The following is a 72,089-nucleotide window of genomic DNA, read 5'->3' on the forward strand; positions in this document are numbered from 1 at the left end:
TTACTAAACCATGTAAATCCCTACATGGTTTAGGCCCAAAATATTTAACTGATATGCTTCCACTACATCAGCCTTCTAGACCACTAAGATCCTCTGAGACCAATCTGTTAATTATCCCCAGAGTAAACACAAAACATGGGAAAGCAGGATTTAGTTACTATGCAACAAATAGCTGGAATAAACTCCCAGAGGATTTAAGACTTGCCCCAACTCTGAGCACCTTTAAAACAAGACTGAAGACTTTTATGTTTGCTATAGCTTTCTACTAAAATCTTAAATACATTGCACTTTCTAAAAAGCTTTTTTAACTTTGCCTTTATTTTCTATTTTAATACTAAAATGCCTTTTTCTATTTTACCCATTTCTTTGCCTATGTTTTTCTTTTACTTATCTATTATTTTATTTTATTGTATGACAATGTTTATATGTGAAGCACTTTGAGTCTGCCTTGTGTATGAAAAGTGCTATATAAATAAAGTTGCCTTGCCTTGCCTTTACAATTAGTGTATCTGTAGCCTTTTTTGGAAGGTTATAAAGTAACTGTCCTAGAGAGATTTTAATTATGTAATTCTTAAGAAATAAAGAGCAGTGTAAGAAAATCTGAGGCGATCATACAAATGATAATTTGACAAGTGATATTATTGGCCAAGTGTCATTTCATTTGACACCACTTACATCCTGTTTTGTTTTGCAGAAGGACCTTTCCACGATCTTAGAATAGAATCTGAGTCAGTTTCATGCTTTTTGCTTATCTCACTTCCCAGCCTATATTCCACATAACCGCTACAATGGTTTTAATTCGAAATGCTGCCCTCTGGTGCCAGTAAGTAGAATATATTTAAGTGGACACCCCACTCACATGAATAATAATTCTAATTGTGAATTTCATTCGAAAATGTTTTTTTTAAATACTATATGGATTGATTTGGTTTCTTCTAATATATAATATCAGTTCATTTTTTTTTTTAATCTACATTGCATTAACAAATTAAATATCATGAGACATGAACTTTGCTTTGATCATGATTTGTTAAAAATAAAAGGTAAACGAGTGTGAGTTGTTAAGTTTTGTCAGCATACCTAAGAGGGACAGTAAATATGGGTCCTTACAAGTATTTTCCTTCCCTTTGCTTATCAGTTTGAGGGCAGACGTTACGAAGGCCACGCCTTGCATGGGCACTCCACACTCTTCATGAACTGCTGGCCTGCATAGATATAGTAGATAGAATGGTCTTCTTCACCATTTCAGTTTTCTTCACCATTTCATTAAAGCCCACTATTTCACTTGAACGGCCCATTAAATTTTCAGGTAAGGATTAATTATATTATGTATAATTTTATAAAAAGTATATATATGAAATTTCTACATATATATATTGTAAATATTTTATTTGATATGATATGAATGTGACATGTTCCTGAGAAACAGAATTGACCTTGTACTGCAAAAGTTTGCGAAAGTGTATCTTTATCAAAACATCCAACAGAATGTTTATCTTCTCCTATCTCCATTTAAACTTTTGTTTTACATGATCTTTTCTCTATTTTCAAAAAGTTCTGTTCCCTTTTCTTTAGACAATGAACATGTCTAAGAGAACTCCATTTCCGGGGGCCTTTTTCCCAAAAGGACACTTCTTCCTCCTCTCCCTGTCTCTGTTGATTCTGTATTCCTCGGATGCAGATGGATACGAATACCAAATGATTTTCTCCTCCTCCACCACAGAAATCCCACAGACCTTGATACCTCGGGTCACAGAGGTCTTCTTTGTGGAAAGTAAAATCCCTACCATCCCAAAAGGAGCATTTGTGGCCAATCCTCAGCTTGAAAAGGTGGAGTTCTTATCCACGCCCACAGTGTCCGTGGAGGCCGGGGCCTTTGAGGGTTTGGACAGCCTCAAGGACCTTGAAATTTTCGGCACTCTGCTCACGTCCATCCCAGTGGGAGTCTTCGCCGAACTCCCACACTTGGAGTCGTTGGTGCTGAAGTCCAACAAGCTTGGTGGTCTTCAGAGAGGTCTGTTTGACGGCCTGATAAAACTGACCCAGCTCCAGCTCCATATGAATAGCATCCAATCCATAGAGGACGGCACCTTCGATGAGCTCAAGAGCCTAAAGATCCTGCATTTAGCCAAAAACAACCTGACGTCTATTTCCCCCAGCCTCTTCTCACAACTCGACGCACTGCAGACATTACGGCTCTACGAAAACCAACTCACCTCTGTCCCGGAAGAGGTCTTCCTTCCTTTGCCCAATCTGGTGGAAATTGGATTACAGGGAAATCAAATAACTCAACTAGCACCAAGACTTTTTCCACATAAAGACAAATTAAGGAAACTATCCTTGGACAACAATCTTCTCACTGATTTACCACCAGAGTATTTCACTGGCTTCAGTCTGCTCAAAACACTGACACTGCATGCAAATCAACTGACTGGTCTGCCAGCGCTTTTGTTCGGAGGCACGCCAAAATTAACCGAGTTGAGGCTCCATCAAAACAACCTAAGCAGTCTTCCTAGTGGAGTATTCAGCCCCCTGACTAACTTAAGGGAATTAGATCTATCCAAAAACCATTTTGAAACTTTATCTTCAGAATATTTTGACGGCATTGCAAAGCTTAAAAAGCTATATTTATCAAACAACAAACTCAGAACATTGAATCCAAACATATTTGAAAAGGTAACATCGGTAACGATCCTTAAGCTATCAGGCAATATGCTGGAGAACCTTCCGGAAGATATTTTTGAACCTTTGAAAGCCCTGATAAGAGTGGACCTCAATGATAATCCCTGGCGTTGTGATTGCAATTTCATTGATTTATACCAATGGATGAAAGACAACTCTAAAGTGCTAACTCACACTCCTCCTGTGGTGTGTAAGTTTCCAAATGATTTAAGTGGAAGGGAGGTGATTTCACTAACAGAGGATCAACTTGTGTGCCCCACCCTTGCTCCAACCACCACTCCTTTACATACCACTACCATGCCAACCACCGCCCCATCTACCACTACCATGCCAACCACCGCCCCATCTACCACTACCATGCCAACCACCGCCCCATCTACCACTACCATGCCAACCACCGCCCCATCCACCACTACCATGCCAACCACCGCCCCATCTACCACTACCATGCCAACCACCGCCCCATCTACCACTACCATGCCAACCACCGTCCCCACTACAACCACCATGTCACCGTGTGTGTGTGTGTGTGTTGGGGGGGGGGGGGTACATGTGACAGATTGCTGACTAATTCTGATGAGGATGAATAGTTTTCAACCGGGCCAACCAATGGACTTTTTCTTCCTCTGTTTAGGGAAAATAGGCCTACATTAAGGAAATACAGTATTATATCCTTAATCCATCGATCCATAATATTGGCCCATAATAGGTTTAAATTGTGTGACAAAGCAAAGACGTCCGTCTTGCTTTAAATTCAATATTCAATATCAAATTTCATGCTAAAACTAGAAGATTATGACTCTGAATAAACCTTTACTAAACCATGTAAATCCCTACATGGTTTAGGCCCAAAATATTTAACTGATATGCTTCCACTACATCAGCCTTCTAGACCACTAAGATCCTCTGAGACCAATCTGTTAATTATCCCCAGAGTAAACACAAAACATGGGAAAGCAGGATTTAGTTACTATGCAACAAATAGCTGGAATAAACTCCCAGAGGATTTAAGACTTGCCCCAACTCTGAGCACCTTTAAAACAAGACTGAAGACTTTTATGTTTGCTATAGCTTTCTACTAAAATCTTAAATACATTGCACTTTCTAAAAAGCTTTTTTAACTTTGCCTTTATTTTCTATTTTAATACTAAAATGCCTTTTTCTATTTTACCCATTTCTTTGCCTATGTTTTTCTTTTACTTATCTATTATTTTATTTTATTGTATGACAATGTTTATACGTGAAGCACTTTGAGTCTGCCTTGTGTATGAAAAGTGCTATATAAATAAAGTTGCCTTGCCTTGCCTTTACAATTAGTGTATCTGTAGCCTTTTTTGGAAGGTTATAAAGTAACTGTCCTAGAGAGATTTTAATCATGTAATTCTTAAGAAATAAAGAGCAGTGTAAGAAAATCTGAGGCGATCATACAAATGATAATTTGACAAGTGATATTATTGGCCAAGTGTCATTTCATTTGACACCACTTATATCCTGTTTTGTTTTGCAGAAGGACCTTTCCACGATCTTAGAATAGAATCTGAGTCAGTTTCATGCTTTTTGCTTATCTCACTTCCCAGCCTGTATTCCACATAACCGCTACAATGGTTTTAATTCGAAATGCTGCCCTCTGGTGCCAGTAAGTAGAATATATTTAAGTGGACATCCCACTCACATGAATAATAATTCTAATTGTGAATTTCATTCGAAAATGTTTTTTTTAAATACTATATGGATTGATTTGGTTTCTTCTTATATATAATTATCAGTTCATTTTTTTTTTAATCTACATTGCATTAACAAATTAAATATCATGAGACATGAACTTTGCTTTGATCATGATTTGTTAAAAATAAAAGGTAAACGAGTGTGAGTTGTTAAGTTTTGTCAGCATACCTCAGAGGGACAGTAAATATGGGTCCTTACAAGTATTTTCCCTCCCTTTGCTTATCAGTTTGAGGGCAGACGTTACGAAGACCACGCCTTGCATGGGCACTCCACACTCTTCATGAACTGCTGGCCTGCATAGATATAGTAGATAGAATGGTCTTCTTCACCATTTCAGTTTTCTTCACCATTTCATTAAAGCCCACTATTTCACTTGAACGGCCCATTAAATTTTCAGGTAAGGATTAATTATATTATGTATAATTTTATAAAAAGTATATATATGAAATTTCTACATATATATATTGTAAATATTTTATTTGACATGATATGAATGTAACGTGTTCCTGAGAAACAGAATTGACCTTGTACTGCAAAAGTTTGCGAAAGTGTATCTTTATCAAAACATCCAACAGAATGTTTATCTTCTCCTATCTCCATTTAAACTTTTGTTTTACATGATCTTTTCTCTATTTTCAAAAAGTTCTGTTCCCTTTTCTTTAGGCAGTGAACATGTCTAAGAGAACTCCATTTCCGGGGGCCTTTTTCCCAAAAGGACACTTCTTCCTCCTCTCCCTGTCTCTGTTGACTCTGTATTCCTCGGATGCAGATGGAAACCCAGCGACGGAAACCAAAGAATACCAAATGGCTTTCCCCTCCTCCACCACAGAAATCCCACAGACCTTGATACCTCGGGTCACAGAGGTCTTCTTTGTGGAAAGTAAAATCCCTACCATCCCAAAAGGAGCATTTGTGGCCAATCCTCAGCTTGAAAAGGTGGAGTTCTTATCCACGCCCACAGTGTCCGTGGAGGCCGGGGCCTTTGAGGGTTTGGACAGCCTCAAGGACCTTGAGATCGTCGGCACTCTGCTCACGTCCATCCCAGCGGGAGTCTTCGCCGAAGTCCCACACTTGGAGTTGCTGGTGCTGAAGTCCAACCAGCTTGGTGGTCTTCAGAGGGGTCTGTTTGACGGCCTGATAAAACTGACCCAGCTCCAGCTCCACATGAATAGTATCCAATCCATAGAGGACGGCACCTTCGATGAGCTCAAGAGCCTAAAGTTCCTGCATTTAGCCAAAAACAACCTGACGTCTATTTCCCCCAGCCTCTTCTCACAACTCAACGCACTGCAGACATTACGGCTCTACGAAAACCAACTCACCTCTGTCCCAGAAGAGGTCTTCCTTCCTTTGCCCAATCTGGTGGAAATTGGATTACAGGGAAATCAAATAACTCAACTAGCACCAAGACTTTTTCCACATAAAGACAAATTAAGGAAACTATCCTTGGACAACAATCTTCTCACTGATTTACCACCAGAGTATTTCACTGGCTTCAGTCTGCTCAAAACACTGACACTGCATGCAAATCAACTGACTGGTCTGCCAGCGCTTTTGTTCGGAGGCACACCAAAATTAACCGAGTTGAGGCTCCATCAAAACAACCTAAGCAGTCTTCCTAGTGGAGTATTCAGCCCCCTGACTAACTTAAAAGAATTAGATCTATCCAAAAACCATTTTGAAACTTTATCTTCAGAATATTTTGACGGCATTGCAAAGCTTAAAAAGTTATATTTATCAAACAACAAACTCAGAACATTGAATGCAAACGTATTTGAAAAGGTAACATCGGTAACGATCCTTAAGCTATCAGGCAATATGCTGGAGAACCTTCCGGAAGATATTTTTGAACCTTTGAAAGCCCTGATAAGAGTGGACCTCAATGATAATCCCTGGCGTTGTGATTGCAATTTCATTGATTTATACCAATGGATGAAAGACAACTCTAAAGTGCTAACTCACACTCCTCCTGTGGTGTGTAAGTTTCCAAATGATTTAAGTGGAAGGGAGGTGATTTCACTAACAGAGGATCAACTTGTGTGCCCCACCCTTGCTCCAACCACCACTCCTTTACATACCACTACCATGCCAACCACCGCCCCATCTACCACTACCATGCCAACCACCGCCCCATCTACCACTACCATGGCAACCACCGCCCCATCTACCACTACCATGCCAACCACCGCCCCATCTACCACTACCATGCCAACCACCGCCCCATCTACCACTACCATGCCAACCACCGTCCCCACTACAACCACCATGTCACCGTGTGTGTGTGTGTGTGTTGGGGGGGGGGGGGGTACATGTGACAGATTGCTGACTAATTCTGATGAGGATGAATAGTTTTCAACCGGGCCAACCAATGGACTTTTTCTTCCTCTGTTTAGGGAAAATAGGCCTACATTAAGGAAATACAGTATTATATCCTTAATCCATCGATCCATAATATTGGCCCATAATAGGTTTAAATTGTGTGACAAAGCAAAGACGTCCGTCTTGCTTTAAATTCAATATTCAATATCAAATTTCATGCTAAAACTAGAAGATTATGACTCTGAATAAACCTTTACTAAACCATGTAAATCCCTACATGGTTTAGGCCCAAAATATTTAACTGATATGCTTCCACTACATCAGCCTTCTAGACCACTAAGATCCTCTGAGACCAATCTGTTAATTATCCCCAGAGTAAACACAAAACATGGGAAAGCAGGATTTAGTTACTATGCAACAAATAGCTGGAATAAACTCCCAGAGGATTTAAGACTTGCCCCAACTCTGAGCACCTTTAAAACAAGACTGAAGACTTTTATGTTTGCTATAGCTTTCTACTAAAATCTTAAATACATTGCACTTTCTAAAAAGCTTTTTTAACTTTGCCTTTATTTTCTATTTTAATACTAAAATGCCTTTTTCTATTTTACCCATTTCTTTGCCTATGTTTTTCTTTTACTTATCTATTATTTTATTTTATTGTATGACAATGTTTATATGTGAAGCACTTTGAGTCTGCCTTGTGTATGAAAAGTGCTATATAAATAAAGTTGCCTTGCCTTGCCTTTACAATTAGTGTATCTGTAGCCTTTTTTGGAAGGTTATAAAGTAACTGTCCTAGAGAGATTTTAATTATGTAATTCTTAAGAAATAAAGAGCAGTGTAAGAAAATCTGAGGCGATCATACAAATGATAATTTGACAAGTGATATTATTGGCCAAGTGTCATTTCATTTGACACCACTTATATCCTGTTTTGTTTTGCAGAAGGACCTTTCCACGATCTTAGAATAGAATCTGAGTCAGTTTCATGCTTTTTGCTTATCTCACTTCCCAGCCTATATTCCACATAACCGCTACAATGGTTTTAATTCGAAATGCTGCCCTCTGGTGCCAGTAAGTAGAATATATTTAAGTGGACACCCCACCCCACTCACATGAATAATAATTCTAATTGTGAATTTCATTCGAAAATGTTTTTTTTAAATACTATATGAATTGATTTGGTTTCTTCTAATATATAATATCAGTTCATTTTTTTTTTAATCTACATTGCATTAACAAATTAAAAATCATGAGACATGAACTTTGCTTTGATCATGATTTGTTAAAAATAAAAGATAAACGAGTGTGAGTTGTTAAGTTTTGTCAGCATACCTCAGAGGGACAGTAAATATGGGTCCTTACAAGTATTTTCCCTCCCTTTGCTTATCAGTTTGAGGGCAGACGTTACGAAGGCCACGCCTTGCATGGGCACTCCACACTCTTCATGAACTGCTGGCCTGCATAGATATAGTAGATAGAATGGTCTTCTTCACCATTTCAGTTTTCTTCACCATTTCATTAAAGCCCACTATTTCACTTGAACGGCCCATTACATTTTCAGGTAAGGAATAATTATATTATGTATAATTTTATAAAAAGTATATATATTAAATGTATGCATATATATATTGTAAATATTTTATTTGACATGATATGAATGTGACGTGTTCCTGAGAAACAGAATTGACCTTGTACTGCAAAAGTTTGCGAAAGTGTATCTTTATCAAAACATCCAACAGAATGTTTATCTTCTCCTATCTCCATTTAAACATTTGTTTTACATGATCTTTTCTCTATTTTCAAAAAGTTCTGTTCCCTTTTCTTTAGGCAGTGAACATGTCTAAGAGAACTCCATTTCCGGGGGCCTTTTTCCCAAAAGGACACTTCTTCCTCCTCTCCCTGTCTCTGTTGACTCTGTACTCCTCGGATGCAGATGGAAACCCAGTGGCGGAAACCAAAGAACACCAAATGGCTTTCCCCTCCTCGACCACAGAAATCCCACATACCCTGATGCCTCGGGTCACAGAGGTCTTCTTTGTGGAAAGTAAAATCCCTACCATCCCAAAAGGAGCATTTGTGGCCAATCCTCAGCTTGAAAAGGTGGAGTTCTTAAACACGCCCACAGTGTCCGTGGAGGCCGGGGCCTTTGAGGGTTTGGACAGCCTCAAGGACCTTGACATCGTCGGCACTCTGCTCACGTCCATCCCAGCGGGAGTCTTCGCCGAAGTCCCACACTTGGAGTCGCTGGTGCTGAAGTCCAACCAGCTTGGTGGTCTTCAGAGGGGTCTGTTTGATGGCCTGATAAAACTGACCCAGCTCCAGCTCCACATGAATAGTATCCAATCCATAGAGGACGGCACCTTCGATGAGCTCAAGAGCCTAAAGATCCTGCATTTAGCCAAAAACAACCTGACGTCTATTTCCCCCAGCCTCTTCTCACAACTCGACGCACTGCAGACATTACGGCTCTACGAAAACCAACTCACCTCTGTCCCAGAAGAGGTCTTCCTTCCTTTGCCCAATCTGGTGGAAATTGGATTACAGGAAAATCAAATAACTCAACTAGCACCAAGACTTTTTCCACATAAAGACAAATTAAGGAAACTATCCTTGGACAACAATCTTCTCACTGATTTACCATCAGAGTATTTCACTGGCTTCAGTCTGCTCAAAACACTGACACTGCATGCAAATCAACTGACTGGTCTGCCAGCGCTTTTGTTCGGAGGCACACCAAAATTAACCGAGTTGAGGCTCCATCAAAACAACCTAAGCAGTCTTCCTAGTGGAGTATTCAGCCCCCTGACTAACTTAAAAGAATTAGATCTATCCAAAAACCATTTTGAAACTTTATCTTCAGAATATTTTGACGGCATTGCAAAGCTTAAAAAGCTATATTTATCAAACAACAAACTCAGAACATTGAATGCAAACGTATTTGAAAAGGTAACATCGGTAACGATCCTTAAGCTATCAGGCAATATGCTGGAGAACCTTCCGGAAGATATTTTTGAACCTTTGAAAGCCCTGATAAGAGTGGACCTCAATGATAATCCCTGGCGTTGTGATTGCAATTTCATTGATTTATACCAATGGATGAAAGACAACTCTAAAGTGCTAACTCACACTCCTCCTGTGGTGTGTAAGTTTCCAAATGATTTAAGTGGAAGGGAGGTGATTTCACTAACAGAGGATCAACTTGTGTGCCCCACCCTTGCTCCAATCACTACTCCTTTACATACCACTACCATGCCAACCACCGCCCCATCTACCACTACCATGCCAACCACCGCCCCATCTACCACTACCATGCCAACCACCGCCCCACCTACCACTACCATGCCAACCACCGACCCATCTACCACTACCATGCCAACCACCGCCCCATCTACCACTACCATGCCAACCACCGCCCCATCTACCACTACCATGCCAACCACCGCCCCATCTACCACTACCATGCCAACCACCGCCCCATCTACCACTACCATGCCAACCACCGCCCCATCTACCACTACCATGCCAACCACCGCCCCATCTACCACTACCATGCAAACCACCGCCCCATCTACCACTACCACCAGCCCCACTACAACCACCACCGCCTCCACTACAACCACCACCACCCCCACTACAACCACCACCACCCCCACTACAACCACCACCGACCCAACTACAACCACCACCGCCCCCACTACAACCACCACCACCCCCACTACAACCACCACCACCCGGCCTACTACCATCCCAACCACCACCACCCTCACTACAACCACCACCAGCCCGCCTACTACCATCCCAACTACCACCACCCCCACTACAACCACCACCACCCCCACTACTACCCTCCCAACCACCACCCAAATTACAACTACCACAACCACCCCAACTACAACCACCACCACCACCACTACCCCAACCACCATCCTAGCCACAACAACCATCCCAGCCACCACCCCCACTACAACCACCACCACCCCCACTACAACCACCGCCCCCACAACGACTGCCATCCCAACCACAGTAACCATCCCAACCACCACCCCCACTACAACCACCCCGACCACCACCCCTACCACCACCACCCCCACCCCAACCACCGCAACGACTACCACCCCAACCGCCGTTGCGACAGCCACCCCCATGCCCGCCACCACCCCAACGACACCTACGCCCACTACAAACGCCCTAACCACCACTCCCCCTACCGCCCTCATCACGTCAAGAACAACAACAGCAGCGCTTGCAACAATAATGACAACCTGGCCAACTCTTTTAACTACAACAGCACCAGCAAAAACGACCTGTGCAATAGCCAGCACTACCACAACAACGCAACCTACTACCACGTCACCCTCGACAACCACGATTACAACTCTTAGCACTCCATCACCCGGCGCTACCATGGCAACAACCCCACGAACACCGAGGCACACCCCGGTAGTCTTCTTCACTTGCAGCACGGAGCCCGGACACCAACCCCCACCGCTCCGCCACTACCAGCCGAGCTGCCGGCGCAGGAGCAAGGTGGAGCAGTGCAAGGCCAGGTTCACCCTGTACACCACCCTGCTGGTGCTGGAGGTCATCTGCACGCTGGTGCTGGGAAAGTTCGTTTGGTCTCTGCACAGTCTGCTGCAGGAGAGGGAGGGGACGGACGGCAGGGTCGACCTCACCCGCTTCTCCTACCGGAAGGAATTCGTCCGGAGGCCACTCCCCGAGGCAGAGACCGTCAGGCTTTGAGGTGTCTGGGGTTTGCGTGCGCGCATTGCTTCGTCGGCTTCTGACGTTTTTTCTCAACGTAAAACAATCTTCGCTCGAAAATCCTGTGTACGAAATTATATCAGTTTTTTATTTATTTTTTTATATTTGCTTGTGGATTATTTATTGTGTATTACTGGAAGTTGAAGTAGGGTAGCATTGTTTGATTATTATGATGCCAGGAATAGGTAATTCCCCTGTTTGCCAGAAGAGGGAACCAGACATACATGAAGCAGAAAGCAAGGTGGATAATTAACTAATGTGAAATGTAAAACAAAAGCTTTTCTCTGTAAATTATAGTTATAAACTATGCACATTGTTGATTGTATATAAGTGTGTATACTCCAAATTGACCTGGTTCAGAGCTGCCAGCCTGATGGACATGCTTGGCTTGGGAAAGACAGAATGTCAGACAAACAGTGTGTGGTACCTGCACCTAAGCTACGCTTAACCATCTGTGTGTAGAGGGACGACGTTCATACTTTCTTAATCCCCTGTTTCTGGCTCACTGCTCTGAGTGGCAGGAGTCCAGTCTAGATTGATGCCAGATTTGTGGATTAAAGTGACAACGTGTTCGATTTATTAATACATATTATTATTACAAAAGTATCTAGATTTATCTGTAGGACATGCTGCTGGCTAGCCTGGAGACCCACATGATCGGGTGACTTCACATTCTGTTTCGATACAGGTGTCAGTTAACAATCAGCTAACCAATCATGTGACCTCATCAGTTCAGGGGATACACAGAGTAAGAAAGAATGGCAAAACATTTTTCCGCTTTCCGTTATCTCTACTAATGTTAACGTGACCGCTTGTTTCTTTGGGAGCCGCTATGTTTTTTGTCATAATCTACGACAATCTCTGATTGGCCCGTTTTCATCTATGACACAGTCCCTGATTGACCCAGGTGACATTTTCATTCCTAGAATTCGTTGTGGCCGGCTGAAAGTCCACACTGAGAGGTGTGGCAAAAAGGTGAGGTCACGTGATCAGGATGGTCTCCGGCGGCTAGCTAAGGGCCCTATAGTCTTATACATGCTTTTTTTTTTTTTTTACTCCAGGCCAGAGATACATGTTGTGTTTATTTAACGTGTAGTTACTCAAGGGAGCGTGCTTTCCCTTGTGTAGAGGACTTTTAAAACAAATGACAGCGTGATTTTATGACGACGAAAAGGTCTGATCAAATATTGTGCAATTAAAAATGTCACAGCAAAAATATTGGGAGATCAGTTTCATATCCACCGTAAATACAAGGCTAATGAATGAAAAAAAATTACGAAGGCCAAAACTAAATAGATGTTCTCAATTATTTTAGTTTATTTGTTTTGTCAACCACACACAACAGATTTAGTTTTTTTTAAGCTTTTTTATCTATGATGACAAAACCATCTTGGAAGAACTAATGCTACTACTACAGGCACCTTACACAGTACGGGTCAGTGCAGGCCACCATATTTGTTGGAAAGGGAAGGGGGGGGGGGTGGGGGGGAGCTTCAGTTGGTTGAACATTTTGCCAAAAGCATTTTAGTAAAAGTAAAACTATCTGCAACAAAACACATAGTCTTTGACAGAACGTCAGCAAAGGTTTTTTTTATTTCTTCTTCTGTTGATAATTTTTAAATTTATGGACGTTTTTGTGTCTACACCTATTTTGCATTTTATACATTTTTCCTTAATCTCGTTGTAACAGTTTGGGGTTTTTCAGCTTTGAAACAAACCAGCTTGAAGGCATTTTCAGTGTCGGATGACACCACTGCAATTTGATTACAAACTTGATTATGATAATTATGTTTAAAACACAATCATCATAGCCACAAACTCAGCATGAACTAGAGAAACTATTCAAGTAGCCTACATTTACTTAATTACATTCCCTAAAAAAAAAGTACAAAATTAGCAAAAGAGCTTATGATAGAGACTTCATGTCATGCAGTAGTACGGATAAAATTAATGGTTTTCAGAGAAATTGGGCCAAGCACTGGACTTGAATTTTGGTTCAACTACGTTTCTTCCAACATCAAAAATAGGTCTTCATTAGGGATATTATATAGGTTCAAGGAGCAGAGGCGTTTGTGCTTGCTTTTCATCCAATATAAAAATAAAATACAGAAAAACTACAAAAGTCGGCCTTACTCAAAATGGTAAATGGACTGCATTTATATCGCCCTTTTCTAACCAGTGGCCACTCAAAGTGCTTTGTAATTATTGCCTAACATTCACCCATTCATACACAAATTGACACACCGACGGAGGTGCCAACCATGCAAGACGACAGCCAGCTTGTCTGGAGCACTTAGGGTTTGGTGTCATGCTTAGGCACACGTTGACACCCAGCTAGGATGAGCCGGCAACCTTCCAGCAACCTTCCGGTTGCAAGTCAACCCACTATCTTCTGAGTTTCTGCCGCCTAGGTTGTATAAAATATATTGTAGATGATCTCTCTCTCTGAATTAAGCCTAAACAGATAAACTATATCTGTATCATACAATAAAATATACTCTGATTTTGTTTAAGTTATATGCGTTGGTGTTTCAGTGGTTCATTTCTCGTCTGCCGCATGGGAGTTTCTTTCTGATAAACCTGTAACAGCTGTTTGTTGAATTTCTTTCTTTGGGACAATAAAGAATGCATGATACAAAGCTTCAAATAGCTTAGTTAAGACCAAGCACTTGGATGCTTGGTCATACCTGGTGAGGTGAGGTGATCTGCAATCTTGAAGTTTCATGAACATAAATTCCTGCAAAGTCACCGAATGAAGTACCACAATGGGGATTGATCTAAGGACACATTGCTGGAACCCCTGGTATTTGCACTATAATGATTGTTACAAACTGGGTGTGTGTGATGACCTCATTTGGATCTATGGTAACCATCTAAAGGGGATGTGACGCGTGTTCCAAAGGTATCCCTAACAGAAATCTTGGAGATTCCACTTTAAAGTGGCCAAAAGGGTAAAAATCACGAAAGTATAGAAAAAAGTGTCTGGTTGTTGTTGTAGCTGTAAGCCACAATCATCTGAAACGCGAGGATGTATTCGTGTGTCAACGCTCCGTTGGTTCTGTCGTGTCTGGGGTCGTTTGGCTTTGACAAGTAAGCTGACAGCCTCAGACGTCCTTCCCTGGCCCTGTGGACCCGCCCCTGCCCTACCGCCTGCAGAATCTCCTGCTGCATCAGCGCTCTCGCACACACACACACACATACACACCCTCTGATGCACATGCACTCGCATGCAAACAGTTGATGTGTGTGTGTGTGTGTGTGTGTGTGTGTGTGTGTGTGTGTGTGTGTGTGTGTGTGTGTGTGTGTGTGTGTGTGTGTGTGTGTCCGGCCTCTCTTGGCCCTGGGGTCAGCCTCTGGCTCTGGGCAGGGCAGGAGGTTTGGATCTGCTGGTTCCTGCTCCGTCTCTCCCAGCGGAGGCCCCGACGGAGCCACCTGAGCCCCCTGTCTGACCACCAGCTGCCCCCTCCAGGCAGAGCTCCAGAGCGGCTCGCTCCATCTCTACCAGCAAATACCTGTTCCCCCTACATACGCAAACACACACACACGCACACGCACACGCACACGCACACACACACACACACACACACACACACACACACGCACACGCACACACACACACACACACACACACACACACACACACACACACACACACACATACAGCTGCAATGTCTTTGTGCACACACAGAAACGGATGACGGAGGAAACACAGCACAAAACAACATTCAGTGTATCTGTATATATATTTATTATTAGTTATTTATATTTATATATATGTATAAAATACAACAAAACTTACATTAACCCCTGCAAAATTGCACTTTGGTTGAATAACCGTTATAAAATAGATTAACCTTGACTTTATTTGTGATAATTGTGGATTTTTTTTTTTTAATTGTTCCTGTATTGAGCTAATGCTGCGGCCGTAATACGTGAAAAAGGGGTGCAATGTTATCCTTTGGGGCAATTATGCCCTGTCAATGAAGGTCCTGTAAAGTGCAATGACTCTGATTAGATTCAAACATTATTGAACGGTTCCCTACAGAGAAAAAAACAAACGTGTCTGTTGGGTAGGGTGTCCAACCTAGCTCTATGAGAAAAGGAGAGGTGTTGTGTTGGAGAGCAGAAAGCATAGCTTTGTTTTAACGACTTGGGGGCAGGGGAGTTGAGATCATAATGACAAAAGGGAAAAACCTGCAACTATGCAACAATGAGGTCTCAGAGTGAGACGTTGTATGACACAGCAACAAACAGACCGGATCAAATACATTTTTCTGCAGGTAGCCTTTCCATGACGTGGAATTAGATCCGGCATCTGTGAGCAGCCAAAAATAAGCACTTTTAGAGGGGGTTAATTGATGGGGCATACTCGTCCCCAAAGGATCTCATTGCAGCCTGTTTTAGCGTATTATGGCTTTAGCCTTCTCACTTGCTCAATACTGGACTGATTTCTACAAAATGTTGCCTGTATAAGTCCCTTAGACTCAAAATGAATGGAAAATAGGGTCCAGGTTATAAATTGTCCTTTAAATATAACGTATTGATGTTTTATGATCTGCAATAAGTTTAAATAAAGTTCTAGTAGGACTTCATTTCTTCCGACAGTTAGCTGTCACAATTTAACAACTGTAGAGATTGTAAGCCTGCTATTATTAATTTAAAATATATTAAATAAAGATTGAGAGCAGTCTCAAGGGGCTGGCAAGAGGGAAAATCTGAGGCGCTCTTCTGAATGATAATTTCGATGACTGCCGCCAAAACAAGAGGTCATATTGGCCCAGAGCCAGGATGTCTACAAAGGAAAGGGATAAATTTGGTTGCTCCGAAAAAAGGATTAGTCTATTTTTACTCTCTCCCTTTCCTTACCCTAGTCTAATTTTAGATGAAAATGATTCTTGTTGGCAACAACCACACATCCAATCAGTCCACCAAATGGCTTGACCTGTCGTCACAAAAGTTAAAAAAGAGTTTATATTGAAATGGAAACTCTCAGGGTATGCACAACAACACTCACAGAAAGAAAAATCCTATTTTCTTTCAAAATCCTTGGTTTAATTACAAATAGGGCACTTTTTGTCAATGTACATTTGCAGTCATATCAGGGACTTTGTGAATGAAAAAAAGCAGAAACCATATCCCAACAACAGGGATTTTGTCATTAACCTAATGAGGCATTTCACCTTTGCTGGTTTGGCCCTCCTCAGTTCTGAAAGCCTTAAGATACACTACCCAGAGACGTCCCCATCATCTGCCCTCGGGTTTCAATGCTAACATCCCAGCACTTTGCCCATAATTGGCCATTAGCAAGTATGTGGATACAACTGCACTTTTCTACCATTTCCTGCCCTGCAGGGATATTCTTATACTGGTGGTAAAAAGAAAAGGGAATAGAGTTTGTGGATAATTAGTGCGGAAAGTCATCTTTTTGACTGACAACTCATCACAGCCTTTTACTTTTTCCATGAGAGAAATATGTCACATAGTGCTGGACTCCGCACAACGACTCTGCTATGGTCCATTATATAGCCCTACTATGCTATGCTTATACTTTACTACTCAATATGTAATGCTATCTAGTTTCATAGGTGTAAGATATTCAGGCATTTAACCAAATTCAAGATATTGTCATTATGGAATTTGGGTACTTTTCAGTGCCTCAAACTTTCTAGCCGCATTAAATCGATTCATGATTAATAGTACCAACATAACCGTTATCAAATAAGCACAATAAATTGTCTGTTTCATTAGAGAAATTAATTAATAACCAAAACAAAGATGACAAACAAAATATGTTTATACATTGTATGGATGAAATACCCATGCTATTTATTCATGCTCATTACCGATGACTATGACATATTGCAAAGCTCATTCCGTCTGAGAGAGGTTTTAAATCATGCCAGAACAAACTCAGAGTACACACATCATTTAAGATGTGAGCCACGAAGCGAGGCGATGTTTGTGTGGAACTGGAAAATATATCACCTCAATAACAACGGTGATGTACCCCCATTTGTCAAACTGATTGTCCTAAACAGGACGCTGATTCAGGAGATATAGGTACAAGAACGACATCACACACAGACAAGACTTTAGTTTCTGGGTCTTTGAATCTGTATTGTTGTCTTACCGTATTCACATTCTTTAAAGTGAATGATTTACATTTGGATATGAGCACCGCCATTTTGTCAAATAATATGGGATGCCACTAAAGTCCTCCAGATATCGACCTGAAAATGTTAAACATTGCCATGGATAGAAATTACATATAAAAGTACTAGAATTAGTAGCCCCACAAAAAATAGCATGCTTCTCAATTCACAGTTTCAGCTTACCAGACACCAACCGCGTTGAAAGGTGCGCTTGCTTGGGTCAAGCCACTTGTGTGTTTAGGCTCATTAAGCTTAACTTCTTCATTTTTTTTTTTTTTTTTTTTTTTTCTTTTTTAGTTTCAGCAGATTCCCTGTGTGTCAGTGTTGTGAAAAAATACTTTTCTCATCAATGCTCTGGTGCCATCTTCTAGGATACTGTACCTACACAACCTGCTCATTCACATTCATTTTGATCGAGAAAGCATATCCTCTACACTTCAGTCATCCCTATATGGTGTCCTGTGGTGCCAAAAAAAAGTAGGTTCTAAAATTGAAAACGAAACACAAACAAAAAAGTGGAAATGTTCAATAACTGCAGGGGTGAGCAAGCGAGGGCTGAAACAGAAACACAATATCTTCAGTGCATACAGTAGGTTATTTGTAAAAACGTCTAGTGTAGTGTAATGTTATTAAAGCTTTTCCCCCAAATCCTGACACCAGTTTCTCCACTACCTTCCTGAGGCTAGAGCAGAGGAACTGTCTGGTTCAATATGGCAGGGGAGTAATTATTGATTGCTTGCATGTGCCTTAGCTCCAGGCCCTGCCTTATAGGGTACGTTCCATCATTTTTTCCTACTTACTCCTCCTTCCTATAGTCGCTATAGAAAAACTATGGAAACACAGAGTGATCCAGTGTGCTGTTCCTCCATCCCTAGAGTGATCAGATCAGTCCCTCCAGCCGCTTCCACAGTGTGCTGTGGGTCCTTAAGCTACTTACCCTGTTATTGGTTTCCAGGGTTTGGATTTCTGAGTTAAGACCTGTTAAGTCTGACGCTAACAGTATTATTTACAACCTTGTGGCTTTAATAATGTTGGCCACTTTTGTCAAAGTTATGATAAAAAACCGAATAACATTGTTTGATTTTGTTTATCTGAAACTACAGAGGAAGTCACGTAGCTAGCAAAATTAAGATTACATAATATAATCGCCCATGGTCATCCACAATAAACTTTGTCAACGGTCAGTAATAATGGAATGGGACAAAAGAATACATTGGGAATGGTATACTGTTAACCGGTACAAACCCAGTGACACACAAACACACACGCCGGCACACAAACTCACTAGAGTCCTTCCTCATTACGTCCGTCGGTGTCCTGGAGCGAGAGTGCTCTGACATCTAGGTGCAGGTGTCAGCCGTGTTAGTGAAGCCAGGGAGGGACTTGTGTGTCCACGTGACCTTGTGCCTACAGTTTAGTAGCAATATAAATGGAAATTAGCTCCTTCAATGCTGGGGAAAGGGTTCGGAAACAATTACACTGCCAGGATAAGTAAGCGTGGTAAAAGCGTCTTCTGATGTACTGTATTACCCTGTATCTCATTATACCAAGAGAGGAAATGTGCCTTTAGTGTTTGTTCTACTGACGTTTCCCCCGCATGCGCACACACACACACACACACACACACACACACACACACACACACACACACACACACACACACACACACACACACACACACACACACACACACACACACACAAGCACACACACACACACACACACACAAACACACACACACACACACACACACGCACAGACATGCTCACCCAAAAATACACGTGTCCACATACACACACACACAGGCACGCACACACACACACCCATAGTCTAATACAACCTTATCGGAGCTACGCTAATCATGCATATTCTCTTGTACTGATGAAGCGCCTCGCACTAGATATTAATTTAATGGCACTGTTCTCATCTCTTGGTCACCAAAGCAGAGCAACTGAGCAGGGCGATTTACATCTCAGTGAAGGTCAATGGTAATTGTTAAGGGAAGGATGGGTCTCGGCATGCAGTTACCTCAATATTTATTTGCAATAGCTTTTGATGTTTATATGGTCAGCTATCAGGTCACAGGTCTGCTTACTCTAGCCCTTGGCTGCCTTGCGTGTGTACGTTTCCCTGACATATCAGTACATGACCTCTGACAGACATTGAAGATTTGACCGTAGAGGGCAATAACACACCCTACCAACAGGGGGAGACAGAGAGGCCTCTGAGGTAGAATTGATTTTGTGGTGACAATTTCCAATATTTCTTTATGCATCATGCCAAAGAGTCATTCGTTATATATATATAGGGATTGTATCAATTTTAGCTTTTCTATCAATACATTTACGTGGTTAACAGAACCTGTGATCAATATAATGCTGCAACATAACAGCCTTAGCATGCAATTAAAAGCAACTACAACAATTTTGCAGACGCATAAATAACAACCCACATTTTGAATGCCATTAAAAAAAAAGCAAGTAAGAATGTGTTTTCCATCATTGTTGTGGATGTGTAATTGCATAGCTGAGCAGGTGCCCTGTGATGGCACCAAGTCAGAGGGGAACGGTCAGTCTATAAATAAGCCTGCGTCTTAAGCCTGTCTGGACCTGTCACATCGAACCTGAAGTGTGCTTGTCAGTTTTTACAATGAAACACGACCAAATATAGAATTCAAATGTATCCTCAGTCAAACACTGAATAACACTGTTATTATCATGGGTATTTCCAAAGGAAGATAAATTAGCCAAGAAGATTAAGTTAATCTTTATACCAAATAAAGTATATAATATACATGCTATATATATCATTTCTTCATGTGCAGAAAGTGTTGTGTTCTTACTAGGATGCTCAATGCATCATTCTTGGTCACCAGGTCATCAAATGCATGCAGGCATGTATAGTATGCCAGCATAATATCTAATAGAATATGAAATATGACTTAAAGTACCGGTACACCACATCTAATCTGCTCAGAAATCATAAATCAATGCATTGTGTTTGTAACATTAATGAGGTACTCTTGTTTTAACTCAGAGTGCATTATTAGATTAGTTTATGTTAACCATATTAATATACTGCCCAGTGTGTTAGAGACTGATTAATTTTGATTATACTGTGGTTATATCAATAGGCTGGATTTGTTATAAATCCAGCTCGGTTGATTCATGAACCAAGGGTTTAGTTTAGAAAACACTGTTTATTTATTTTGATCATTCTGATCATATGTTTTACTCATATGTTTTTTCATTAAATGAAAGTGAATATTTTATGAGAGTCCAAAGTGTCCGAACTCCTTTCAAATATTAACACACATACTGTTTGTATAAATGAATAAATAGCATGGATAAAGCTTAATTCCCATAGATTCTTGTTGCAGTAAAAAAGTGTATGGTGGTCATGCAATACACCTCTAAATACCACTTAAGTAAATGGCCAGGTAAGACCTGGTAAGACATGAAATGACCCATTATCTTGTTGATTGTTAAATGTACAATCTCAAAATCTTCCTAACATAATACTTTCTTTGTGTAACATTGTTTTATTAGAGGTCGCAGTTAACAAAACATGATTACCTCAATATTTTATTGATTCAGGGTAATGTGAAAATAAGCATGAAGCACACAATAGGAACAACTGAGAGTTGTTCAGTTTCAGTTAAATTAAATGAATCAGTTAATTAGTCAACCAGCATTATGAACAAAATAACTCTTACATCAACTTATCGATATCATTGTTGTTCCACAGTCTCATCCTTACTTATGGCTTAGGATGGGCGTAGCAACCAGTGAATAAACGTTTTTCACCAAAAACATAGAGAGTTTCAAAAGTGTTCTATCTAGTGTTCACTTCCACCACAAATACTCCACCTCATCCATCCATTCGTTGTGTCAAACCGAATGTCAGACAACAGATTGCCTTGTCTGACATTGTCTGCCTCTCTGGTCTTCCTGTGGAACCGAAAAGAAACACAGCAAAGGTTGCCTTATCGCTAATGGTCGGACTCAAGACCAATCCGGCCAAACTGCTCTGGAGCAGCAGCTGGCTCCCTTGGGTTCTGCTGGGGCTGAACAGAGAAGGTCTGGGAAACCCCTTGAGGAGGATGGCATTCATGTTCCTGGTGGAAGAACGAAAGAGGGGGGAAGAGGGGGGAGAGCAGTTGAGGCGAAATAAAACACTATCTATCTGCATACAATAGCAAACACCTTCTGTTGGGGGAACGGCCCATTGTCTTGGCTGGCTCACAGGAGCCAGGCACTGAATGAATAGATTCTTGCCGTACCATCGAGGCTTTAGCACAGACCAGCCAGCGAGTTGGAAGGAAAGAGATCATTTCTTGTGAAAGCACGGACACTGCTGCGTTTGGCAACTCTTCGGCATGGTATTCTGTTTTTGTGGCGTGAACTAAATCTTTTACATAGAGAATGTTACATCTGTTGAGTTCTGGCTGAAAACAAAATGGTGTACACTTTAAATCATCTAGCTAGCACTTTTCCACTTCCAGGTACTTGGGAGAGGCCAGTTTACAGACACGAGGGAAGATCTCCTAAAAAAAAGGACTTTCACTTTTAAACAAAGATTTTGAACACAGGTTTTCTCAATTATAGACTTCTGAATGTGTGCATGTTTAAACAAAATGTCCACCCCAATGAACTATGGTGCAGGAAAGGTCAGTAAAGGGAACATTACAATTAATATTTTAATAAATGTGTCCTTGTGTAAATGTGAATTCAGGACATTCTCCACCAGATAATAAGTAGGTGATACCATCTTCCCTTTTGCCTTAAATTTTTTATCTCTTGCTGTATCGATTTGTTTCTCAGGAAAAGATTGCTCTCTGCAAGTCGGGCAAAATGCAGTTACATATAGCTTATGAAATACACAATGTCCTGTGTTAAAGTCAACTGGTATTTGAATGCTCTACTCCTGTTCTGTGGACCTCAGCAACTATTGCATGTGGTACCATGTAACATGTTAGGGAAACATTAGAGGAGGCCTTAATGTCTCCAACTAGATATGATTTATTCATAACGTCTTTTTCATTCTGGTCTCCTTGCCACAAATCATTCATGTCGTCCAAGATTATGATCTTCTTATAATGAAACTGATTTTTTTTCATGTATTTACAATTTGAACTGAGCCTAACAGAGTGGTTAATGTAATAATAAATGACTTTGGTGAGTGAGAAAATCCTTGAGACGGCTTAATCCCTCGGGAGGTTAAAGCAGGACACTGTACCGGTGACAAAGAATACTGACAAAAGCTGACAAGAGCTATGAATTGTTATGTCAAAGCACGCAAAGGAGTTTAAGAGGCAAAATGCAAATGGAGGAGTTTTTATACGTTTTTCCACTGCGTTGGTTTCTAAAGCCCAGATACATCTTTCATGAAGCAGGTCTTTGACATTGGCTGTCCCCACGAGAGTCATTTAATCAGTGGCCCAAAGTCTTTTACTAGTAAAACTTGCAAAAAATAGCTCAGAGAGAGATGGAGAGGGATGTGTGTGTATGAACGTATCGATGTGTGCACGTGTGCGTTTGTATGTGTGTGTGTGTGTGTGTGTGAGTGTGTGTGTGTGTGTGTGGGGGGGCGGGGGGGGGGGGGGGGGGGGTTAGATACTTGGGTCAGACTCCGTGAAGAGAAGAGTAGGACAGAGAGGAATGATCTGTCCCTCTCCTACACAACTGGTACTCAAATGTTTTCCTCAAACAACAATGACCTTAAACATCACAATAATGCTATAAAGGCAACTTTTTCACAGAGTTAATCATTGTAGTAGCTCTGTATTTATAAATAACAGGTCTGACACATCGAAGGAGAATCAAAAGAAAACTCAAAGCATCAATACTGGTTTAGAATGAGGAGTTAATGCTAGTTGTTCTAAACCAATTATAGTTATTGATAACCATTGGGTTAGGACATCCTAAAAATACAGAAAGAAGATTTTCAAGGTAATCAGGTTCTGCAGTACATTGTCTTGTGTACTAAAAAATGACTTAACTGTAGCTGTAAATGTCTCACTGCAATATAACAATCAAGTTATTTTCCTGATTTATTGCATTGATCCATAATTCTCAGCCTTACTGTAAATCATATGTCCAAATCACATAATAACCATATGGTTGCAAAAGTCATCAAACTTCAGCCAAACTTCGACCCGGTTGTAAATGATTCATGTGCAATAAATCAGCTATAATAGCCATTCACACAATATGGGATCTAATGACCCATTTACACAAATGACCATTTAAAGGATCTCAGCCTCATATGCTTGTGTATGTGTGTGGTGTGGTGTGGTGTGGTGTGGTGTGGTGTGGTGTGTGTGTGTGTGTGTGTGTGTGTGTGTGTGTGTGTGTGTGTGTGTGTGTGTGTGTGTGTGTGTGTGTGTGTGTGTGTCTGTGTGTGTGTGTGTGTGTGTGTGTGTGTGTGTGTGTGTGTGTGTGTGTGTGTGTGTGTGTGTGTGGAGAGAGGGCCATAGTTAATGAGGTCCAACAAGGATCGACAGGAAATAGAGATGAATGGTGGCAGGCCTGTGTGTGTGTGTTCGTGTGTGTGTGTGTGTGTGTGTGTGTGTGTGTGTGTGTGTGTGTGTGTGTGTGTGTGTGTGTGTGTGTGTGTGTGTGTGTGTGTGTGTGCGTGTGCGTGTGTCTGTGCATGTATATGTGCATGTGCCAAATTAAGAGGGTCAAGAGGGTCATTAGGAGGGTTCTTGCGTGTGCATCTCCTCTCTGAGAGTATGTGTGTGTAGGAGTTAAAGATGGCATCGACTGAGTACAGCCTCCTCACACATCATTAAGTGTGCAGCAGCAGCCTCCGTGTCCGTCCACTCCACGGCCTCCTCTGTGTCTCATCTGTATCGCTGATTGATTGGCAGCCCTTCTGCTCTGTGTCAGGCCTTTCGGACCACGCTGATCCTCATATTCGTTACCATTAGCTCCGAGATTAACCTCACTTCACACCAGGGGCGTGTACAGGACACGAGGTTGGAGTGGAACACAACAACAGACACAGACACAGACACAGACACGGACAAACGCACACACACACACCTCATTTATTTCCAGGGATATGAACCATGTTCATAATCCCACACACTTACTGTGTGTGTGTGTGTGTGTGTGTGTGTGTGTGTGTGTGTGTGTGTGTGTGTGTGTGTGTGTGTGTGTGTGTGTGTGTGTGTGTGTGTGTGTGTGTGTGTGTGTGTGTGTGTGTGTGTGTGTGTGTGTGTCTGTGAACATGGTTCTTATCCCTGGAAATATGATGTAATATTAAGCTGTTTTCTAAGAGGAATAAAACACTAACTTATTGTATCTCTAGCAACTACACGTATGTACCGTTGATGTGTTTGTCAGGTGAGATACACAATCTTTCCTAATGGAATGTCCTTAAAGGTTGTTTATTAAACCTTTTTCATTTCTCTTTATAAAAAGGAGGATATGTGGTCTTGTAGATTACTTAAAAAGACTCATACACTAGATTTGTACATATGCTAGATACACATTCCGTTTACAAGAAGAAGCCTTGTAGACTACACACAAACACACACACACACACACACACACACACACACACACACACACACACACACACACACACACACACACACATACACACACACACACAACACAAACAATCTCTGATCAGGTGTGCAGCAGTTTAACAAGGTAGTAGGGTGGGGAAGGGTTAAGTCATTATCTGTACTATTGGGAATGGTGTGTCCATCCAAATTGCTGTTGTTGATGTTTCCACACATTCTGTGCCACTGGCCTTCCAGTGAGGGCTTCTCTGTCCTTGGCTGGCTGCGAAATCTTAGGTTAACACAACAAGAAAATGAATTACGATGCAACGATGTCACCTTGTACCGAAGCGCTTTTCAATCATGATTTGTTGAGGTTGAATTGGAAAGCAACGGACCACCATCAAATATGGGCTGTTTTGGGCGGTTGCATGCGGTTTTGTTCAGTGAGCCTCAACTGTCAAATATGTGCACCCTTACTAGGACAATAAGAGTTTTTTAAAGGCTATGCTATGAACAGTACAAGGATCCTTTTCAGGAGGCTGTTTCAGTAAAGAAGAGTAAGATCTTTAGATCTTTCATTTTGAGCAATCCCTATACCTTCAATATAAATGATAAATTATCCAATTGATCCATGATCATGGATCATTATGGGCAACCATATCTCTGTTTTAGTATGTTGCGGTGAATGTGACTGGACACCCCAGCTTGCTCACTGGCCGGCAGTCCATCACCATGACAACACACTTATTTATATTTTTTGAAATGATATAGCTCGTAATCCTACTGTGTATACCAATGATGGCGAATCATTGAACTGCTTTCCCTTCCTGGAAGAAGGGATTTCCCCCCCTGCGTTCGTTCTCAAGATCTCTTCCTGTTTATTAAGGAGTTTTTTTGGTGCCCTTTGGGGGCTGATTAGATGGTGTCATAAATAAATGGCGTGTAAAGCCCTTTGAAAGTGTAACTGTGATTAAGGGCTATACAAATAAGATTTACTTGACTTAATTAACTTGAATTATCCTAAACCTTTCCAAGGATATCTCAGTACATCAAATATACTTTAGTTTGTGATTATCTATCCTTAATACTATTTGTGTGTGTGTGTGTGTGTGTGTGTGTGTGTGTGTGTGTGTGTGTGTGTGTGTGTGTGTGTGTGTGTGTGTGTGTGTGTGTGTGTGTGTGTGTGTGTGCGTGTGCGTGTGTGTGTGTGCGTGTGTTACGTTCCTATACGGCAAATATGAGATTTTGCGCAGCTGCGCTGTTCTGCGTTTCCTTTCTCCCTATAGGCTGGTTGTTCCCGCCGTCGCCTGACGTCGCCTATAAAGACCGCCCAGCCCAGACTGCAAGGGCGGGGGATTTGTTCCTGGTCCCACACGCCACCGATCGTTCAGTGTGAATTGTTATCTTTTGTGCGAAGTAATTTACGGTCCAGTGCCGTCTTTTCCCATGTGGGAACATTATTGCTTTAATTTCACTTTCTACGTTGTTGGTTAGGAGATGGTTGTTTTCACGTTTTAAGTTAGGTTGGAGCAGGGTAGACATAGGTCCCGGCTAATTCACATTCCCTTTTACTTTCGGTGTAGTAGGACAAGTTGGGTCCCCCAGAGTTAGGGTTAGTTAGGGTTTCCTTTCTGTTTTGTTATCTTTCCTTTCGTTGATTTAATAACCGTCCCGCCATGTGTAAGGCAGCGTCTGCTAAATAAAACGTCTGTTTCAACGTGACTTTCAGTCTGTGTTACTCGGTCCGGTGTGACCCAAAGCTGTATCGTAACAGCGTGTGTGCGTGTGTGTATGAGCACATGTACATCAAATGAGCTAATTACATGACTGCTGTGTGGTGGCAAGGTCACAAGACTAGCCGTGATTGACAGACCGGATTCTGCTCTAGGTGTCTAGGTGAACTGTGTGTTATACCACTGGACAATGGTAGGACTCTTTGCAGTACTTGTTGATATGGCATGATAATATGAGATACCGCATACACTGAGAGGATTGTGGATAGATTATTAAAATATAAATATAGAGATACATTTGCAAAACAAATCACCTTTAATACAACTGATAATGAACAAAGTCAAACTGTGTGACAGATCCACAGATCAGCAGTTATAGCAGGCTATTTGAATTCTTTGGAGGAATATAACAATATTGATATCTGGATTATATCACGGGACTGTGCACTAGTGAAATCACAAGATCAGATTTCCAAAAGGGAGATGATCAAATTGTTTTTTTCTGCCGGTCTCTTTTTGTGGACAATTTGTAAATTTCTTCCATCTTCTGTTTATGATAGGCAGCATATATGGTCCATTGATCCATGTGTTGTAAAACTCATTCCCACACTCCTTATCTTGAGCTTAGGAGGTTCTGGCGACCTACTGCCACATGGTTCCTACATGAAAAATGTATTTCTCCCATCTTCATTGACCCTTCACACGTTTTCATTTATTTAACTCGCACAAACTTCTTATGCTCTCAGACGCCATTATTTCTTCTTCTCTGTAAGTTGTCAAGAGAACAGAGAGAGTGTGATAGAGTGTGAGAGAGACATGGAGAGTGAGTGCGAAAGAGAGTGCGAAAGGGAGTGCGAAAGAGAGTGTGAGAAAGAGAGATTGGGAGAGAGCGAGAGAGAGAGAGAGAGAGAGAGAGAGAGAGCGAGAGCGTGTGCGAGAGAGAGAGGGAGAGAGTGTGAGAGACAGAGAGGGTTGCAGGGATGATAAACTGTCCTTGGTTGTGCTACCAGCACAGGCAGGGTGTCAAGGTAACCTGTTCCTTTGTGAGACAGGTCGTTTATCAACTTCCATCAACATACACAACAGTTTCTAAATAGAAGGCACATAGGACTGCTTCAGGAGTCGCCAGTTGAATGGACTTTTTGGACTTCACAAAGAAATGGTTGGACTTTGAAAAAAATGAAGCCGATGGGTGAAGAATAATTGAACACATAGTTTATATTTTGACAGATGCATTGAGAGTGACTGAGATTGTAATTTCAATAGCATTAGCCTTACCATCTAGCCTGATATCACCAGACCGATTCGTAAATGTATGTATCAGTCTTCGTCCTCTCAGTTTATTTTCGATTCCAAAGTGGCGTTATCAACGGACATGGACCAAAACATATATATATTATATATATATATATATTATATATATATCTATGGACCAAAATGCCTCTGGACACAATTGGATGGACCTTCAACCAATCAGATCACATAAGCGTTATCCATGGGCGGCAGCCATCTTGTTTTTTTAGGAAAATGCTTCAAAGCCTTCCCCAATAAAGCACCCTCTATACGGTCATGGTATTAACCACGCCCCTATTAGATAAAGGGTTGTGATTGGCCCGACCCGGCAAGAAGAATCAGTACTGGTAAGAATCAGCAGGGAACATTCACACTTCTTCAGAATACTCATTGTTTACAGATTATATATATATATTATATATATAAATGCAAGGGATAATGTATAGAACGCTGCTCATTATCGAGAAAATAAGCCCCGACAGGGCGAACAGGACACCGACGCACAGGCGGAAGTTGTGAAGTGCTCATGCAAGTGAACGGAACGTTGAAAAGACCTGTGTAATAAGTAAGGAATAATCACCGAGAGGCCGGGCAATAAACAGTTTGATATGCCCGGCTCGTGGACGGCTTACCGCCCGAGACGAAGTCGAGGGTGGTAACCTTCCGCGAGCCGGGCATATCAAACTGTATATTGCCCTGCCTTGAGGTGATTATTCTGTTTATTCTACTTCGCGCCGGCCAACATGATAAAACAATTCAAATACTTTAAGAATTAGCCTTTTTCTTATTCGTATTGCATGCTTATTAAATGTATACTCTGTTTAAGTTCATCTCCCTTGAAAAGTAGTTCCCTTTAGAACTACGGTGAATAACGTTAGCTCGGCTGTAGGTAACTCGTTTCTATAGCAACCACACAAGGCTGGATCTGATCACTAGTTTAATAACGTAGTTGCTACATTCGTATCAAGTCAGCTTTAATGACGATCGATCAAACATGCACTCCTTGGTTTATTTTTACTATGGACCACATGTTGGAAATGTATGTGATAGAAAACGATACAAGCGGCGTATTGATCTACTGTGCTCAGTCAGCATGTCGGATTAATGCACCCCTCCCAGCCAATCAGAATCGAGCATTCTTAAATGAAGTAGAATAAAGATATATAATAATCTGATTATGCAGGCAGATTATACAGACTATACGTGTTTATATATTAGTATAATATAATACGTATAGTCTGTAGAATCTGAGGAAGTTTGGCTAGCAATCAAGCGCAGCATATTGACCGTGTACGCCTTTACTTATCTGAGAGAATTTCCTTTGAAACATAAATTATGAATCGAGTGGCATGCTCCGATAAACCCACCGTAATAAAGCCGGCGAAAACAACTGGATGCACTTACATATTTAAATAGGCCGTTTCTTTTGTGAACATATCATCTGAGCATTAAACTTTCAGAAGGCGTGATGGTCCAACATTATGCACACATTGCAGGGTGTTTGAGCTGAAGATTAGAGCCATATATGGCTGCCATTATAAGGATTTGTGGTGTAGGGAAACCAGAGCTCCCAGGGGTAGACATTGTGTAATTTGATGGGTCCAAGACCTCTTGATGCATTTCTATTTAGGAGTCCCGGCCTTGGGTATAATGTATCCTAAGCTGTTTGCAGCATACTATCCAGCCTACTTTTGATGTTAATAAACCTCATGGTCTTCAATTATTCAGCTTTGGCCAAGATACAAATGATTACCTAGTAGGAATAAATGTTTGTTTTGTCCTTGCAAATTGAATACATCACCATCCAATCAGCATACAGTGAATCCAGTAAAGAGCTAGTGAAAGATAGTTTACAACACAACAAAGGATAATTAAAGTTGTTCAATGCATGCAATGTGTCGTGTGGTCAAACCCAATGAGTCCATGCCAGCACTCTCTAATCAAATTAACACTTTTCTTTTAATACTATGAAGAAAAAAACACATGAATCTTTATTGTGCGGGGTAGTCTGGTGGCTAAGGTGTACAAGTCCTAGGCAAAAGGTTCCGGGTTTAATCCCCATTGACAGCATTGTACCTGTATACATATTTGATCAACAGCACTAACCCTCTCACCCTTATTGACCTGTATCAGAATTCAGTAAAAGTATGAGTTATTTTGAATGACAGAAAATTACTGCTTAATTACTCAATTACTCAATTACACACACACTCAATTACTCAAATGAGCGACATAAAGAAAAGTTATACCGTTAGTATTGTAGATCTTATTTACTATTGTGTAGTATATTCAATATACAGACATATCTGCAAAATAAGAACAGTAACCAGAGCAATTTTCCATTTCCAGAAACCAAATGTATGTATGCGTATAGTCATCTAAATTTGTTGCAACAAATATCTCTAAACAGGTGTGTTGGTGGACAGCACATCACCGGATTCTGGTGGTGACCATGGGCAAGACCTCGACAATCGATATGACTTCTATCTACATCATCCTGAGTTAAACAAATGGGCTAATGGGTTTCTGAATCATTCTACCGCATTATACAAAAACATATCATGGGGACCTCATCTGGCCTGCAGCCTGAACCTCTGCTGTTGATCTGTTTAATGTCCATTCTGAAAAAAAACATTGCTCAACAAATGGCTTGATTTTGCAGGCTTCTGAGCCAAGAGGAGGAGTGAAAGTATCTTTTTGAATTTGAATTGTTTCCTTGTATGACATGATATTAGATGAATGCATTAATTTGATAGCTTTTTGTTCCACGGCAAAAGGATTTGTCGTTTGTCATGAATCGCTGTCCGTTGGACCTTAATGGGACACAGATTTCTCTATTAGAAGCATGCCATGCCAGCCATCAACCAGTTTACCCTTGAATAGCGAGGTGTTTTTGGATATTGGTACACTTTTCACTTATCAGATTAATCTCCAAATAAATTGAAAAAATTGATTACCTTTGTGTATTATATGTCTAGTGTTAGAAGCACAAATATTGTAAATGTTTGTTACACACATCGACACCTGTGACAATGAATTTATTCTAAATTGAATGTAAAGGGTTTACAAATGTGTTGGTTCCTTGAATGTTGGTTCCTCCAATATATTTTCATTAAACAAATAGCAATAGTGAAACTGGGAACATATTGATTCCTGAACAATCAATCTTTAGAAATGTCTACTTGCCCCCCCCCACCACCAGAGCCACTACCAATTAGCTCTCGGTGTATGCCGTCAAAGGGATTGGAATATTGCACCCATAATTGGTTCAATCAATGTGATGTTGCATTTCACAAACTCAGCTATATTACGTTCACATTTCAAAATGTAGAAGATAATACAGGACAGCACTTCATATTCAGTGGAAGGACATGTTGGCCAGTTATGCAGCAGATGATAAAAAAATGACAAACATGACAAAAAAAAGGAAACCTGTTATAGACTTATTTAAAACTTGTTATTCTCCTATGAACCCAGTTTCCAGGTAAAAGAAACCCCACAGCCCTTCACTGGAACCACTGAAAGAGAAGAACAACAACCGGTATACTCTCATTCCAGCTGTGAATCCTTTCCCTCTCTGATGGCCGCAGTTCTCCTCAAGCCAAACAAAACCATGAAAACGTCATCAGGCTCTGATCCAGCAACAAAACAAACACACAATGTCCAAACAGCGAAGGAGACACAGAACAGCTATTCTCCTACACCACCACCGCCATCAAATGGATTCACACAATTTGTACGGACTAAATACAATTGCTGACCGCGTTGCCAGGAATAGGGTTATCAAGTGTTAAATTGCCTTAACTAGTTGCTGTTCTTGATGAAAGAAAAAAAAAAAGAAGGTAAAATCAAGCTGAAGTGTGAATGGGTATTATTTTCAAAGTAGTAAATCTAAATGTGTGTGTGTGTGTGTGTGTGTGTGTGTGTGTGTGTGTGTGTGTGTGTGTGTGTGTGTGTGTGTGTGTGTGTGTGTGTGTGTGTGTGTGTGTGTGTGTGTGTGTGTGTGTGTGTGTGTGTGTGTGTGTGTGTGTGTGTGTGTGTGCGTGTGTGTGTGTGTGTGTGTGTGTGATAGACAGTGAGTGAATGTGTAAGGGCTTGTTTGAATTGTGGGAGATTGCCTATAAACCTAGGCAGGTATTTTGAAGAAGGAAAAGGGTCTCATTTAAAAGTCTAATTTAACAAAAAACTCCTCACAATTTCATGACGCATCAAAAACTGGTACAAAAAAGGGTTTGCATCTTTAAACAGTCAAAAACCAATTTGTCAAGGGAATATTTCATAGAAGCCTATAAATAAAGAAACTCCCCATATATGCAAGACAACATTCATTCTCATCCTATTAATACTATAATACTCATGATAGTCTGACACTGCCTCATTAACAACCACGTACCGTCAGAAGGAGAGGAAGGAGATTTATGACATTATTAGAATTTAAAGGCCTGCCTGTGGATCTATTTTGGGAAAATGGCCACCAGTGATCCAATTACATACGATGACAGTCACTAATGTATCATGTGACACAGTGAGGGAGCTTACAGTAGGTCCAAACCAGCCATAGGGTGTGGTACAGCGTCTGCTTACATCACACAACAAGTGAATACATAATTTTGCACTCGGAATTATCTCAACCGTAATTATACAGAATCAAACTCGGAAAGTGTTTCTCCCACTTCATTGATTAAGGGGGGGTATCCCCTTAATTACACGAGTGTCTTCTAAACGACTTAATACTATATTGTTGCATTGTGATTACAGCACAATAAGAAACCTTGGCAAGGATGTGTTGTACAAACATGGAAACCACTTTGAAGTCCAAGATCTTCGTTCTAGGTTATACAAATACGTTGTAGAGTGTATACAAGCATGCAGCCCAATGTTGCCCACACAATTCTTTGCTGGACTTTAAGTAGGACCCAAGACTTTGTAGCCTGGATTCCATTCAGAAACATTAAAATTAGACTACAGTGATGTCAATATCAATTTTTTTGTACAGCGGAGTGGCAGAACAGACTTTGCAATAATAATCTAATTTAAAGATTAACCTTGTAAAAACGAATAGTCATATTTTAATCCTGGTTTAAAGAAAGGATCTGTCAGCTGACAGAACATAGCTTTAAATAGAGTTAGATATAGAGTTTGAATTAATAAATTCAAGATTCTATTCAGAGATTCTGACAAACTGTGGACCAGAGGAGTACTATTTGAAGCTGAATATAATACAAGCCCACAAGTACATGCATTGTACTTGTGTACTGTATTGTACTATTGCATAGCAACTTTAAAGGTGCAGTCACTAATTCACCTTGTACTTGATGACCTCTAGTGGTAAGGCGGGCGCTTTTCAGAAGGGACTAGCATTACAATTTCAACTCTATCAGATGCATTCTTTTTCATACATTGATGTGATCACAGTCATTTCACATGGGCCACATAAAACAGCCAGTCAACATTCACCACAGTAACAGCCAGCTGCAGCAAAGACACAATCTGAAAAATCAATGTGTCTCTGAATTGTATAGGAATTACTTAAATTAATTAATTACTGAAATCCAATGATAATCATAGAAGAAAGTTAACATATCCAGCACAATTTGACAACATGGGTTTCTTTTAGTGCACTTTGCATAATACCACTTCATATTCTAATTTAGTCTTGCAATTGTTGTTGCATTGTTCTTCCTATTTTTGTTAAGATTAGCAGTTTCTTTGAGTAAACCTGTAATAACAATAAGATCCTAAAGGATATAGTGCCCTACCTCTGTTCCACAGCATGGCTCCTCCACAACTTCCTCCAACATTGGCACAATTATTTGAGTGCCTTAACGATGGGTGTCCAATAATGGCTGATTCAAATGTATTAGGAAATCTGTTTGTTTCAGCCTCTGAATGCTGTTGCTCTTTTGGTTATTTCCTGTTACGTTATATGATTGTCCAAATGCTTTTAAATTGAGATCAGGAGATTTGCAAGGCATATCTTTGTCCATTTAATTGTAAATTATTGCATTAAACATTTGTAGCCTATTTACGCATTTGGTGGATGTAGACTATATATGGTCTTCAATAGTCACAATACATTGGCTTTCAGTGTTGTAGTTCTAAAACAAATATTTCGCCTGGACATATTCCAATAATATAATACAGTGTCATTATATTAGACTGACATTAGACTTTTTGAAAATGAGTAATTAAAGCAAACGACATCTTGAAGTAATACACTTTTCTTTTCAGTCATAATAAAAAAGTCATGTCTGCCTAAAGCATGCCACATTTATAGAAATTATACCATAATCTGATATCGACCAAAGTATAAAGTCAGCACCTTCTGTTTTCTAGTTTTGGCGATCCAAGGGTGCGGGATGAACTACTGGAAACACGTGAGCTTTGGAGGAGGCACCACGAGCGCCAAGAGGCGGGAACAGCGGTAGGTGATGGGAGAGGCACGCGCCCTATAAGAGCAGGATGAATCCTGGTGATCGTCACACAGACACAGCAGGCAGGCGGGAGGAGAGCTGATGTTCACCAAGGATGGAGATCTGAAAGTGGTTGTTTTCGGTCCTTTCTTCTTCTTTTTTTTTTTTTCAACCAAAGCATCATTTCTTAGAAGCTTTTTTTTCACAGCACACTAAGGGACGAGTACAAGTTCGATATCGCACTCGTCCGTCGTTTTTCCATGACAAACTGGTAATAACTCATGGCAAAAACTGAAACGTTCAGCACCCGAGTCGAGGACAGCTCTAGTCTAATCCTGTCTCATCAACACTAAAAATATCACTATAGGGCGACCTATGAACAAATTCGGTGTGCTTGTTAACTATTTTCAGACACCATAAAGCGACAACCGCCAATGTAACGCTGTCTCGCAACCTGGGGAGAAGTCTAGAGATCCGGGGAGGGAGGAATCCGCGAATGACTGTGCTCTCAATATGTACCAGGGACACTTACAGGTAAGAATGACTGTTAGCAACTCTTTACCTCCACTCTGCGACTGGATATGTAAACAATACCCTACACCAGGAAGCTAACATGACGCATACAGTATAGAATTGTATTAAATGGCGAAACACGGAGTTATGCTAAAAGGATTTATGTTTACTAAGGGTGACAAAGTAGCCCACACAACTCCGCACATTCCTGAGCCTACCTATCTCCAAGTTAGTCATTCACATTTTTATTTATTCAAAAAGTTGTCAAAATGTCCTTGTGGTATGTCTCGAATATGTTTTATGTATTGGCAATATGAAAGCATTAGGCATTTCACATTATCATAGGGAATAGTCCCATATGCAGAAAATGCAATGATGAACATTGAATTGCTGATCTAAATTATGCTGTGTGGTCATTTTTTGTATGGTATTTCAATCTGTTTTCTAATTAATTTGTTCTATACTGGGTTTCTCTTTGTTTGCATGAATGTTCTTCTTTGTGAATCTTCTACATCTTTGTGCTGACCAAAAGTCAGAGAATTAAACAGCCTACTTTTGGATTTAGTATTTGAACTACAGCCTTCACCCTAGCAAGTAACACTCATGTTTACAGAGATGTAGAGGGGCAAAATGGAGTTTATTATATCTTAAGCTATCTAACCAAATTAATTCTGGAAAACCTCGGAAAGAACAGTCAATTCAAAGCAAATGAAAATATTGTCTTTAATAGAAATGTGTGAAAAGTGCTGACGTTGGTCAATTGACCTCAAACTCGAAATGTGACAAATTCCCAAACCGTGTTTTTTTATTAACATTATTAACGTTGTTATTGCTCCAGGTTGGACTCACCTTTCTTCTTTTTGATGATAAGTCACAATACACACCATAGCTATTCCAAACAACATTTCCAAAATTAACAAAAGTATAACAATTTAAAAACCTTGCAAGGCCAGAAAATGCAAACCTTGCATGTTACATAGTTATAAGTATACCAAACATTGTTTCCTTCACTACCGATACCGAGGCTAGTAGTCAGACACTCAACCCTTCTATCCGTATTATGCAACAAAAACAAGTTCTGAGTCAGACATCTCAGTAGAATTAAAAACACAGGATGAATAGTTAATGCATTAACTAGCTAGAATCGTTGAGAATGCATGAAAAGATCTGGACAACAGTTGTAAGTGTCAGTGGTACCTTAGACTCAAGTTTCTGTCAATTAAATGCATAGTGCCTTAACACAAAGCCATCCTTTCAACATAAATAATAGCCATTTGAAACACAGCTTTCTCATTATCCATTCTGTTCTTTAATATGAACAATACAAATTCTGGTGTCATGTTTGGTCTCCTGCATATTTCATTTCATTCCTTAGCAGTACCGCTACAACTACCCTACATGGAACATGTTAATTATCATCTATCTGTAAACTAATTGTTCCTCTGCGAGATTATCAAAGGTACAAACGATCCCTTCGACGCGTTCTTATGATCCTAATGGGGCAGTAGAAGCCCCCAGCATAACCACAGCTGATGAGCTCCAGTGCACCCCAGTCCTGCATAAATGACACATTAGTCTTCAGTCACTTTCTCTAGTGGAAGCCTTGAGCCGAGTGGGTGCATGTGTGCGTGTGTGCGTGCATGTGTGTTTGAATTTATATATGTTCCTCTTTGTGTGTGTCAGTAAATTTAACATGTGTAATTTGTCATATCTAACATAAAGACATCTGAAGGAAACATATTATTGACTTTGCCCTTTAGTTTATCATGTTAAAACCAAAGCTTATACGAGCACACACACACAGAAGAAAGAGAAGAAGGGAAAAAAAACAATTGAAGTCACAAACTGTATGAGTTGCAGTTTCATTTTCCAGCCATGCTTACACACAACCACACAACAATCTGTCACCAAAAGGGAGTTTCGACCGTCTTAACTTTATTAAAGAACAAGAGGATGCCATTGTGAAGAGCCTTTAACAATGATATTCCTCTAATAGTCAGCAGTTTTTTGTCACCATGGACAGGATGCAGGAAGACTTTCTCTTGCAGAAGGAAGCCACACAAGAACCCCCCTTATTGTTCCGCATCAATTACAGACTCAGAGGAGTTTTTCCACATTACCTCTGCTCCACTACCTTGGACAGTATGTGTTTACCTCACTTTCAGTATCCCAGCCTATAAAAACTTTGGGAGGGGGGGTATAATTACACACTTCCATAAATAACCCCTATTTACATAATCACTGGTTTGTTCCAAAATTTGTTGCCATTCAGTGGGACAATATTGGCCGGGATCAGATATCCTTGCGTGAGATAAATGTCACTGTGATCAAATCCCTGTTGGCTTGCGCAGCGTTTAGTGGCTGCCTTGGTAACATCAGAACCTGGCAGGAGCAGCGCTGGTTGGCAGCCCTCCAGTGGTGTTCGACCGTCCCAAACAGTGTGGCTAACATGGGAATGAAAGGCACGCTGCCTTACCTGCGTGTTCATGCTCGAGGCAGCTGTGGGGTCAGGGCTTTCAATTTGCATCGCACATAAAAAACAGCAGGTGCGTGCGCCCGCAAACTATTACCATTTTCAAACTAATTCAATAATAGCAGTTCGTTTAATTTGATTATGTGATATGCAGTGCATATAAGGACGTGTTGGGTAAAATTAAGTAGGACCCCAAAACATTGATTTGTGTATTCGCTGTCATGATTTATTGTTGTGCCTTGAGGCAAATCCCAAATATTGTGAATATTCTTCCTTTAGCAGTGTAGCTTATCGGTCACATTTCACTGTAGCACTATTGCTGTACCGTCGTGTTTATATTTCTTTAAATTGCACAACATGTGACCCACTGACTTTACAAATTACATTGGTGATTGGTTATCTCAGCTTTTACAATAGCTGATTTACACGGAATCCAATTACAAGAGTGCTTGTATTGTGTGTTTTGAATGATGTCTAAGCATAATGGAAGTGATGCTCGAGGCCTGTGGATGTTTGCTCTGCCGAACACAACATTATGATTACATAAGTTGATTAACATATTCCAAGGGCCCTCGGGAAGAGGCTATCAGTGTTAGGATCTAGCATGCAATCCTATCACCATGCCGGTAGTTAGCTCTCGTCCCCTGCTCCTGATCCGATCATTAAACACATGATTATTGCATAAGTTCAGTTGACTAAAATATGGAAAATGTTTTCCACACACACAAATTATCATGAATCAGTCGCTGGTCTTTCACTGCCCAAAATGACCCCCGTTGTCAGGTATATTGTTTGCCAATATATTTCTACTGTTGCCATGCTTTGGGTTTTTATTTGAGCTGCTACAAGAGCCCAAAATAAGTTCCCCTCTGAGGTACCATGTTTCTGAAAACCCAATACAATACAATTATTTTCTCCCAAATATAGGTTTGTTACACTACATTAAATAAATCAAGGTTGAAATAGTTGAAAATGGAACAATTGCTCACAATTTGCTGAATTTTTCCACAATATAAGTTCCACTAACAAACACCCAAAAACCAAACAGCTCCCGACATCAATGAATGACTGAAGCCGTAGGGCTGCCAGTGTTGTGATCCTCCAAGGGCCTATGGACCTGAAAGGGTCTGAGGGACTAATACCTCAGTTGGCTCCCCTTCAATAGCAGTTCAATAATGCAATGCACCTTTTCTACAGGGCTCTCATTGAGACCTCTCCCACAGCCAGCAAGGTGGTCAGCTTCAGGAATTAAACAGTGGATGGGGTGGGGGTCAGGAGGTGGCCCCTGGACGGCTCCTTTTTTGAAGCATGCCCTATTTAACCACGGTCTTGATTAAAAGCGATTTAATTGGCCTGCCTATTTCAGGAGCCGGGATAATGAGCAGATTCAGCTTGAATCCAGCTGGAGCAGAAAAGGCTATCTCTCTCCCTTTCTCTCTCTCTCTCTCTCTCTCTCTCTCTCTCTCTCTCTCTCTCTCTCTCTCTCTCTCTCTCTCTCTCTCTCTCTCTCTCTCTCTCTCTGTCCCTCTCCCTCCCTGATTGTAGAAGGGTGGTAAACACACACCTATTCATCTGAAGCTCGTCTGAAGTCGACCAGCCTAAAGTATTCATTGTTCTTGTAGCGCACCGCCATGCATGTGTAACCTGCTAAGGGGACGGATTGACCCCTACAGCACAGTGCAGGAGAGACCTTCACAATGAAGAAGAATTAATAAGTAATAACTGATGGTTATTTCATCCTCTGGGGATTTTAGTGTGTGTGTGTGTGTGTGGTCTCATGGTTTCTACTTTTAGATCATGAATGTAAGGAAGCAAGGATCTTTCAGCAAAAGGAGGCGAATATTTGAACAAGAGGAGAAGGAACTCATATTATAAGACTATTATATACATATATATTATATATTATATTTCACCAGGGAAACCCTTTTTTCAATGCTGCCCTGAGTGCATACAAGAACCATACCAAAGTTCAAATAAGTCACAGCATTACATAACATTACGTAAGAATACATCTATAAATAAATTAAGAAGAGATGCATTGAAAACATATATGAAAGCTGATTCTTGCCATCTCTTATAGCTCTGATTTCAGTCAACTGAAAAACAAAGATTATTTATTGAAGAACCATGCAGAGAAACAGTACACTGTTGACGGAATACTAAATGCGTAAAATAAAGAAATGAGCAGGGCTAATTAATCGGGACGCTGCTGTGGCCCAGATGGGACAAACTATAGTATAGCCTTAGGGGTAATTTGACACATCACCACATGCTTAGTAGTTTTGGAGGTGTGTCTTGTCTTCTCTTGATAGTTTGATGTATTGTGGTGTATTGATCCTCTTGGAAAGTGATGGAGAGTAACGGAAGGAAGCTAACTAGCGGGTGCCCTTCTAACCCCAGGCCAGCGGTGTTCGATCATCGTGTAGACAGGCGTCTGTGTTCTCATCTGAATGACATGATGCTGCATGCATGTCCCAAGAGAAGGCGAGTACATGGAGTAAGATGTGTTACACGTTAGAGAGTGCGTGTGTGCGTCTGTGTTTGTGTTGGATAGAGAAACATAGGGGAGAGAAATAGAGATGAAGAGAGAGAGGGAGAGAGAGCCTGTGTATGTGTGTGTGTGTGTGTGTGTGTGGGGGGGTGTGTGTGTGTGCGTGTGCGTGCGTGCGTGCACGTTTGCAGGTGGGCCTGCTACCTTACAGCACATGAAGGGCTGCTGCTGGTTGCTTTATGTGTTTGAAGTGTCTCTGTGATTAAAATTAGATGCCGCCAGGTATATGCTTCTGAAACAAGGTCACTGACCAACGCCAATGCAGACCCAGAAAGGTGCTGCTATGGCTAGCAAGCTTCAATATTCTCTACTATCAAAACACTCCCATACTTCAGAATACAACCCTCATTCCCCAGGCTCAACACGAACTCGACTTAAATACTAACCTCCTGTCTAACGATATCAAAGTTTGCCATCTACAAAGACCATACATCGTCTGGCTGCCCCAGATTTGACCCTTGGACCTCTGCTCGTTTTTTGAAATGCTTCATCAGTCGTTTGGTTTTTTGATTTCTCAAACAACCATTGCAGACTGCCTGTGGTGATCTTGTTGTCCATTATCCACAGCTCAACGAAATATTATCGTTTTGTGTGCCAGAGCAGTGGGAAACGGCCTGTTAACACCTTTCATTCTGAGAACGGGAAGCTTGCTGATCCATTCCTTAGTCCTAGGTGCGTCATAGAAAATAAATGACCCTTCTGCTGCAAGTCATGTGATTGCGATAATCATGGGGTGTCAATTAAGCTGAGCTTGCATACGCTTGGATAATCATGGCACCATGACCTGACGGTGTGCTTCAGGTTTGATGCCACGACTCGATGGGAAAGTGATAACCTCCTGATCCACTTGACACAGCCCTCTAAGCAGTTATGGAGCCGGGAAACCATATGGATCAAGTCACATAATGTTTTTCCTCTTCTCCTATTTGTCAATTCGCCTGACAAGCAAACAGAGGCAGCCACAGGGACACCAGAGTGAGATGTGCTTCCGATGTCACTATACTACATTTTTAAGTATGCATTGCAGTGTGTGATTTGAGAGGTTGCGGCTTGCGCAACAAGAGGGCCATTTCGAAGTGCACTTCAATCAGTGCCCTATCTGACCAAATTCTGTCTGCCTTGTTTAGAAGCAGCTTTTCTTGCCTATTTGTTGTCTGCTTTGCTATTTTTAGCTGAGTGAAAATACATTCAATATGCGTAAGCGGCTGGCATTAAACTCTAAATGCACAATTCTTGCCAAGGTTGGGTTTTTGATAATCTAATACCAAAAATGGTCAAATATGGAGTTCCTGTGTTTTCATTTTAGGCATGTTATTTTCATATTTTTATTGACAATGTAAAGGCCGATATGGTCAGCATCATTATCAGATGTTTGTATCTGATCCCTTCTTCCATTACTGCTCCCCTACGTGGGTCGTGGGGAAGTGCTCTCGTCTCCTGTGGAGAGACGGGGGACCCACTGTTTGTTAGACTGCTATCCTCCAGCCACTATTCCCTTGAGCTACTGTACAGAGACACATTTCTCTTCCAACTAAACTAGGGCACAGACGCAGGATATTTCCTGCAGGGAGCAGCCAGCTGAGCAGAAGAATGGTACTCCATCTATCTCCTCTGCACAACCATTCATAACAGTCCTCCTTGCAAGCGGGAATTAATTTGTCCCAGCGCCGGCAACATCAGAAGGCCTCTCTCATCCTGCCTCTCAACACAGGTCTGGGGTTCTACGGTGAACTCATCTTGCACGATGAATCACCAGAGGAATTTAAAATGTAATTTAAAAGCGTCATAATAAACTGCAGAATCACAATGGGCAGATATTAAATTTGTGTCCTCCTACATTAACACATGAGATACAGTGGAATAGAAAAATTAAATCACAGCAGTTTGTTTTGTTGTGTATTGCTTGATGCTGCAGGCTTGTCGATTACAACATCGTATTTATTACATTTTATTTATAGGCCGGTGTTCAATGAACAGCTCGGAACCGTGAAGCACCATTGATTTTTAATGCTACATTCCTCAGACTTTTAGCCAAGCGAAATGAAGTCTGCTTTTAATATCTCGGTATTAAACCCCATATCGTCCTTTACTGTACAATTGCTGTGTATTAGAATGTATTAGCCATTGTGATTCCTGAACCAGCAGCTACCTGGAGGAATATAGCCTAGAGAAAATACATTTTTCCTATCACATTTAAACCATTTCCAACCAGCCAAACCACATATAAAGAACATACTGGACCAAATCTGGTACTTTCAGTAGCACCCTAGATTGGAGAGCAAAATTTATTTTCAATATGATAAGATGTTGAAATCAGAAGCTGTTATAAATCTTCCCCCCATACTTATTTCAAAAAGCACGTTGGCAACACACACCAATAATTGGTCTCTCAAAAGCCCATTTATTTTGCGGCTTTAGCAGAAATAGGACACTTAGATTAATGATGGATGAATGAATGCTAACAAGTACTGAGTATGGTGTAAAATATAACCAAGTAGCACTTTCGAGTACTATGGTCACAAAACTACCATGCACAACAAACCATACTAATCTAGATGTTGGTGGTTATTTAGCAAGCATTATCCATTTTCCAATTTCCAAAAAGTTTCTCGGTACCAAGGCAATTCAAAAATGAAAATCCAGAGAAGATAAGTGTATACATAATTACAGTAAAGACTGTCAACAATTCCCTTTGCTACACACAAGCTAATCCTACTGTCACTCTTACTGTTCTTACTATTTGACATGCAGAGGCATACTGTAGAGATATACTGCAGATAGGATAAATCCAGAGGGGATCTGGCTGTCCAGATGGGCACGATGAAGAGTTCAAGGAGAAGCCAGCAGAGAGGTCCTGGGGAAGGAGGCTCTAGTTAGTGGAGCAGGAACACCAGGGGTACTCTCTCTGGCCAACCCATTAGCTCTGGGTGATTAAAAGTTGTAGCAGAGTGTGTGTGTGTGTGTGTGTGTGTGTGTGTGTGTGTGTGTGTGTGTGTGTGTGTGTGTGTGTGTGTGTGTGTGTGTGTGTGTGTGTGTGTGTGTGTGTGTGTGTGTGTGTGTGTGTGTGTGTGTGTGTGTGTGAGTGTGCGTGTGTGTGTGTGTATGTGTGTGTCTTTGTGTGTGTTGGAGTGCTTGTGTATGTGTGTGTGCGTCCTGCCCGATGCCACATGTACTGTATGTGTGTGGTTGTCCATGCATGTGTCCCATATGTGAACAGGCTCCAGGACCACACACTGGTACCCCTATAGGTGATCAGGCCCAAGCCTTCTGTAGATGTGTGGTTTAAGGTAAGGTAGGTTAATCTTAATGACAGGGGCGTCTGTCAGGCAGCGTGCCAGAGGACAGGTCATGCGGTCCCTGCTCCCTGACCACCCTGTCATCCCTGCTTGGCAGGGGCACTCCCCTATGGATCAAGAGAGCTTCACACTGTGAGGATCTGAATGTCTCTGAAGCATCAAAGAGGTTGTGATTATAAAAGAAAATGCACAGAAAAGCCACAGCATGGTTCCCTAAAAGGGACAGCCGGATCCGAACTTAGAATCACGTGATTAGGCAAATGAGGGCAATAACGCTGTAGCAATACTCACAACAAACAAATATAGGAAGATTTACTCGCTGACTCTGATGAGTTGCATTGGAATTGCCTGATTGAATAACACAAAACAACAGACAAACACACAAACATGCTCTACATAGTTTGTATGTCTGTGTGTATGCATTGATAACATTGCATATGTATTGTGGCTGTAAACCGTAAATGGCTCTATCTGATTCTTGATGAATTTCAGATTAAATTGGATTCAATATAGGCCTTCAGTGATTGCCAATATTATTGCTGATTGCCAGCATTCTGCTTATGCCAGATAAACAGTGCAGAGTAGAAGGGATGAGTCTGTTTCTCTTCAGAAAGTGCCCATTCACTTCCACTTCCACTGGTTAATCATGTTTCTCTATAATTTAATAACCTGCTACTCTTTCACACAACATTCAACCCATTAGGGTCGGTCGTGATGTACTTGTGAGTGTGAATGTGTGACTGCTTTCGCAAGGAAAGACAAGACAATGGGAATATGTTTCACCTCCGTTAATGCCAGAAACCGTTGCTATTTTGTGCTTTGTAACTCAATTTGATATCATGGTTGGTGTGTGTGTGTGTGCATGTGTTTTGTTTGCCATTCATGTGGGGGTGTTTTTAATCATTTTGCCTTTGCAAAAAAAGTGATTTTGTTAAAACTCTTGGCTCATGGTCTCAGGCTGTAGGCATTGTAATGCATGCTGATGGCTCAGCAAACGTCCTAGAAGTTATTTTGCCGAATACTCCCATGACACAGAAAAGTTCGAGTTTTGAATAAAGTGCAGGTCTGTTGTGACGTGAGTGCTACAAATCCAAGCTCCAGTACACCCCTGTGTAAGATGAACAAGACAACAGCTTTGGCCCGTTGCGTCTCACAAAAGGGCACAGAGAAGATTGCTTCTGTGCTGTGAAAAAGGTGGCGGTTCAATGGCTGCTAATCTTTGTGTGAAGGTGAGGGTGTTAATGTGGTCCACTGTGTTTGGATATTTAGAGATTCCCACCTTTTTAAATAAGTTGTGCTTTCTTCGTGATGTGCTTTCTTGCAAATAAGTTTAAATAATGAATAAGTTATTAGTGAACACATTCTTCAAATATACTCTGAATGCTCCTTCGACACATCATTCACCACCATGTGAGTAAATGTGTGCACGGAACAATGAGGAAATAACATTTGCGATTCTCGATTTTTTAACATTTAAAAATCATATGTATATTTCATGACTAGGGGGAAACAGGTCAAAAATCCGGGGAGTCTGACTACTGGTTATGACTGCGAATTGTTTGTTCCCAGAGGTATTTTCAGGTTAGTTCATCCAGAGTTGAAACATTTGGTTAGCAACATCTGTCCTGTTTTGACTGTCAGTCGTTGAATTTGCTCTTGAGGGATAATGCTGGTGTGTAGCACTCACAGCATCCAAGACAGCCAGAGTGAAGTATGCGATCGTTTCCCTGGGATTGGCCGTGACACTGAATAAACATGAACACCCATCCAAAATCTAGAGAAGAGATCCTGCATAATTGCTAGGGCAACATTTGCGTTCAGGAAGCATTTAAACAAGGCTGTACCAAATAGATACATTCCAAGTGACTGTTCAATTGACTATACTATTCATTTTTTATGTAAGGACACAGTATTAATGTATGAGGATACAGTAACAGTGTGTGTTACGTACCTTCTAAGACAGCATGCTTTACAACCACTTAAATTCCAACAGGATTTAATTCCAAAATGGACTGATACCTTTGATCTCTCTACCAGCATGGTCTCTAGACTGCTCGGAAAAATCATCTCAGTCAAATCTTGTTCTTGATAAACAATACCTATTACCGTCAGGAAATGATGTGAAATAGACCTTCACATCATTGGAGTTTCCTCCACCTGCTCCCTTTCCTTGTCTTACCCCCACCCTGTCTCACAAATGCTAGCATGTCAATTAAAGTCAAGCCCCAAGCTAAAATATACCTCATGCCAGTTAGACAGGCTTCATCTAGAAAGGTCAGCCAGTGCCACAGCTATCCCAAAGACAAAAGTGTAAAAAATCAAAAGTGTATCTTGGCTTGTCGTTTTTTCTTTGAACGAGAGGGAGAAAGACAGGGATCATTCACGCGAGGGACAATTATTTTTGCCAAAATTGTCCATATCTAATGTATCCATACATCCTCCTGGAGTAATGAACACCCTGCTCACCAGCTTCCTGCTGGGGAATTAAAGCTTACTTTTATCATACATTTCTAATTTAATGGCCGGCTGTTGTCTACGAAATATATTGTTAAGATTGAGTCGAGGCATCCTCCCTTGTCTCTTTTTCTTGGCAGGACACCTTTAAGAAAAAATGAAAACCTTCAATAAAATGTGCGATTTAAAATAGAACTGTCTCCTCTTCTGAAAATATTGAAATAGATGTAAATGTATTTTAAAAAGGCACACGAATAGATAAGCTATTTATCCTCTCAAAATATTAAAATACACCTGATTGTCTAGGAGACACTTTCATGTCGGCTGGTGTTAGCCCATAGTCCCTCCAGTAGAATAAAAGTCTGTGGCTCACAGATGCCTGTGTAATCAGTGCAGCCGCTGCCGCTCATATCTGATCTAGTTTGAAGAGCCGGAGAATCAAGACACACCAGTGAAGAGCTGCAATGAAGATGGTGTGGCTGCATGATGTGAGACGTTCTTTACGTGCCCTTCATCAAAAACAACTACTTGAATAACTTGAGTAAAGGGGTAGTGAACCCGTTGTGGTTTAAACTGTCTGATATTACTTACGTGATCTTCAACAGATACATTTATGTTCAAGAATGTAAGTGTGGGGAGGCCGAATTGCCGTGAGCTTGCCGCAGCACATGTAACCACGACATGTGATCTAGAAAGCGTTGTGTGTGTCAAAGTTACATTATGGATTGCGGTAAGGGTTGGCCGTAGATTGTAGCTGGTTAGCAATCTTCCAAATCAGATTGAATAGGATCTTCCCACAGTGGCCACAGCTTTCAGGACTGAACCATCTAAAATAAAAACAAAATGCCTTCGTCATCTTTGCGTCAATAGGCACATTTCTTCTGTCAGGGCGGGAGGGAAGACCAACGAGTTCCTCCCCAGAGAAAGTTTCATTGGCTCCTCAGGTTGTAGTGGTGGGATGTTAGGCCCAATCCGATTTCTACCCCCTACCCCTTCCCCTTACCCCTCCCCCTTGTTTTGAAGGGGTAAGGGGAAGGGGTAAGGGTAAGGGGAAGGCGTACGGGGTAGAAAGAAATGGGATTGTGCCTAAAGCCCAATCCCATTTCTACCCCTTACCCCTTCCCCTTACTCCTTCAAAACAAGGGGGAGGGGGAAGGGGTAAGGGGTAGGAATGGGATTTGGACTTACACTCCCTCACCCTACTGTAGCTGCAGATCAGAGTTCTCCGTGGCACTCCAGCACCATTAATCCAGAACCAGAGGACGTCCCCTACCACACTGTGCTCTTCTCCACCCCTGCTTAACAGCCAGTTGGTCTGCCTCCTCTCCAGCAGAGACAGAGTGGTTGAAGACCCTTCCTGGCAATGCTCTGAGGAGAACAAGTGAGAGTACGGAGTCTTGACTGCAACGCACGTAGCTGAGTGATCCACACGTGATCTCTTCTCTGCTTTGTTTTCTAGAAACCTAAATGAAGACTTAAAAACTGGGCATGAAGTGAATGAAGGTAATTGGGGAAATGCAGTTGTTGACATTAATTACCAACAACAAGGTGTAAATGTTGTGTGAGAGAAACAGGAGTGACTACAATTAGGAGTAGGATCAAATGAAGAGAAAGCATTACTAATTGATCTGTATCTGTGTGAGAAAGAGAGAGGATAAGACCGAAGAGAGACGAGTGGAGCATTCTGTGCTCAAATAAAAACATGCCACAACCAAACACAATCAGTGAATAGGGGACTATCCCAGAGGAAGAATGCTCAGTGTTTGCCCGTATTAAAATGAAACAGCCTGTTTGTGATTTAAAAATAGATTCCTTCGAATTGGCCTTGCGCCAGAGAGCCATTGTGAAATCCGAGACACACCGATCGATTGCCAGGCGGGAGGCACACTTCTGTGCTGGACCTGCAAATGGCAGTTGGGGAAGGAGAAGCCTCGGAATTCCAGCTCAGGCTCTGTTTGTTGAAACCATCCAACAGCGTTTCGAGTCGGTGCAAGCAGCTGATTGCAGTTATTAGCAAGAAACCCCCCTTTGTGATGTCGTACGGACGGGGGTCTATATTCCATACGATAGGACCCTACGGATCGTATGTACTGTATAAGCACATTCCTGAATAATCAGGCATGGAGGAGCAGCGGCGGATATGGTATATTTCAGAGGACAAGATTGTAATAGATGAGCCTAATTACATGTTTGCTAATACTAATGGGCCTGCCAAGCTACCTAATTCCTTGTCAGACAGCGAATACAAACTGGCTTTATCTCGCTGTTGTGCAATCGGCAGCAATTGTTTGTATTGTTCTGCGTTTCTGTTCTGTTGGCTCGAGACTAATGAAGGTTTTGCATAAAAGAACGTAAAATAGGGTCTCGTAAGGAATCAGTTGGTATCTCCCCTAGCACAGCTGCTCTGCATGAATAGACCCAGTCCAGCCCTAATCTGTTACTGAGATGGAGGGTAGGCTTAGAGTGAGAGGGGACATATCGGGACATCAGCCCTCCTCTTATAAAAGACATAGAGAGGGGGGTATTGCCATTGATTGAACTTGGTGACAGTGTTCCACGGCTTATTAAAGGTAACTTTCCTTCGGAAGGATGGTATTTGGCAACACAAATGCCTTACGGAAGAGGAGATTGCAGAATGTCAAATTAGATTCAAACCGCGGGTCGAACCAAAATAACGTCGGCAGGGGCGAAGAAATTGATTCATTAAGTAATCACAAACATAATGGCAATATGCAGCGTTTTCAGATTTAAAAATGGGATACGATGCATGATTCATGAATTGTTTGCATAATGTATGTATGTGGAGCAAAATGACGCGGCATATGTGTCATGTCGAGGATGGCTCCCCACTGTGTTGGAAATATAATGAGCGATAAGTAGCTGTCGCGCCCTCCCACCTCCACTACCGCTTATCTCTGCCTTGCGACTCATTGCAATTCACATGCAGCTCTTCATGCACACACACACACATACACGCACGCACATACACACACGCACGCACACACACACACACACACACACACACACACTCTGATCTATTCACACCACAAATTATGTGCCATTGAAAAGCACTCTCATATTCTCAGACGACCTCTTTCAAAGCCAAACAGCGGGAGAAGAATCCCTCCTCCACCTTCTCCTCCACCTTCTCCTCTTGTTCCTCCTCCCACAATAAAAAAAAAGGGAAAACAGTTTGAAGTCATGTTAGAGTGAGTTGGTGCGGTATCACAGTGTTGTTCAAAAACATTTGAAGGATCTTTCGGTTTTACACAAAAAGTAATAAAAGAAACCCCATTTGGGAACTTTTAAATAAGCGGTTCAACTCACTGCATGTTAAACAGCCAATGTCTGACCTCAGCGTTCATCTGAATGCTTTTAAGACTTTGGCAGACACAAATGTAACCCTAAGTGCATCATGATCTTATAATATACTCTCAAATATTAAATATAGATGGCTTCTGCCAGTCTGTGAAGCTTAACCGGTCAAAACTCCATAACGTGTGCATTATCTGCTTAATGGCCGCCCTGTGAATAAGACAGGTGCTTAATTTAGATACAATGCAGCCCAAATTTTACAATAAAGCAGGCTAACTGTGCCCAGGCTGCAAATATGTAATTAATTTATATAAAGACTTATATGAGGATGTCTTCATTCCTTGCATTGTCAAGTTATTTAATAATGTATTTAGTTAATTATCTGGTATGTGATGTATTTATTAAGTTAGTTATTTTTGTTTTATATTTTGAATAGGAAATTGAATAAACAGAAGATACAGAAATGTTGGTTATTTTTGTCTAAAGATTTTTTCTAATGGCTTAGTGTCCAAAGTCAACTGATCAACTTCTGGAGAGCCTTCATAGAAGGGCCCTGGAAGAATAATTAAGGGTCTCTTCAAGTTTATATAATTACTTTTTGTAAACCTACTACTAAATCAAAAAATGTATTCTCCATAACAACATATGGAGGTAGTACTGCTAATACAGGCCACTGGACTGGCAGTGGGACATGGCAAATTGGAACCATAATATAATTTTGATGGATTTGGTTAATAGTTATGGTTGATTAATTAATATATATGGTTCTTTTATTGTGATGAAAAGAGAGCTAGCTTCTGTATGAATGTTCAAGTTGTTCATTTTTGCCCGGTAAAATTACTGCTTATTGAGTCAATTTAGATTATAACTACACAACGTTCATTACACCCTATCCCTCTCAATGCCTCCCAAAAACAGCTGAATAACTGCAGAATCAGAAACCACCCTCCTCAAGTCTCAAAATACAATTTAAGATACAATTTACCTTTGAAAAAAACATTTATCTAATTCAGTTAAAATCCAAGCACATATATTATTCCACACAGAAACTTCTAAATAGATTCCCCTGCGCTTCCCTACATTGTTGTGTTAGTTTCTTAATCAGCCTCCACATAATTGCAAACCTTAAAGAGGATGGGCCGTCTGCTGATGCCAACGGTTAATGCTAACTCCATCACTCCTGCTCCCCTGGCCCTACCCCTTCTGCTGCTGTGTTTCCACTGCTGTAATTGGCTGAAGTCACTTAAGGCATCACAAGAACCTGGTGGGGCGACCTGATTACTGATTGTTTTTGATGTGGTGTGTGTGTGTGTGTGTGTATGTTTTCTTGTGTGTCTGTGTGTGTGTGTGTGTGTGTGTGTGTGTGTGTGTGTGTGTGTGTGTGTGTGTGTGTGTGTGTGTGTGTGTGTGTGTGTGTGTGTGTGCGTGTGTGCGTGTGTGCGTGTGTGCGTGTGTGCGTGTGTGCGTGTGTGCGCGTGTGTGCGTGTGTGCGTGTGTGCGTGTGTGCGTGTGTGTCTGTGTGTGTCTGTGTGTGTCTGTGTGTGTCTGTGTGTGTGTGGCCATGTCTGTTGGAATAATGGCACCATCAGCCGGTCAGTCGAATCAACTATTATTCTGTCAAAAGGAGAACGTGCGGCCTTCTCGAGCACTCTCGCTATATATCCCTCTCTAACTCTGTCTGTCTTCCCCCTTCGCTCTCCATTTATCTATGTGTGTGTCTCTTTCTCTCACACTCTCTCTCTAGCTCTCCCGCATCTATCTTCCAGATACTGTAGACACCTCATTCTGAGAAGACAAATCAACCAGACTGGATAGAATTTGCACGCGGTAACAAAAATCGCAGCCCACTCGAAAATGTGGACGTAACATTAGGGCTGATGGACGAGCATAGCGATACACCCAGAGACAGATACTCCCAGATACATACAGGCCACAAGAAACACAAATCAAAGCAGTTAGGGCAAGGCCCAACAAACTCCCCTTCTACTTCATGTAGGTAGGGCTGTCTACAAAAAGCACCAAGATAAGCAAATCCACCAGAGAAGAAAAGGGAGGCAGCCACCTGGATCTAGGACACTGTGAGGTAGAGTGAGGGAGAGAACAAGAGCGAGCGAGAGCGAGAGAAAGAGAGACGGGGGGGTCTCCAGTGAGAAGGTAATGCCCTTTCCGAGGCAGCCACCACTAATCAGGGTACTGTAGCGCCTTACTGCTGGGTGCTGAGCAAGGCAGAGCCGGTTCCTCTCGTCATCATCATTAGTACTGCAGCCTCGGCAGAACACTGAGCCACAGCTGGGCCTGCCCTAATGAGATTCACCCGCCGTTCCCCTTTTTATTTATTTCATTTTGCACATGGACCCCATTTCCTCCTTTCCCTTCGTGTACCTTTTGTTCCATAATGGACAGGTAATGGAGTGGGCTAGTTAGGGTTGGCCGCGGGAGAGGGGATTGAGAGACGGTCTCACCAATGCCAGGTCGTGATAAGCTTGATCAAAGGGAGCAGGAGCAGGGAAAAGAGCAGGAAAAAAGGGGTTAGTTCAGAGTCAGGCGCTGGGGTTGTATCTCTCTCTCTCTCTCTCTCCCTCTCATCTCTTTTGTGTATGTGTGTGTCCCCCTCTCTCCATCTTTCCCTCTCCATCTCTTTTGTGTGTCCCTCTGTCCTCATCTCTTTTGCGTCTCACACATTTTCAGGTGTACGTGAGCGAGTGAATGAGTGAGTGAGTGGTGGAGAGAGGCTGAGGATCTAAATTTGACGCAGCAGGGTTTCTGGGAGTTGAGCTGCTGAGCTGCACACATGGGTTATAAACATATCATAATAAAATCCAGATATATACGAGAGATTGAATGAGCCAATAAAATGCAGCTGCAGGAGGGTAGGGGGGTGTTTCAAAGTCAGGGGAGATTTATGGTCACTGTTGTGCTCCGAAGTCTGTTGTTGAGGACAAGGGCACTGACGCTCTGCCGCGTAAACATGCACCGTGTCACTTCTCGTTGGAAGCATTGCTTTGGTTTGTCGAAAATAATTGGAGGCGTTAATATATAACCCATCCCTGGATCAATCAATTCACAGTGTTAGATTCTCTCCAAATCCATTCGATGTTCGGATAACTTGTGCTTGAAGACTTGATGGTCCTTGTAGAGATGCTGTCTGGTCCTGTCTAGTTCACCTGGTAGTGTTCACTGTGTTGACTGAACCACGCGGGGGTTAAGAAATAGTGAGAGAAGACGTTTGTTTCCCTTCCAGCTCGCCGTAGGGTAGGTGACATAAATTTTAATGAAATCAAATATGAATAGTTTCTGCTCATCAGAAAAACCAGCAGGTCCCCCCTGATGCAACAAGTAACCAGTGATTATTCCGCTTGTGTGATCCAACTTACTCCCTCAGTGAAGGAAAGCAAAAACAGAGAGAATGCCCTGTGTTTACACTCTGATACGGTTTATTGCAAACTCATGTGCACTCTAAAGGGTAGAATCAAGTGGTGGGCAGTACAGTCAAGAGTTGAGGGTAAAAAAAATCTCGCTAGAAATGTACCTTATTTAAATCGATGAAACACAAGGGAAATAGTGAGCTATTTTAAAGATTCTGAAAAGATAAAGACGCCTGAATCTCCTGGAAAACATATGAATGAATGCCTCGTCTGCTTCCAGGCTTGTCAACATTAATATTAAAATGAGGCCCGGATGTGTGGAGAAGTCCCAGCTCTGTAGAACCTTCCTCTGGTTAGAAAATGGTTCCATAATCCAAATTAGACTCCACAGATTCAAATAATGATTTCATGGTCTATTTTCTCTCTCCTTTATTGTTTTAAATTTTTCATAAAAAGGCAATGTCATACAACATTCATCAGCTTATTTTGTATGGATATAACACAATTAAAAAAACACAATGAATAAATAAAAACAATTTACAAACTCATGTACTCTGCATTCAATGAATCTCTTCATTGTGTGTCACCGTGCACAACTGTTGGCTATCAAAGCTCTCCTGTGTCTCTTGTGTTATTTGATAAAAATACAAGCAACTCTGCAAGATATAAATGTTTAAACAAAAATCGGTATGCTACTACCCAGAAGCAGAATGAACCAAGCAGACGGCTTTACTCGCCTGCATACATCTTCACTAGCCGGCTCAGGGACGCTCAAATTACTCTTCTCCCTTTCTCGCCCGTCCTTGTTGCTGTCATAACAACCTACCCCCCCCTATCCCCAGACAACTGCCACCAATGCAAGTCCTCTTCCTCACCGGCATGATCGATACGTGGGGAAGAGGACGGCGTTTTATATAAAGGCTGCTGAGTTCCAAGTACATTCGCTCAAGTGATTTAGGGAGTCCCAGCAAGCAATCAATCTTTACTCCCCCCCCCCCCCCCCCCTCCCCCCCCTTGCTTCACTCAGGTGGACAAAAGTCAAAACAAAGCCTATTATTTTGCTGCCACGGTGGCTGATAGCGAAGGTGAGAAGATAAGACTCCTCCCCAGAGAGAGGGAAGGAAGAGTTGAAGTCAGGGGAAGCCTTGAGAGGGAGATAGCCACGATGCTCAAGATTAGCTATCAGCGGGGGAAATGCACTGTGAGAAGATCTGTTTCGGGTTGACTGCCTCTGTGGATAGCAGATACGATTTTAGACTGCTCCGGGCTGATTTCTGACCAATCAGGCCATATCATTCATGATTGGGTAATCCATCTTGCCTGTCAATCTCAGGTGCGTAGAATTCTCTCACTTCTCAGTTGTTGAAGAAACATTGCGAGAGAGGCCACCTTTTTCCTGGTTCTTTCGTTGCAAATTCATGCTTTCCTCAACCCTTTTAAACTTTCTGTCTACACAACTCTCAAATCTTTTCTACAGCAGCATAAAGTCTTGTACAGCACCTTTAAATCAGCAGGGGAGAACAAATGGGTTGTGAGATGGCATAACGAAAATCTAAAATATGCATGCCTATACATGCCTTAGATCTTTAATTTGATTATGAATATGTTAATGTGGTAATTCATGTACTTTTGTTACCCAATATTTGGTGGGTTCTTATTGGGACCCAAGTATCTTCACTGAGAGTCATGACATAAAATGTTTTGGGAACCTCTGGTCGATATGTTGTCCAATCCTAGTCCCGGACACTGAATATCTAACCAAAATCTCATTGGCCGCTGTAATGAGAGATCCTTTTGACGACAGCTGAAGTATTGCTGTTATTAAACCTTATTTGCCTATAGGGAAAGATAATTACTGTGACTTTGCTGAGTGGCATTACATCTTTAGAGGGACCCTGAATGACTTCATATTCATGCGTAGCTGACAGTCTAATTAAAAAGAAAATTCCCTCAACAAGGCTGCAACCTCAGCTATACCTAGTGTTTGTTTTTTTTCGGTTTCCCTTCACCAACGGAAACATAATTCTAAAAAAGATTGTTGATGTTATATATATATATATATATATATATATATATATATATATATATATATATACCTTCAGTCTTTAGAATAAATTAATTCCAGTAAGGCAACTTCTAATTTGCTAGGATGATACCTCTGGCATATCACTCAAAGGGCGGCGACGTTGAGACGTACTAACCATGAGAATGCTTCCTTTGTCGCCTCCTCTACCTTTTAGATTCTCAGGAAAAGGATACATTGTACTCCGGCTTCAATATTCATGAGCCAAAAACATTAGACCTGGTGTAGAATACTAAATCCCCCTTGGGCTGGGTCATGTCTGCATAGCCACGTCAAAATTGACATACTTCCAAGATGCTCGGCGTCATTACTCTTTCATGAAGTGCACCGGCGGTGTTCTGTGTTCATGTTTAAACCAACAGGTGTCTGTCCACAAGGGTCTCGGAGAGATTGACAGCAGTGGATGGCAGATTCCATAGTGTGCTGGAGCGATTCTGCAGTCCTTGAATCAGTGAGCTTTCTTGTCCATGCCGCCGCGTCGTGGTGTTCAATTTGCACCTGTCAACAACCTATCGCACCATTGGGTTATACGTGTAACCTGAAGTCCCATAAACAGAGCTTTAAGACCATGTTATTCTTCAAGTTGCAGGGTTACAGGGTATGTTATGTTCAAAATAGAGGGTAAATAAAAATGTGTGAAAGGGTTTAAATTATGAACATTTGTTTTACCAAAACAATAGAAGATTGTTTTGGTAAATTCTAATACATGACATGTATTAGAATTTATAGAAATTCTAATACATGTCATTAAGGAGCAGGCAGGGAATAGTCATCCTGCTTGAGGCTGGATACATTGGGAATCAACCCCAGTTTCTTTCATTTGGGAATCTAAACACTCTAGCCTGGCAGCCCACTAGTATCTAAACGATCCGGCTCACAGTAGACTCTCCCATACTGGGACACATACTCCAAAGGCATGAGTTACCTTTGCAGATCTCATCATTCCCGCTCCTATTCAATGCTTTTGCGTCCCCTCTTTCACACTTGAAGAGGGTCTCCCTCAGTGCCTCTAGGGAGGTTATGAAAGACCAAATGAGCTCAACGCTCTTGGTCTATTAGTTCTGGGGAGTCCGTGAGAAAACCATGGAAATTCCCCTGGTTGCTGATTCAATGCCATGTGTTACAAATCCTAGTCTTTTTTCCGCATTGTCAGCCGATAGGGGGATCAAAGTCTGGCTTTGATCCCTGCTGTGGTTTCCGTTTGAGTGTTTATCTCTGCACATGCATGTGTCCAGCTTGTGTGTAAAATACACCAATGTTTTGATGAAAGAGTGCGCATCACAGTTTGAAAGAACCTAGTTTGTATTAGCTTAAACTGGGTGCAATCATGGTGATGATGGTTAAAGTATGAAACACCACATGACAAACAGATGCCTCGCAAGTTGAGTTTAGATTGTGTGAAGAGTCTTTACGTGAGCTTCAGAAGAGCGTGCAACATTTTGTATTGTGACTCATGGAGAATTATTTACAGCAAGAGAGATAAATATGAGCCATTTCATTTAAATCACAGGGCGAGTGATAAGACAGGTAAAAAATGATAAGCTATCACCCATGTCATCATGGCTTGTGCCCCTGACTAATGGAGATGGTGTTATGATTCTGAAAGGGGATTTTTATGAGAATTAAATTAATTTTCTTCGCAGACTTACCATACAATTTTATTTGAAGCAGGACAAAGAAACCCCAATGGCCTATGCACAATACAATTTATGGCTTTTATTACAGATAAAGAAAATAGGCAAAAAAAAAAGAAGGCAATATTGTTGTGAATAATTAAAACATGTTTATCAAACATTTGAACCCATCATTATGCTACACTATAATCTATTCATCGACTAAATTGCTGAAGAAGTACAAACCAAAGTGGACTTATTAAAATGAATCATTCATGTTTGTGTCAACGTTATGCCCAAGATTTAAATATGAATGCATAAAGATGCCAGAAATATGCATATTCAAGAATTTTCTGAAAATGTTTCTGTATTTCAGTAATGTTTATATAGAGGTATTGTTAAAGCACCTAGACATGTATCCCCTTTGAACATGGCCTCTAATGGAGGTCCAGCATGAGGGTTATTTGATCTAACAGTGCGGCTATGATCCTGACCTTGTTCTTTCATGTTCAGACATGAAGACAGATGATACATGTATCGATGTTCGATGTATCCTCTGCAATATTACATTTTTTTACACTATTCTCCTTCTTCTGTTTTTTTTACAGTTATTTTAACAAGGATCAGTCCTTTCCCCCAAAATAAGAAAACAATACAGTCCTCTCTTTGTTGGTTCATTGTGGATTACTGAAATACTCAATAGATCTATGCTGGAGCTAAAGCAGCTATATGTTACAAATTACCTGTTGCTAAATCATAAAGTGACCATGATATATCATAAGAGAATAGGGGAGCATGCTAGTTCAAAATACTGTCTTCTTCGACAACAACGCTACTGCCAGTATGTTCCTCTTTAAAATTACCATTGCGGGTCGGAGTTTTGTTTTGTTTTGACCTGGGTGTTATGATTCACTATTCTCCATTCTTCAACCGCGGGTTGCCAGATATTAACAAAATTGGTCAACAAACACAGCGTGCTGCAGCCATGGAAGCCGGCAAGTCCACTGGATCATCTGAGATTGTACTAGATTCTACCTGACCTAAAAAGCCCCATGACTGGAGCCGGGCTAAACAGGGGTAAATCGTTGAGTTGCATTTGAAAGATGGGAACAGCTTAGCCCAGAAGAGTTTCGAGACAGATGCCTCCTGAGGAGGTGTATCATTTATAAACAATAAATACATTTCAAATGTATTCATTAGCTTATCAACACAGGACTTGTCCTTGTATGTTGTGTTTGGCTCGTTTTTTGTGCTCGTGTTTGTTTAGTGTTCTCAACCTGGCAACCTGCATAAGCTTCGGGTCTGGGTATTTGGGGGTTGGGCAAAGACAACTCTCCAATATTGTGGATTTGGATGGCAGTATGTTACATATTATACACTTTTACAGCTCTTAGGGGACAGGATTTACCTCCCAGACTCCTCATGTTTACTCCCTGTGATGAAGCAAGTTATGATAATGTAATAGATTAGGAGGTCTATTTAACCTGATCAATTTGGTGATATGGAGTCATCTACAAACTAGAACAAAATCTTTGGCAAACATGATTTGTCTGATGTCTGATGCCCAATGGAGGATTCAAATGGTATCAAGCGAGTTTGTGGCGTAATCCATCAAAAAGCAACAGCTTGTCTCTCAACACTAATCGTCTGTCAGAGATTTGATGCAAAACAAACGCTGGAACCCATTAAGGCTCAGCAGTTGCCATGGCTTCGTTTTGTGTCAGACATTTGTCGAGCGGTAATTGGGTTAAATTGTCCTTTTTCCAATCAGTCTTTTGTTCAGCAACGCTTGAAATTGGAGAGAGCCGTAACCTGATGGCGGTTCACTTGGGTTCCGGTCACAAATCACTTTGATTGAGTTGTTAAGTTGTTAAAGCGCTCCCTATATATAATGCATACAATGTTTTGCATAATTCCACATACCTACTTACTGTGTCTCTCTACTGCTCATACACAGTGGGCGGTTGTCAGAGTTTTCAAGTTCATTCATCATTTCTTTCTTTGTACTTTCGGGTGCTTTTATTAATCAAACATGGAGAGCTTTGGCTTTTGCGATTTCACTCAGCTTCACTTCAAATTGATCACTTCACTTGATTAGCTGCATTTCTAATGCAGTTGTCTTTAAAAGCTGAAAAGTGTTAGGGTGAAGCTTATCTAGAAGAAAAAAGGGCAAATAGTATTGTATAAATGACTCAGTACATTTAGCTTTGTCTTTTTCAATCCAATTAATCATATATATGTTATTGTACCATTTAACCTTATAAAAAAATCTACAAAAAGAAAGATATTCTCCAGGTTATTGTGAGCATTATCAGCCGATTTCCTTTTTTTAAGCAAAGAAATACTTATTATCCCAGGAAATAAAGATGCAAACTATTAATGTGCTGTGACTTCATTGGCTCAAACTGAGTGAAAAATCGACCCTTTGGGCAAAGTGGGTCTGAACAGCTGGCTAGTTTTCTTATTTAAACTGAGAGGGAGGCAGAAATGGTGTGTGTTTGTGTGTGTGTGTGTGTGTGTGTGTGTGTGTGTGTGTGTGTGTGTGTGTGTGTGTGTGTGTGTGTGTGTGTGTGTGTGTGTGTGTGTGTGTGTGTGTGTGTGTGTGTGTGTGTGTGTGTGTGTGTGTGTGTCATTAGGCCTAACTGCATCATTGCTGTTGCCTTCCCGTGTGAACAAACACATTTGTGTTTATTATGGAGACACAACACAGAGTGTGTCACTCGTACCCGCAGGCTAACAATATCACGGAAGTGTGTCAGAAGGAGACCCTCTTAGTAACCCACACCTCCCTGTTCACTAACACCCCTCTCCCACTGATGGAGGCTGATCTCCTTTCTGGGGTGGTCATTTCCACCCCCCCCCCCCATGCAAGGAGGAGATGATGGGTGTCGATCAGATCCGTAGCGTCTCCCAGGATGTAAAGAGCCCTATTACGCCGCATAATTTCCTCTCCACGCTGAGCATGGCCAATGTTCCATCGGTGGAGACATGCGGTTTTCATTTCTTTTGTTTGTTTGTTTGTTTTCCTTCCCTTGGGAAGCGTTCAAGCATTCAAACGGTTGGGGGAAGTGCTCAAACATTCAAGAGCGCTTCCGGGAGCTTCTCTGAGTAAATATCTAAACATGGCTTCGCTCTGGGAGAGCGATCCAGAGAGGAAAGCCTGTGTTTTATTCTCGTTGGTAAAGGGACGATTACTGACTCATTGTTCTCTTTCACGCAATGGTAATGCTTCACGCATAAGTAAAAACGACAATTAACTGAAACTGAAATTCCCAGATGCCCGTTATGTAACACTTTGTTAATACAATTTCAGAACGTGAATCCCGTCAACAGACGTTGTAAAATATAACAGCTTGATGCAGGGTGCTTTCTTTTAGAGCGGTTGGATGAGAGGGATTTTAACTCATTTCAGCATTGAATAAGGTATTCCACATTTGCAACAACAGTGGAAGGGCTATTTACTAAGTTCTTCAGCGAGAGTGACTCAGAGAAACCATCTCCCTCCAGCTGATCTATTTATTTGGTTTGCCGAATTATCAGTGATAGATGGGGAATTCTAAATGGCTCCACTTAGTCCGTCAACACTATCTAGTACATAGATTAAATGGTTTACATGGTTGTTTAGTCATTTGCCATTGACAAAGATTCAATCTAATTTGTTTGCGTAGTACCCCGTAGACAAACACAAGTCCCAGGATGACACAAGGCTAACCACAAATAGCTCTTGAGTTGAATTTAACCGCACATTCAAATCAAAATGCAAAACATGAGGACCCAAAAGTATTAGATCTGCTTTGGATTGCCTGTGGGTGAAATAGTCCGTAAATAAAGCACTGAATAAAATTTCAAAGTATACTTTAGTTCACTCTGTGCAAAAAGAATATCCTTGTTAATCCTGATTTAAAAAATATATAATAATCAACTTGTACACTTGTACTGTTTCACCCTGAATAAACTTTGCTGAACGAAAAACTATTTTAGCAGTGTCGGTCAGGGGGGAACTTGGCATAGATAATAGACCCTTGTTGACAGTGGCGTCCCTGTTGGACCGACCGAGGTGTAGCACATAACACTAATTAGGAGTCTGCTCCATTCATGTATCCCAGTGCCCCAGCACCGCCACGACTCATGACGGAACGCCACACGGTGACCCTCCCCACCCCCCGCTTGTGCTCCGACACATATAAACGAACAGACCTGATGTGCGTGCAGGCTACGTCCTCTGTGGTTAACGGTCCACTGACCCCATAGACGAGAATTGATGCAGACACGGCATGGAAGCAAGAGTAAAGAGATTGTATCAAGTCTTGCTGCAGCTTTAAAGATGCCTCTACGTTATTCCAGTCCAAAACAGAAACGTGCACTGGCTTGAGATTGAAGTTGTTGTTGTAATCATGATGCGCTTGACACTGTTTAGTGTCATGTGTGCTAACATGGAAAGGGACATTATTAATGCAGTGTCCCAATATACCTCATTAGACATTTGTAAAGGTAGCAGGTTATTTTCCCTCGAAGAGGTTCCTTGCTGCTCATACTGTGCCATCATAGAGTGGTATTAGACTGGCTCCGCTTACTTACACATGGCTAGTTCAGGGGTGGGTGCGCAGGTGGTTTTCGTGAGTCTATTAGCAGTCTTATTTCCCCCTGGGGAAGTTTCCTTTTACCATCCAGTGACCATTTTAAATGCAGCCCTGTAATCTTTCAGACTGAAAACAAGGTGTTCTATTGTTTAGTTTTTTTTACCATCAACGTTCTTTGGGCAATCTTGAGAATTGAGAATTATAATGGATGTGACGTCTTTTTTTTTAATGAATTCAAGAAGAATGTAGGTTTATTTTTCATGGGCACGTCGTAAAGCGCCTCAGGTAAAGCGATAGGGAATATTTTCTGGGAAGGAATCCAGTTGTGATTCTGTTGATGGTTTCCGGTGTTCCGACTGGTACAGAAAGAAACAAGGTTATGCGTTTTAAAGCTGTGGTGTAGACTTGGCCGTAAGCCTTAGCTCTTGGAGTGTGGTGGGAGCCATATTCTTGGAGTTGGGGTTAAGGTTCGGAGTTACGGTTCTTACTTTAGGTTAGTGGGTTAAGATTTAGGGTTCTTGTGTAAGGGTTAAGTTTGGTGGCTTAGCAGTTGCGTTTAAGGTCTATGGGTTAGGAGTTAGGGATCTTAAGCTAGGGTTAAGGTTAGTAAAAATAGCAAAAAAAAACTACAACATTTTTACTATTTAGGTTTGCATTGAATAACAAAAAAAATGGAAAGCCTAACCTTCAAACATAAACTATATATAGTACTCAAGGCTGTTCTCAGGTGCTTCACAGGAAGCCCTGCCGCTGCACCCAGCCTCACGGTGTGACACTGTACCTCTTCAAACGACCACGAACGTCATTGTGTAGCGACGCTCCTCCGTCCGCACAGTGCTGTGCAACACCACATCTCCGGCCGATGTACTTGTGTGTCTGCCTCAGCTGGCTCACCATAGAGTCTTTATAGTGTCATCCTCATTAAAGAACTAAGTTTCAATCTTGTTTTTTTTTTTTTATCTCAATTTATATTTATATAAGATGCCCCCCCACCCTGGAAAACAAAATGGGGGCAAAAAAGCACTTGAGTTGTCCAATTGACCTGATGCCACGTCATTGTTGATCTACCTGTTGTAGGGCAAGGACTCTAGGGCTGCAGATAAGACTGTGGCCATGGTCCTGAAGGAGATACCGAGTAAGGCGTCCTCTGAAGGGAAGCCCCTCCTCCCGGTGACTACGAAGGTGGGCAGAACCCCTCAGAACACCCCCCCGCCCCGTCCCCTCCTCCTCCTCTTCCCCCCCTTCCCCTGAACCCCCCCCCCCCTCCTCCCCCATCCCTGGAAGTTCCTCCTTTCATTGGTCCTAATGAAACGGCCTTGAGCTTCCTATATTTATTATATCATCACACACTATGCTGTCTACTAACAACTCTTATCAGCTTTGCTAGCTGTCGCCCCTGGGGGTGGGTCTGTTGACTTCAATATCTTTATCACACGGGTGTACATCTATATGCTATGGGGTAAGTGCTTCCGCACTTAATCGTTTTGTACATTCATTTAAAAACATGAACACAGTTTTACGGGAAAGGGGTTAAATTGTCTTTTAGTTTCTGAAACAAGTGGTCTTGAACCTTTTAGAAAGAATTGATGAGTTTGATATTGTCACAAAGCAATTACGGTAGTTGAACTCACCTTTTCAACCAAACACTAACAGTGCATTTAGTTATTACTGAAACTCCCAGAGGCTTGTCTGTAATTTTCTGCCATGTCCCTTTCGCCCATTTTCTAATTAGGTTAGACGCACTTTGTGAACTTACTTTAACCTCATGAGCAGCCTCATCTTAGAAGGAAAATGTAACTTATAAAATGAAACATAATTTGGTATCTTCCTATAGTTGTCTGTACACTTTAACTGTTCCCGTAGTTCCTGTAGTAGATTTACCGGTATCTTGCTGTGCTTTAAGGTTTCCATTTTTTGTTGAAAGTAGGGGTAAAGCAAAGGCCATGCAATGCTGTTGTGCTCATGTGCTTGATTGCTTTTGCGTGTGTGTGTGTGTGTGTGTGTGTGTGTGTGTGTGTGTGTGTGTGTGTGTGTGTGTGTGTGTGTGTGTGTGTGTGTGTGTGTGTGTGTGTGTGCACGTACGTGAGGCGTGCGGTCGTGCGTGCCTGTGTGCGTGCCTGCCTCCGTGCGTGCGTTGGATTGCGCTGTGCCATTTATGTCCTTTACGCCGTCGTTTTTATAATTGATGCGATTGATTGTTCTTGTTTCTCATCTTTTATCTGCTTGTGTGCAGCTTAGTTTCTGCAGCATGTTTTCTAAATCGCAATGATATGGTAAACAGCCGACAATCATTCAATCCCTCTAGCTAAAACCCTGTTTTGCCCTCTAACACACGCAATGCCCGTTGTCACACAAATCTTAACCAATGAAGAACATGAGGCCCTTTGAAGGATGGCAGGTTAAGAACGCAAATACGCCTTGCCTTGTTGGTGGAGCAGCTCATTGAATACATTGCATAAAGGCCAAGGGTTGTATTGCCTCCGTAGACTGCGGGATAAGCTGCAATCCCTCAACATAGTCAGTGGAAAAAGAGTGACATGACAGCCACATAATGCTCACTCCAGCTCCCAGGGACTCTGCCATTCGACCACGGACCATGTCAAAACCTAAAGGTGTGTTTCACGCACTAGCACCTCTGCGGCCGCTCCGTCCCCATAGAGTTACATCGATCGATAACAGCGTGACTCTGGCTCAATACAGGCCCTGTTTTTAATGTTGCGACAATCTGCAAATAGCAATACTTTCGACCTTTCATTATTTGTAAAGTCAACAGGGGGACAGGGGGGCCGGGTGTGTGTGTGTGTGTGTGTGTGTGTGTGTGTGTGTGTGTGTGTGTGTGTGTGTGTGTGTGTGTGTGTGTGTGTGTCAACCCCCCCCCCCCCCCCTCCCCCCCTTCCCGTGGTGGTTTACTTTGAATTTTAAATGCACACTAATCCATGAGTAAATGCCCATCAACGTTGGATCCATTTATTTATTCTAATTTGACATTTGTTGATTAATTAACTAATACTCATCTGCATCATGATCTTGTCATGATGAAGGCAAATTCAAACTTCCGTCTCTTTGCTAATGTTTTCAAGAAATCATCTTTTAAATAATTTACATCATCAGCAAGACTTCCTTAAAAGTGACCTCATTGTGAAGTATTTCATTCATCAACAGACGAAATGAGAGTTGCATCCCATCCTTCACTCACTCTCTCACACACACACACAACGACACACAAAAACACACAGACACACATAAACACACAAACTTTCAGCAGCTGTTGCCTTTTTCATGCCTGAACCATTTGCCCAAAATACAAGTCTTAATTTGTAGAAGAGTTTAGCAGCCGTAATTAGTTCAATATGTTGTGTAGTTAAAACTGCCTCCTTTAAATGCGCCAAAGTTTATGATCCTATTCGCTTGCTCATGATGCTTTCATCCATCATCTGGCATAAGAAGTTTAAAATAAGATGTATTTAGCATGAATTAACCATCCTCATCTTCAACAATTATAGACATCCATCCACCGTCTATCCATTTCATCTTCCTGGGTGTATTGATAATGTGTGGTGGAAGGTAAGTGCTAAACGATTGAAGATGATCCACAAACATGAATTCACGAGTGCTTCACAGAAAGGTCTCAGGGTGGGATACTAATGCTGTCTTAACATCCCGGTAGAACAAGAAATAGTGTATTTTAGGTCTGCAATGCATGGTCGATATGATGTCACCGGAAGTCTTCATCTCTTTGTCGAGCAATGCATGCAGATGTTGTCAATCTGAATGCACACAGGTTTGCGTACCTTCCATGTGGCTTAGCTGAGATGTTTGAGCAATAATAATAAATAATAATAATAATTTTATTTAAAGGGCGCCTTTCAAGACACTCAAGGTCACCTTACAGAGCATAAAGTTATAAGACAGAGGTTAAACATGAAGAATTAATAACACTCAAAAGACGACTAAAGTGAAGGGGGGGACCTCACTAACCACCACCAATATGTAGCACCCACTTGGGTGATGCACGGCGACCAATCGACGCCCGAACGCTCACTACACACCAGCTTGAGGTGGAGAGTTAGGGATGAGGTGGAGAGTGAGGGAAAAGAACATTTAAACTATCGACAAATTCCCAGTAACAATCCGTCCAAGAAACATAGAAGACAGTGTGGGGAGACAGGACGGAGAGACTGTCAGGCGCTTGTTCACGGAGAATCATGCGGCCCGCATTATATAAGAAAGTTTCAAAGCTAAGACAAGAGGGAACGAGGGGGAAAAAAATTGTCAATACCCCAAACTATGCTCCTGTAAGGGGGGCACAGTGTAGGGATTAGCAAAAAAAAACACCTCAACACATAAGCATCACATGCAATAGGTGTTGACTCCCCATACAGATGATGGGTGGTTTTGCTGACGACTGCTCTTTGACTCAATGCACCTTCCGATCACACTCAAATTCCATGGCAGTGAACGTAAACAGGTGTTGGCTTGTCTTTTTAAACAAGCAGCAGAAAACAAAAAACCTTTGGCTGTTTGTAAGGGCGTGTCGGCATTAGGGAAAACCCTCCCCAATCACCACAACAGAGTAATCAGACCACAACCTTGGCACATATGATCAAGGCTTTGATGTTTGTTTTTTTGTTGTTGGATAAAACATAAAAATATCAAGGACAACCATCGTCTCATATCGCTAGCAAGAGGAGGCAATTATCCAGCAAGTGTAGCATAACAAAATGTAATTACGCGATCAAAATCCTAAATTTTCTGCTTTGATTTTATTCCTGTTAAGGTAAAGCATCACTAAACCCCCTCCACACACAAACACACACACACACACACACACACACACATACACACGCACACAAACACACACACACACAAACCTTAATCACCCACGCCCCTGGGAGTCTTACGTGTCAAACTGTTCCTCTGTTCTCCTGACAACTGCTTCCGAGGGCATCTCCAGGAGTCGTGCCCAGGTGGCACAATTAGCTGGAGTTTTCCTTTACATAATATTTTAGCTCCCCTCCCCACACACAATGGCAGGCAGCCCTTTATATTTTGGTAAACAATGTGGCAGGGAGATCTGCATAGGACAGGGTCATAATAAAAATGGTACGAAGGGGAAGCCCCACAGGGGACGAAAGCCTAACCTCAGCATGGAGTGAGTAATGAAAGGACACACTGCTCAGAATGCTCCCCTGGGTCGCTGCCCCCTCCAGTGAGCCTGTTAAAAACCCCAGCATGCTTTACCTGTTATTGCTGTCGGTGGACAGAACGGGTAACTCACTAGAGATAGTGGAGCTTGCTCGTCATGCAACTATACTTAATAATGTTAATAATAATAATGTACTTGTGTATAATAATATATACGAGCTCATTATTCTATGACATGCTCTGTGGAAATGTGCTTGGAAATGTGCTGACATGGGGTATGTCTTTCAGCTCTTTGGTCTTGGCAATAGCATGCCTGCCCACACATGAAGCCATGACCTTGTTTGGACAAATTAAGTGTTTTGTCATCCGTCTTCAAGGTTGTCTCTTGTCCATACCACTGGAGATTGGAGCTACATTCCTACCTTTGACATTTTACTACAGCGCTCTTCTACCCACTGACAGATATACAATTTTGTAACCATTATTCATGGAGCACAGGCGCGTTATTGACTGGGTTTTATGTGGTGAAGATATTCTTGCTCTTTTGCTTGTCCCCCCCGCCACTCAGTGCTCACTTGAAGTTCATGAAGAATTCGAAAGAGTGGTTAAAATAGCGGTGACTTTTTAAGATTTGCATACATATTTTATGTATTTATGAACTCTCAATTACCCAAAGAGGAATGCTAGCAATCTATTTATTTTGCTGGTCTTGTTGGCTTAACATTTCACTTCTTTAAAAATAAGATCAGAATCCCAGTGAAACTAATGGTCTCTATTGTATCCACCGGAAAAGCACAGCCACAGAAAAACGTGGTATGTGAAGCATTTATAAATAATGAGTTGGGTGGAATCATACTTTCCAATTAAAATGGCCCTTCCACATTCTGTTCTGGGACACATTCAGTCCTTAATATAATCCCAGTGAATATTTCCTATTGATGGTATCAGAGTTGTTTTACTTTACTATTTGTGTATAAACCTTATGTAATCAATGAAGCACAAGTTGGCAAGACCTGTGATATCAACAGTCTGGTAAGACTGCACTCATTCTGGTCGGTCGCAAGGACAACAGAGACATTGAGACAGCTAATCATCTCATAACTAAATATGTATCATACGACAACACAGTGTATGACAACACTGTCTCCTATTTTACAATGAGATGTCTAATGCTAAAACATTGAATTCTTTGAATGGTTGATTTTATACAAATATTTGTTCATGTCGTGCCTACTTTCAAATTAAACCAATGCCATAGGCGCGTTCAGCATGGTGGGTTTGGATATGCGGCATAAAGGCGAACCCTGTTCATTGCTCATGGTTTTTTATCCCCCCCAGAGCTCAATTATTCTTGCACTGTCAGCATTCTCCGGTCACAGCATGCCATGCCAGTACACAGAGTAGAGAAACATCATGTTTTGTTCCGTTTACACGAAAAGCTACCAACAGCCATTTTTAAACTCATATCCTTGATAGTATTGTACATAGTACAACTGACTGGATAATCCAAATGCGCATCCACAAGATTACTTAAAAGGCAGTGAAGCCATAGTCGTTTTTGATTGTTTTAACCGTGGTCAATATGTCCTATGAATGTCCACATAGTAAACTATTATATTTTGTCACTGGTACGTAAATATGACGTTATTAAGAGAAAAAAGGGGTAAAATCATAGGTTTTTGCCAATCGATCCCCTCTTCCTTTTGTGACATCAAATTGCCCTAAAGTATATTCTGGATTCTTGAAACTTACATAGATTGCTATATTAAAGGTTGGGTATGGGATTTGCGAAATGCCAGCAGATTTTGAAAATACACAACTCAAATGGTCCTACCCCCTCTCCTTCAACGCTGACTCTGACTCCACCCATTCCAAGTACATGGACACGCAATCATGCACGAGCGAACACAGATGCGCGAGAGCGAGTCATTTGCTAGTTAGCTAGCTCCAGTAGCTACCGCAGGATAACAACAAACAGAAGCTTGCTCTGGGTCACGAGGTTTGAGTACGTGCACGAAGGGGTCGCACGCGGGGCGCGGGGGAGGGGGAGTGCAGTACGACCGTTTGATTGACGTACTTACTGTCCAATGCAACTCGGTGGCTCTGGAAATCATTGGCTGGAGTTTTTCGAGCCCTGCCCGTTCCACAGATGGCTGACTTGTTTAATTATCATGTCAGTACTTCTAACTCAGTGGCTGTAAGTGGGTTATGATAAGGATTTCAAGTAATTTTGCAAAAATTGCCAAAAAAGCGAATTCCATACCCAACCTTTAACAATCATATTCGACGCATCAACAGATACAAAAAATAAAAGCGACAGTATAGCTTTTCGGACACTTATATTATAACGCCGTGGTGTGTGTCGCCTTGACGAGCTCCATCTGGGCAGCGGTTGATCTTGATGTCTGCGTCAGAGAGAGGGTCAGGTTTCGCGGACACTTTTGCGTACAGTGATACATGTGTGTTCATATATAGACAACATGGCTCATTATAACGCTCATACACAAAGAAGTATCACAAACGATGCCTCAAAAAGTATCACAAAGTTGGCTTGGGTCGTAACCATGGGGATAACACGCCCCCCTCCTTTCTAGACACCTAAACACATGGTTGAATCCTCCTAGTGTTCAAACCTGAGCTGGTAGTTGCATTATTAACATCATCATAACATCATCATTCAAAATGGATGAACATTTCCTCCATTCAAAATAAACATGTGAAAGATATTCCCTTTTTTCTTCTTGTGACGGGTGAATTAGGTAATTGTAATATAGTTCAGTTCAAACAGGCTGCCAATCCGGAAGTGTACAACATCAACATCTGTCTAAGTTTCACTCAGACCAGGAGATTGGCACATTGGCACATTACACTCCTTGGCATATTACATATCAGGCATAGGGCAGGTTCACAGCCCCTTTCCATCGGTAGTAATTAATGTTTTAGTAGCGTCATGAAAATTGTCCTTGCGTCATAATACCCCGACCGTGAGTAGAAAGGGCAAAGGTCACGTTTGCCGGCATATTGTCAGCACTACACAGGCCAACAATGATCGTAACAGAGTAGCCCAGGCAAGAGAAGCCTTAAAGCAAGCCCAACACACAAAGCATAAACTGGAAACAAGGGTGCCCAGAGCAAACTTTAAACAAATCCAAACGATTGGAGCCTTTTACAACCGATTTCTTAGCCTGTATAGCATGGTTATCTAGCTGATAAGCATTTGCACGGTTTGGAACATCAGATGGGAAATATTAGAGAACAACACCATCCATCAGTATCACCGGCACACCATATCTCATCTTCGATATCCGTCTGTTTACCACTTTGCATAATCACCTCTAACCCTGAAAATCCTCCCAATGTGTAGGGGACAGGGAGATGTAAACACACGCTAACACAGTGTCACACATTGACCACATTGTTGAGAGGCATATCGCTCGCGGATCCCTACAGCTATATAGGAAGACCGCCGTTGGGTTCAGATCCAGTCATTTTTCAGCTACCCCCTAACCAACAGATTATTACTTTCCGACTGAGGTTGGGAGCCTCTCAGAGATTGTGGTTACGTGCACTGGGTTCATTCTTATGGATTGAAGCGGCTGTACGCCTGTGAACAAGGTCTGCTGTGAACGACAGGCATCACCAACAAAATCGAATAACGATCCAAAACCATTCGGGAAGTACATCTGTCTGGTTGATGGCTGGGAAAAGTCTGCTTGTTCTATCTTCATGGCGCGTTTCTAAAATCCAATTTGAGAGAACATTCTTTAAATGAGGAAGAAGAACATAAAAAAAAAAACGTAATAATAATGCCTTGCCTTTAGGATATAATTTGCTAATTAAAATAAATATGACCTACTGAACTGGATTTAAAATATGTTCAGTTGTTAGTCGTCTGAGCGGCTTTAGCGGTGGGAGTCTGGCTTACTAAAGTTCACCTGAACAGCAGGGTGACTTCCCAACCCCTTTGTGACCTTCCATTCAGAGGACGGCTGTCAGACGACAGGGATCACCTAGGATGGAAGTTCACTACCCCCACAACCCCTGCGTGGATGTCAGTGGATTTCAGATCAACCTAACATATCGAGTCTGACTCGGTAACGACGATTTTGAATGTTGAATTAAAGTTTCCGAAGACATGCGGCTTCCATAGTATGCGAGAAGGCCGTGTTCCAATTATCACAAAGCAAATTGTCGGTTTGATCAATGTGCAAAGTTTTGATGAAATTGGGCTGCAGGACTGGCACCCGAAGAGTTTCATGTTTCTTTTCATGTTTATCAAAGGCTTGTAACGGCTAATCACACTCACACCTGGTGGTATAATATGTCACCCACCGGCCCGTTATTATCAGGAGGTGTAGCTTATGGGTAACTTTCGGCCTCATTTAAACTTTAAAATGGCAGCAGACAATCATACCCAGTTACGTGGTTTATTATGACAACCGATCGCAATCAAATCGATGTGATGGGCACACCACTCTACTGGGAACTTCAGCTGTGATGGAAGGATATCTGATTACATTATGTTCCTGGCCTGATTGGAGGACATGTCTCATGGAGTACTGTAGTTGAACAAGTCAAGAAGGAGTATTGCAGGGAAGAGACTTGAGCTGCCCATGAAGACGTCACTTATCACATCTCTTCATCTGCCCTTACGTTACGTCCAAAAATACTGATTTTATTCTACATTTTTTCCTCAAAACTAATAACCATTGCATTCATCCAAAATCTGGTCATCGACATTAATCATAGTCGACATTATTGTTAAAAATGCGTTATTTTTAATACTTCAATTAATGTCATTGGGTCAGAGAAGATCATTCAACAACCCTGAAGACCTTGAGGAGCACTGCTTATTTAACTTTACTACGGCACACCCCCCACCCCTACCCCGGTCCCCACCCCAGCATGACGTCAGGTCACCAGGTCAAGGTGCATGCAGGACTCTGATCCAATCCTCCTCTCTCTGCCTGTGATCCCCACAGCTGGTGAGCGAGCAACAGGAGAGCCGGCCACTACTCAGCCCCTCCATCGACGACTTCCTGTGCGAGACCAAGTGTGATGGCTCCCGCCCTCGCCCCGTCACGTCCAACACTGCTGGTAGGGTGCATCATCACCTTCACAAAGATCTCTCTCTCTCTCTCTCTCTCTCTCTCTCTCTCTCTCTCTCTCTCTCTCTCTCTCTCTCTCTCTCTCTCTCTCTCTCTCTCTCTCTCTCTCTCTCTCTCTCTCTCTCTCTCTCTCTCTCTCTCTCTCTCTCTCTCTCTCTAGGATGTCATACACTCCTATAGGTCATGGTTGGCCAATCAAACCCACGTATGGCTAAGAGTGTACGGCACAGGTTTTCATTGCATTTAAACCCGAGTAAAAAACATAATTAAAACACACTTCCTTTAAGGTTTGTTTGGAGTGAAAATGTGCAAACTAAACATAACAAATCTTAAAATCTTAAAAAACGACAAGAACGGGAGTCCAAAAGCTGATGGATGCCTTTTAATATAGTCGGAGACTGTACTGATTAAATACTGTATTAAAAAAAAACACACATTTGCCAGAAAAAATACTGTCTGAGCGATAGCTCTTTCCCAGGACAATGAACAGGCAGTAGTCCAATAAACAATGCCTAGGTATTGGCCAATCATCTATCCTATAATCATGGGGACCAGCTGTCATAGTGGCCGGGGTATTCAACTCCAAACAAAGGTATTGGGTTCCATCCCCATGTCCACAGTCTTCCTGCAAGGCATCAAAGTAACTTCACTTTGAGTGGCTTAGGATAAAATTGTCAAACCCCGGACAACCTCATCCCATGGCAACATCAATTCATTGAACCGCAACAGGTCCAGGCGTCATTTTCCTTTGTGTTGATTAGATCCGACGAGGGAGACATCACGGGAAACACCTTTTCAGTGTTTGTTAGTGAAGAAGCAGAGTCGAGGAAGGCTAAAGTTGGCAGCAGAGCAGCGTGAACATAAAGGTCATGCCCTTTGGAACAGAGACTGGGTTCATTCTCGCCACTTTGCTCACACGCCATTGAATTGTTTAATTGACCAAAGCAGAGCTCCTCCGGGGGGTTGCGTGGGTCTGACTGCCCCCCGGTCT

The 72,089-nt window shown here is 41.6% G+C and overlaps 4 protein-coding genes across 4 annotated transcripts in view; all 4 read left to right on the top strand.

Annotated features, from left to right (window-relative positions):
• The first annotated feature begins 660 nt into the window (after positions 1-660).
• Positions 661-4,691, top strand: LOC130393476 (carboxypeptidase N subunit 2-like). Its single transcript, XM_056604161.1, has 4 exons — positions 661-823; positions 1,139-1,309; positions 1,724-3,197; positions 4,634-4,691. The coding sequence occupies exons 2-4, from the start codon at positions 1,228-1,230 to the stop codon at positions 4,689-4,691; spliced, it is 1,614 nt and encodes a 537-aa protein (XP_056460136.1). The 5' UTR covers positions 661-823; positions 1,139-1,227.
• A 5-nt stretch (positions 4,692-4,696) lies between these two features.
• On the top strand, positions 4,697-8,565 carry LOC130393477 (leucine-rich repeat-containing protein 15-like). The gene is made up of 3 exons (XM_056604162.1): positions 4,697-4,804; positions 5,237-6,680; positions 8,559-8,565. The coding sequence occupies exons 1-3, from the start codon at positions 4,723-4,725 to the stop codon at positions 8,563-8,565; spliced, it is 1,533 nt and encodes a 510-aa protein (XP_056460137.1). The 5' UTR covers positions 4,697-4,722.
• LOC130393478 (carboxypeptidase N subunit 2-like) lies at positions 8,015-11,113 on the top strand. The gene is made up of 3 exons (XM_056604163.1): positions 8,015-8,292; positions 8,559-10,282; positions 10,867-11,113. The coding sequence occupies exons 2-3, from the start codon at positions 8,568-8,570 to the stop codon at positions 11,111-11,113; spliced, it is 1,962 nt and encodes a 653-aa protein (XP_056460138.1). The 5' UTR covers positions 8,015-8,292; positions 8,559-8,567.
• A 50,815-nt stretch (positions 11,114-61,928) lies between these two features.
• Positions 61,929-72,089, top strand: part of pex5la (peroxisomal biogenesis factor 5-like a) — a 40,556-nt gene continuing 30,395 nt past the window's right edge. Inside the window, exons 1-2 of the mRNA XM_056604411.1 lie at positions 61,929-62,027; positions 70,973-71,087. Coding sequence (XP_056460386.1) covers positions 61,959-62,027; positions 70,973-71,087 — 184 coding nt within the window. The 5' untranslated portion in view covers positions 61,929-61,958. The remainder of the gene's footprint in view (positions 62,028-70,972; positions 71,088-72,089) is intronic.

Source organism: Gadus chalcogrammus, chromosome 12 (assembly GCF_026213295.1).
Source record: "Gadus chalcogrammus isolate NIFS_2021 chromosome 12, NIFS_Gcha_1.0, whole genome shotgun sequence".
In the NCBI taxonomy this organism is placed as follows: Eukaryota; Metazoa; Chordata; class Actinopteri; order Gadiformes; family Gadidae; genus Gadus; species Gadus chalcogrammus.

Excerpts from the sequence above, each read along its gene's own strand:
- LOC130393477 (XM_056604162.1), top strand. The coding sequence starts at position 4,723 with ATGGTCTTCTTCACCATTTCAGTTTTCTTCACCATTTCATTAAAGCCC. Across the intron at positions 4,805-5,236 it reads ACGGCCCATTAAATTTTCAG|AAATCCCACAGACCTTGATA; the intron begins GTAAGGATTAAT and ends CCTCCACCACAG.
- LOC130393478 (XM_056604163.1), top strand. The coding sequence starts at position 8,568 with ATGTCTAAGAGAACTCCATTTCCGGGGGCCTTTTTCCCAAAAGGACAC. Across the intron at positions 10,283-10,866 it reads GCCCCATCTACCACTACCAT|CCACCCCCATGCCCGCCACC; the intron begins GCAAACCACCGC and ends CCGTTGCGACAG.
- LOC130393476 (XM_056604161.1), top strand. The coding sequence starts at position 1,228 with ATGGTCTTCTTCACCATTTCAGTTTTCTTCACCATTTCATTAAAGCCC. Across the intron at positions 1,310-1,723 it reads ACGGCCCATTAAATTTTCAG|AAATCCCACAGACCTTGATA; the intron begins GTAAGGATTAAT and ends CCTCCACCACAG. Across the intron at positions 3,198-4,633 it reads ACTACAACCACCATGTCACC|TTTGAGGGCAGACGTTACGA; the intron begins GTGTGTGTGTGT and ends TTTGCTTATCAG.